The sequence below is a fragment of the Acartia tonsa genome, chromosome 14 (genome assembly GCF_053477335.1).
Source record: "Acartia tonsa isolate MP-2025a chromosome 14, ASM5347733v1, whole genome shotgun sequence".
Classification (NCBI taxonomy): Eukaryota; Metazoa; Arthropoda; class Copepoda; order Calanoida; family Acartiidae; genus Acartia; species Acartia tonsa.
The window spans coordinates 38,523,964-38,587,419 of record NC_137273.1 but is presented as its reverse complement, the minus strand read 5'-3'; the positions used below and the strand labels follow the sequence as shown (position 1 = coordinate 38,587,419).

Here is a 63,456-nt window from a genome sequence, read left to right as displayed (position 1 = left end):
AAGCCCATGATTGCTGGTAAATTGTGGGGGTTATAAACTGAATAATCCGGAGTTGTCCCCTCTCTCCCTGTGTAATAAGATGTTCATTCAAAATTGAAAAATTGCTTTAATTCTAATTTGAAAAATTATTACCAAAAACAAAAAGTAAAAAGCTGGTGATTTTCTTCTAAGTGCCTAGTTAAACACAGAAGATCGCAACCAATCCTTGCTATATTTATTATTTTTTTTAATACAACTATAGATACCCTAATAATGGAGTAACTTCGCTACTTAATTACATTAGAATTTCTAGTGGTAATGTACGGACATACAGACATACGTAAAGGTCGGACATTTTTCAATATTTTTATATCTCAAAATTTGACGCAGTTTTTACGTAAAATGTGAAAATAGTTATTCATCGTATCGTATTATAAACAGCTTTCCGCGGATAAAATAATGTACAATTATAATATCGAAAAAAGTTTTTTAGACCCGAGATGACGAAGGCACGATTTTAACTAGTTTTAATCTTATGATTTTACATTTTTCGATTTAGCAAACTGAATATAATACGATGCTATACATTATTTTTCAGTATGGCTAAAACCAGTTCTAATCCACCGGATATGAAATCGGTTTCGAAGCGACACTGGAAAATATTTTCTAGACGGGCAATTAATTTGAGGCCAGTTGTAAATTTATGTAAGAAAATAAATTAGAGTTAGAGTTTAGAGTAATCTTTAGATGATTTTAATCAAGTGGCGTGCATAGTGATTCACCAGGGGTGTGTAAAACCATTAGGGATTAGGGAAAGGGTAGGCAGGCACTCCAAATTTCTTTTTGAAGGGGGGTGTTGGCACTGATTTAATCCATTGCTTGGTAGGGTTGTTTCAGCGATCTAACATTAAAAAGCAATACAGAAAAAAAAACATATTTAAAAGCAGTTTGACTTAATAAGCGTCTTTGATTTTACTCACAACTCTACGCAATATTGTGAAAGCTACTATTCCCTTTATCCAAAAAAATCCGTCTTTTAAATCTCTATAAACATTAAGTATATGATGTAAATAAAGGTAATATAAACAGATCATGGGATCAAAAATAAGGTGATGACAGGAGAAATATGAAAAGACAGTACCTACACTCCCCCTTCATTTTTAAGAAAATAAAATTTAAAGCCGATGGTCCAAATTCCCCCTTCCCTAAAGAACCCCTTCAAGTTTTAAGAAAAATTATTGACAATCTTACGTTCTTAGATATGTTATAGAGAAGCTTTGCTTTTAAAAACAGGGCTTTGTCTCCCCAGGAATCATTATTTCAAGGATTATTATAACAATATTAACATAAAACAGTTTTTGTCAAAAAAAAATAAAAAAAAATACGGGCGGTCCGATCCTAAATGTAGCTATAAAAGCTTCGCTTTCAAAAAAGGCAAATAATATGTCCTTGCTAAAACTTGGGGAAAGCTATAACATATGTACAGTACAGAATTGAGAATTTAGAACGTGTAGTATACAAATATTTTCAATATTATGCCCTATGTTTGGAAGCAGCTTATAGTGCCTGTAAAAAAATTACGTTATCCAATACAAATGATACATTTTAATTGACCAATGGTGGAATGTATACTGGCCTATCATTAGTCATTTGTATTGTATGACATCATTATTTTTATGGGCACTATAAGATGCTTCCTATATTTGAAAATTTAGGACGATTTTGGCAAATCTTTTTTGTAGTATTCAGACAAAAAACGAATCAATTAAATGCATACAATTTTTTTTGATGTGGAGGGGGGGGGTATGGCACATTTTTAAAAATGTCCATTGAATATTACCGTTCCCAAAAATCCATTTTGTAAGAATTGGGGGGCATGAGGGGGGGAGAGGGGTATTTATAGTGATTTATATATGGTGGACTATAGGAAGTTTTGGCTATAATTTTTACATTGAGAGGGGGGGGGGGGAATTCCAAGGATCAATCCTACCCTCTATTGTATAACCTCATCCACACACTTGAACTTTTTTCACGTAAATTTAAAAATTTTGCAAATAAAATCATGCATAGATTTTTTTCTTATAATGACAAGGAAATTAAAATTTGGATTATGGCTTACATGTTGCATTAAACAAGGATGACAACGTCCGCAAGGGACGAATTACAGAAATCAAGGAAAGCTAATCAAACATACGTAAAATAACAGTTACTGAGAATATAAGCAGAAAATCCGATTCCCTCATAGACAAACAAAAAGAACAGACAGACATAGTGAGTTATAGATTAGTGTCTAGACAAAGAACTTAATTTTTATAAAAATACATTATCTTGAAAAAAATCATTATTAAAAATAAAAATCTTATGATCAATTTAATTAACAAATTGAAAGATATAAGACTTGTTCTGAATTGAGGTGCGTTTCGTCGTATTTTCACAGTAGCATTCAATAAGTTAGGTTAGGTTAGGTGAGTGCCCCGCAGGGTTAGAATTAGAAGGTCGTCAATTCTTACACGTGTTCCCCCCTAACGACAGTTGAAAGTCATGTATATTTTCGTGATTTTTTTTCCACAATTAATTTCGTAGTTAGTATAAGCTGCTTTCATATTATTTTTGCTTTCAACTATGCAATAATTATTTGTATATAGATTTACCTAGTCTACTTTAATATAACGAGGATGACAACCTACATAAAAGCAAAGATCTGAAACGGTAGAACAAATGAACATTAACACTTGTAGAGTGTCAGAACTGAAAATATAAAATTTGAATATATAAGTTTTGACAAAATTATACGTAAATATGTTAGAATACTTCTTAAATACATAATTCTGCTTAAGGACATAATGACATTTTTAGGACTTGATTATAGAGATGCTTCGCTCAAAATATTGTACTTTATTGTAATAGAAATCAGTAATCCAAAAATCAGATCAATCGGATGATTTTATCACATAAAAAATTGTTGTTAAAAAAGTAAAAAATCAACATGTTTAGAATGAACGTACGGACATTCTGGTAACGATTATAGAGTTGCTAAGCTTTATAAATCGTACCTAACTACTACAGGAATCATCATGCAAAGTTTGAAATCGATAGGACAATTCTAACTTGCCTAAATTAACGAATAAAGCTATCCGTTACGGAAAGACTGACGGACGGACGGACTGACTGACGGACGGACGGAAGGACTGACGGACAGACTTACCGACCCTAAATATAGAAAAGCTTCGCTTTAAAAAAGGTTTGGATGTCTATCAATCTATTTATTTGTTTGTCCTTTAATATCTCAGATTAAATCTATCAATAATAAAAAAGGCCACTTCTAAAAAGTAATATTTAGCAAATGCCATTAAGAACGTCATATAAATGGTATTAAAATAAAAAAAACAAGTCGGTTTGATCTAGATTTATATCAAAGCAGCTACTCTACATATACTGTCCGTAAGTCCATCTGTTCAAACATGCATGTAGTAATTGGTGTAAATTTATAGATTCCTGACTTATTTTTTATGAACATGAATGAATTATATAAAATAGACATATTCAGTTATTTATTGACAATTTCTTGTTAAACATAAAATTTTCTGTTGTTTTTTTTATATTTGTGATGAGACATTTTTTATGACGTCACACATACCCCCCCCCCCCCTATATGTTGTAATAATTTGATAGTATGTTATATTTGCGGAAGTGAATACACAACACTTTGTGCTGTTGTAATAATTTGATAATATGTTATATTTGCGGAAGTGAATACACACCTCTTTGTGCTGTTGTAATAATTTAATAATATGTTATATTTGTGGAAGTGAATACACACCAACTTCTCCTCTAACTTATTTTTAACATTATTGGGGCTTAACTTATTTTCAATTAACCTAACCTAACCAAAAAAAACATCCAATTTCCATCCAAAAAAAAACCATCCAAAAACGTTCTAACGAACAATTTTTAAATGTTGCTACGCTTTCCCAGTAATAATATACACGATTTAAAATTCATGAAAAAATGGTTTCAAACGGACAATAACCATGAGAACCAGTTCTAAAATCAAATTATTTAGTAACATCACACTTTATAAAAGGAAAACTGAAGCTAGGATTTTTTCTGAAATTTACCGCATTTATAAAATTTTAGAACAAGCCGTAGGAAGGTCAAAAAGCGAGAGGTTGCGAGAGAGAGAGAGAGAGAGAGAGAGAGAGAGAGAGAGAGAGAGAGGAAGAGAGAGAAGGAGAGAGAGAGAGATGTGTGAGAGAGAGAGAGAGAGAGAGAGAGAGAGAGAGAGTGAGAGAGAGAGAGAGAGAGTGAGAGAGAAAAAGAGAAATAGTAAATTGTTATATAAAAAGGCGTACATAAAGAAAAGTAATGTCAATTGTTCATGAGCGCTTCATGAATCAGAATTTTCCAGAAAAAACTTATTTAACAGGAAGTGTTTCAGTTTATATATTTATTAATAATTAGAAGGTTGAAGCTATGTATTTTTTTGATTTGAAGCCGAAACATTTAAAGTGTAATTAAATTTGTGCACAAAATCTTAAACTCTAAGATTATAATCAATAAGTTGTTTGTTTAATATTCCTTCGGTGTTCGGTGTTGATTGATAATACTGATATTTTTCAGCTAATCTATAAGTTTTTATGTCTAGGGAAGGAGGAGACAATGGACTGTTTATTTTACTAGTCCCCAACGCTTTATAATAACATTTTCTTATTAGTTGGTTTATTAACTTTGGGGATTCTTTTTTTTTTATAGATTTTGATAGGTTGGCTCATTAAGTTGAGTATACAAATGTTTTGATCTCTTATTGTAATCTGCACAACTTTGTAGAGTTGTACAATTTTAAATATCAACCCCTTAACATTTAAATTAGGATATATTAGTTGGAAGGAATTTTAATGTTAGATGGAGATTTGAAATCTGCATCAAATTTTAAGTATTTTTTTTTTATAAAATTCGTTTTTTGTATAATTATTTATTTAAAAGCGGAAATACAATTTAAGTTCATAAATTTTGACCAATAGGATAGGTGGATTGGAAACTACCTGCACTAGATCTTTTCATGAAAACACCCATTCTTGAATTTCATTCTTCTGCTAACCTAAAAAGTTACTTTAGGGGCCTAGAAATACATGTACAAAATTTCAGCTCTTTATCTCTACTGGCGACCTAGCGCCAGGCATGTAAAATATCAACAGATAACGGTAGCACGGCGGTTTTAACAATATCTCAGTAATGTGCAGGTTTTAAGCTCTTCTGCATATTTCAATTTAAACACATAAGGCCAAAGATATTATATCCAAAAAATCTTTTGTCAAAGTCTACTCTACACCTAGCGCCAGTCAGTTTTCTAAAAGCATGCATTTTATACCTGTGAAAAATGAAATCGCCAGCGCTAGGTGTAGAGTAGACTTTGACAAAAGATTTTTGGGATATCATATCTTAGGCCTTATGTGTTTAAGTTGAAATATGCAGAACACCTAAATTCACCTTCCAAGCCATTCTCTATGCATTTTAAATTTTTTAATGAAATAACGGAATTTCAAAACTGCCTTTTGAAAAGGCCTAAAAAGTATCTTTTTTTGTCCCTTTTTTCACTGTTTATAGTTACAACTTATTAAGATATTATTCTCAGTTAAAAAAAAAATTGGCGCTTCTAGCACCAAAACCGGCAAAAACAGGCAGTTAAACTTCTGTACCCCTACTTAACCCCCTAACAGACCCCCCCTCTATCTCGGCTCCTGTTACAGATAGAGACATAAAACTTTTTTCTGGTGGTTATGTGTATTTTAGAGAAAATTACTTTTCTATTCATAGCAGTCAGACCGCTCCTTATCCGCTTTTTAGTGGCCAGCCGCTAAATATTAAAACTGCTGTAGATCAGCCAATTTTGAAGCTAAGAAAACCAAATTTAACAACGAACTATTATTTTTTATAACAAAAAAATACCTTTTCTGACCATTGCTGAAAAATGCCAAATAACGGAAACCACCAATTTTGGCGGTAAAATGGAAGCGCTAAATAATATTTTTATCTGTTTATAGTTACAATTTATTAAGATTTTATTCTCAGTTAAAAAAACAAATTGGCGCTTCCAGCACCAAAACCGGCAAAAACAGGCAGTTAAACTTCTGTACCCCTACTTAACCCCCTAACAGACCCCCCCCCCCTCTATCTCAGCTCCTGTTACAGATAGAGACATAAAACTTTTTTCTGGTGGTTCATGTGTATTTTTAGAGAAAATTACTTTTCTAGTCATAGTGGTCAGACCGCTCCTTATCCGCTTTTTAGCGACCAGCTGCTAAATATTAAAACTGATGTAGAGCAGCCAATTCTAAAGAAAACCAAATTTTATGACAAACTATTATTTTTTATAACAAAAAAAATCCATATTTTTTTATTGTACTACATAAGTTTTGTTGTCCCTCATTTTTATTTTATTTGTCAAAATTTATTCAGTAGGTACCATGTGATCAATCATATATATTTATTCATACTTTTCTACACTTTTTGTGTGTCAAATCAGAATAATTCCTAGATTTTCAAATTCTTACAAAACATAGCAAATTCTTGAAAAACTTAGCTTTTCTGTCCTTAACATAGCTAATTCTTGCAAAACATAGCAAATTCTTACAAAAAATAGCAAATTCTATGCTATGTGAAGGAAAGAAAAGCTAAGTTTTCCAAGAATTTGCTATGTTTTGCAAGAATTAGCTATGTGAAGGACAGAAAAGCTAAGTTTTCCAAGAATTTGGTATGTTTTGCAAGAATTTGGTATGTTTTGCAAGAATTTGCTATGTTTTGCAAGAATTTGCTATGTTTTGCAAGAATTTGCTATGTTTTTCAAGAATTTGCTATGTTTTGCAAGAAATTGCTATGTTTTGCAAGAATTTGCTATGTTTTGCAAGAATTTGCTATGTTTTGCAAGAATTTGCTATGTTTTGTAAGAATTTGCTATGTTTTGCATGAATTAGCTATTTGAAGGACAGAAAAGCTAAGTTTTACAAGAATTTGCTATGTTTTGCAAGAATTTGCTATGTTTTACAAGAATTTGCTATCTTTTGCAAGAATTTGCTATCTTTTGCAAGAATTTGTTATGTGAAGGACAGAAAAGCTAAGTTTTCCAAGAATTTGCTATGTTTTGCAAGAATTTGCTATGTTTTGCAAGAATTTGCTATGTTTTGTAAGAATTTGCTATGTTTTGCAAGAATTTGCTATGTTTTGTAAGAATTTGCTATATTTTGCAAGAATTTGCTATGTGAAGGACAGAAAAGCTAAGTTTTCCAATAATTTGCAATGTTTTGCAAGAATTTGCTAGGTTTTGCAAGAATTTGCTCTGTTTTGCAAGAAATTGCTATTTGTAGCTAGAATTTGCTATATTTTGCAAGAATTTGCTATGTTTTGCAAGAATTTGCTATGTTTTGCAAGAATTTGCTATGTTTTGCAAGAATTTGCTATGTTTTGCAAGAATTTGCTATGTGAAGGACAGAAAAGCTATGTTTTGTGAGGTTTTGCTATGTGAAGGACAGAAAAGCTAAGTTTTGCAAGATGAAGGACATAAGCAGCCTTCCTAATGTAAGAATTTGTCAGACAAAGGACATAAGTCACCTCCCTTAAGTTAGATTTTGTTAGATGAAGGACATAAGTAGCCTTCCTTAGATCAATTAGATCAATTTCCAGTGACTTCTGTCCTAATTATGAATGACTTTGTTTTCTTTCCTATTTCTAAATGTTAATTTATTTAATTGCCTGCGTCTGGCATCTGACTAAAATAAAAATCTGTTACATTAGTTTCAACAATTAACTGTGTTGCCCCTTTCTGGACCTTAATCAGCCAATTTTTGTATGAAGTCTTTTATAGTGATCATAAACAGATAAAAATATTAATTAGCACCACCAACAGCCATTTTACTGCCAAAATTGGTGGTTTCCGTTATTTATCTTTTTTGGCGATGGTCAGAAAAGGTATTTTTTTGTTATAAAAAATAATAGTTCGTCATAAAATTTGGTTTTCTCAGCTTTAAAATTGGCTGCTCTACAGCAGTTTTAACTACTGGCTGCTAAAAAGCGGATAAGGATCGGTCTGACCGCTATGACTAGAAAAAGTAATTTTCTCTACAAATAAACATGAACCACCAGAAAAAAGTTTTATGTCTCTATCTGTAACAGGAGCCGAGATAGAGGGGGGGGGGGGGTCTGTTAGGGGGTTATGTAGGGGTACAGAAGTTTAACTGCCTGTTTTTGCCGGTTTTGGTGCTAGAAGCGCAATTTTTTTTTTAACTGAGAATGATATCTTAATAAATTGAAACTATAAACAGATAAAAATATTATTTAGCGCCGCTATTTTACCGCCAAAATTGGTGGTTTCCGTTATTTGTCGTTTTTCGGCGATGGTCAGAAAAGGTATTTTTTTGTTATGAAAAATAATAGTTCGTCATTAAATTTGGTTTTCTTGGCTTCAAAATTGGCTGCTCTACAGCAGTTTTAATATTTAGCGGCTGGCCGCTAAAAAAGCGGATAAGGAACAGTCTGACCGCTATGAATAGAAAAGTAATTTTCTCTAAAAATACACATAACCACCAGAAAAAAAAATTACATTTCTATCTGTAACAGGAGCCGAAATAGAGGGGGGGGGGGTCTGTTAGGGGGTTAAGTAGGGGTACAGAAGTTTAACTGCCTGTTTTTGCCGGTTTTGGTGCTGGAAGCGCCAATTTTTTTTTAATTGAGAATAATATCTTAATAAGTTGTAACTATAAACAGTGAAAAAAGGGACAAAAAAAGATACTTTTTAGGCCTTTTCAAAAGGCAGTTTTGAAATCCCGTTATTTCATTAAAAAATTTAAAATGCATAGAGAATGGCTTGGAAGGTGAATTTAGGTGTTCTGCATATTTCAACTTAAACACATAAGGCCTAAGATATGATATCCCAAAAATCTTTTGTCAAAGTCTACTCTACACCTAGCGCTGGCGATTTCATTTTTCACAGGTATAAAATGCATGATTTTAGAAAACTGACTGGCGCTAGGTGTAGAGTAGACTTTGACAAAAGATTTTTTGGATATAATATCTTTGGCCTTATGTGTTTAAATTGAAATATGCAGAAGAGCTTAAAACCTGCACATTACTGAGATATTATTAAAACCGCCGTGCTACCGTTATCTGTTGATATTTTACATGCCTGGCGCTAGGTCGCCAGTAGAGATAAAGAGCTGAAATATTGTACATGTATTTCTAGGCCCCTAAAGTAACTTTTTAGGTTAGCAGAAGAATGAAATTCGAGAAAGGGTATTTTCATGAAAAGATCTAACCTGCACTCTAATTGGTTGAATGATGTACAACACTTAAGCTTCTCCTATCAGAGCGAAGATAATTTTCAATCCACCAATCACAGATGTCAAAATTGATTGCCTTAAATTGTATTTCTGCTTTTAGATAAAGAATTATACAAAAACGAATTTTAAAAAAAATCCTTAAAATTTGATGCAGATTTCAAATCTCCCTCTAACATTAAAATTCTTTCCAACTTATATATCTTAGTATAAATATTGAAAAAAATAGGATGAAATTCATTTGGATACATTGCCGTTCTAAGCACATGCATGCCCAGTGAATGTGTGTTAAACGGGATATGACAAGCCAAATACAGGTGAGGGAAATATGTTACTGGACAGCCTTAAGGGGCGTCGTAGCACTGAGTTACGGTGGTGAGAGTTCGAGTTCAAGTCCCCATGTGGAAACTCGAATTTCTCAGTCTCAATTTATTCACGCAACTTCCCCTTGGTTGTGTAAAAAGGGTGATAGAAAATTGGGTAGTTTGGATACTCAATAGTCAAGTACATAATATCAGTGCAACCCTTACCCAAGCTCCTCTAAGGAGAGCGTCATTCATTACTGTGACTTAATTTGGGACACCTGCCATACTCGGCGAGGGTAAGGTAATAAAGATAAGGTCCCATGAGACAGCGGGTCAAGTACTTGTACTTGAGCGTGGACCTTGAGCTGGCCCTGGTGCTAGCATACAAAAGTGTCTCGTCCTACTCCATGACTACTTGGGTCCAAACACTAAGAAACTATGGCTTCTTACACACACACACACACTGGACAGCCTTAGTAGCCTTTAGCTTGTTTTAAAAGTGTTAAATGAGAGGTTCTTATTAGTTTCCTCTCTGTGTTAAACATTAATTTACTCATATTCTATATTTATCCTTTTATATGAAGTATTTATATATATAATCATAAATTATTTTTCTTATTTTATATGTGGAATACAATTGTTTCGCTACTAAATAGATCATCAGTTCCAAGTAAGATGTACAAAACAATAATTAAACAAGGATGACAACATCCATAAGTAGCGAAGCACAAAAAATAAAATCATAGATGGTAATACGTACAAGTAGATTTAAAGTGTATTTATTAATTGATTTATTGGAGAAAATAAACACGAAACCCTGTTTTATTTTGTATAATGATGACAATCAAAGAAAATAACATAAAAGATGCTCATAACAATGGGAAAAATTATTTTGATACTGATATCCCAAAAAATGTTTTAAAATTGGACCAAAAACACCAAAGATATGAGGAAATATGTAAAACATATAAAAATAACAAAAACCTGCTAAAAAGCAGTCTGACCGCCATGCTTGTTTTCTTAAAACGACAGGAAATTTAATTTTTAAATTCTTAACTTAAAAAAATTTGAAAAATTGGACTGTATACATCAAAGATATGGAAAAATTTAAAAATAGCCAAAAACCTGCAAAAAGGAAACCTGACCGTCATGGTTGTTTTCTTTAAACAACAGGAAATTAAATTTTGATATGTATAACTGAAATTTTTTTTGAAATCTTACCATAAACACCAAATATATATGGAGAAAAATTTGAAAAATTAAAAAAAATAGCTTAAAACCTGCTGAAAGATAGTCTGACCGTCATAGTCGTTTTTTTAAAAGGACAGGAAATTTAATTTTGGTATCTATAACTAAAAAAATTTTGGATATCGGACCATAAACACCAAAGATATGGAGAAAATGTGAAAAATACAAAAATAGCCTAAAACCTGCTTAAAGGCAGTCTGACAGCCATAGTTAATTTCTTTAAAGTACTGAAAATTTAATTCAGATATCTATAACTGAAAACATAAACACAGAAGATATTGAGAAAAATGTAAAAAATACAAAAATAGCCTAAAGCCTGCTAAAAAGAGGTCCTACTGCTATAGATGTTTTTTACTTAATTGTGCTCCTTATTGATGGGAATGTTGTCAAAAAAATTAAGCATTCTATCTTTTATAGGAGATGAGTAAATCCCATTTCCCCCATAGCGTTACGGACTGGCTGACGGACGGACAAAGTGAATTATAGAGTAGCTTCGCTACTAAAAATATACATCTTTGCATTTGAATCCTTTAAATTTAAAGTAATAAGAATTTTGGATTTTTGTTTGAACTTAAAATTTCATTCCATTGCAAAAAACGCGATATTCAGTTTGTTTAAATATTCAATTAATTAGGTTTTTTCAAGAATGTCAAGCGTGGGAAAATTTTTAGAATGTGGGAACCATTTAATTTTCATTCAAATGGTACATATGTTTTTCATTTAATTTCATTTTTTGGACCCGTGAGAAAATTTTTTTAATGTGAGAACCATTTAATTTTCATTGAATTTCATTTTTTGAAAGTGTGGGAAAAAACGGGAGAAAAAATATGTTTTAGTATAAAGAAATGTTCTATCAGTTTCAAACCTTTTTCATTCGATAGATCATACTGACTTTGGAAAAACTGTCAGACCGATTTTTGAAATTCAATTTGTGAAAAAAGATATTCAAGTTTTAATTTTTTGTTTTGAAAATATTATTTTACATGCATTGACGCCATCTTGGATTATGATAGTTTTTTTTTTGTTAGAAGATTTTTTTTCTAAAATATTTTAAAAAAATTAACTTTTTACAATAAAAAAATCTTTGAACTTAAATTGACCAATAATTCAAAGATTTTTACTCTTTGATTTGGAAGATTTTTTATGATTTTTATTTTTAATGTCAAATAAAAAAACAACAGTGAAAAAAATTAAAATTAAATGAAAAAACGTTTTATGATTTTATTCAAGAAATTATTTGCTAACATCACCTTTTTGTTGCAATAGAATGTTATTTAAGCAAACAAAATTTAGCATAAATGGATATTCAAATCCCTCGGTATTAAATGATGAGCTAACGCTCGATCATTTAATACCTTGGGATTTAAATATCCATTTATGCTAAATTTTGTTTGCTTAAATAACTCATTTTAAATAACCACAGAACCAATTGATTTCTTCCCTTGAGGAAAGCTTCACATAGGTCCCCGGATGGTTTATATGATTGTTTGTTTAAGTCTAGATGGGGTTTTAGGTTGTATTACAGTATTTATACTTCTTCGGATATAGATACCATAGATGCTGGGGCGTAGCTGATAGTAAATTACTTTTTAAAATCTTTCTTTTTGCATTTTATTCTTTCTCTCTATAACTGCCTCAACAAAATTATTTTTGTGAAAAATCCTCCAAAATAACATAAAAATCAACAAAAATTAATAATAGAAGGGTTATTTACATAAGATTTTATTCAATTTTTGTAAATTTTCTTTTGTTATTTTGGAGGATTTTTCACAAAAAACAATTTTGGTGAGCCATCGGCCCTAAATTTTTAAAAGAATCCAGCTCTTGTTTATGTGTTCTCATAGACTAGAAAAAAATAATAATAATTATTCTACCTTAATAAAATTAAGGCAAAAAATGAATATATCCATAATTTGACTAATTTAGTATATTTTTGTATTCCATCCGAAAAATATAAAATTATGTAAAAAGTATATTTTTTAAGTTTTTGGGGACAAAATAACTTTAGGCCCACTAAAATGATTTTTATATTCTAATGGTTTGAGTTGCTTTTTCTACAAAAAAAAAGATTAAACTAGACGAACCAATTAGTTTTTCTTTGCAAAGTTTTGATGTATTATGCTTCAAAATAGTTTTATTGATTGTACTATCATGTAATTGAACAAGGATGACAACATTCATAAAAGCGAAGCTCTGAAACGGGAGGACAAACGAACGTTAACACTTGTAGAGTGTTAAACTGAATAAACAGATTATAATTGTATAAAAAGTTGAATAAATTTTGTTGAAAAACTTCTTAAATACAGGACGTACTTACATTTTTGAGACTTGATTATAGAGATACTTCGCTCAAACATTGTACTTTGTTGTCCTGGACGTACGGAAATTCGGGAAACGATTACAGAGTTGATACTCTTTCTAAATCGTACCTAACTACTACAAAAATTACCATGCGAAGTTTGAAATATATAGGACAATTCTAACATGTATAAATTAATGAAAAATGTTATCCGTTCCGGACGGACGGACCAACCCTAAATATTGAAAAGCTTTGCTTATTTTTAAATAAGTACCTATAGATATTTTTATAGATATTTGAAAATAAAAACATATGTTGATTAAAAATTAAAGTAAAAATTTGAAGCATTCATCGTACAGTTCAAGTTTAAAAGAACTATTGGTTAGTACCTATAAGTTATTTATAGACGTTATTTTTAAAAGTGATGCTTTTCTGGAATTTTCTATAACGGTTAGCTCTCTTCGTTAATTAAACAGGTTATAATTGTCCTAACGATTTCCAACTTTGCATGGTGATTTCTGTAGTAGTTAGGTACGACTTTGAAAGCGTAGCAATTCTATAATCATTACCAGAATGCAGAATTTTTATGTGATAAAATTATTCGATTGATTTGATTTTTGGAATACTGATTCCTATTACAACAAAGTATAGTAAGCAAAGCATCTCTATAAAGACGTCCTAAAAAATGTAAGTATGTCCTTGAACAGTATCCTGTATTTAAGCAGTTCTTCAACAAATTTACTTACAATTTTGTTTTTCTCAGTTCTGACACTCTACAAGTGTTAATGTTCGTTTGTCCTACCGTTTCAGAGCTTCACTTTTATGGATGTTATCATCCTTGTTTTCAATCCATTCATATGATGTTAAGACTAATCTAATAACGTTTTACCTTTTTAGGAACCTGAAATAAAGAATAACAAAATCCAAAAAAAGCGTAGCTTTAAAATGTGAAACCCTTTAAATTCGGCAGACGAACACCTTAAAATATGTAGTATATGCTTGTTTGTAAGTTAATTCTTTTAGGTCGTCTATCTTGATTAGAAGCCATAGAATACATTAGGAATTACAGAGTAGCTTAAGAATTCTTAAGTATTTTATCTTGTACTAGTATTATAACGTTACATTACGATATTACATAAAAGATTCATACAAATATGTCATTCTTACTATATTAATATTTTTCAATATTTTCCATTATTGAAGAAATTAGTAGCTTTGCCCCTTGCCTCTAGGGGCTACAACCCAAGGATCTAAATGAATCTTTTCTGTAAAGTCGAACCCAAACGCTCCAAAACCTTCTTTCTCTAAAGATATGTAAGTCAGAGATCATTAAAAGTCTCCAAAGTTGTTAAGTTTACGAATAAGAAACGTTATTACAAAACTTTGGGGACTAATGTAATGAACAATTAAATTGCTAAAGTTTACCATCAAACGCTTTGTTAATATCAAAGTAACATTAATTCAATAAAATTCCGAGAATAACCTAAAAAATATATTAAAATTGGGCGTTCTCCTCAATTTCTCCTCAATATTTTTTCAATTTTTGAAAATTTGTATACACCCCCCCCCCCTTCCTCAACTATTTTAGGTTAAGCAGGCAAGGGGGCCGTGCGCTGCGGCTAGGCAGGCAAGGGTGCCGTGCGCCGCGGCCAGAGTTCATAGTTCTGTCGGGGGTTATACAAATTTTCAAAATTGAAAAAAATATTTCTAAGAGGATATTACCTAAAATTGTCATTTAAAGTATGATGACACGTAAAAACAGCTTTACAAATCAGATAATTGGGAAAGAAAACCCCTAAAACAGAGATGGATTCTTCATTTTTATGACGTCACATGGCTAATTTTTGAGACCCTTTATCCCCCTACTCCATTTTTTAAAATTAATTATAAGGATTATTTCAGATGAAAAGATATTTAAATGTTGGCCTAATAAGCTTATTCACACTTCTCTCCATCCAGTCTTCAGTAGCAGAACATGAAATAGAACATGCAGGTAAGCAGAAGGTCTCCATCCAGTCTTCAATAGCAGAACATGAAATAGAACATGCAGGTAAGCAGCAGGTCACCATCCAGTCTTCAATAGCAGAATATGAAATAGAACATGCAGGTAAGCAGAAGGTCTCCATCCAGTCTTCAATAGCAGAACATGAAATAGAACATGCAGGTAAGCAGCAGGTCTCCATCCAGTCTTCAATAGCAGAATATGAAATAGAACATGCAGGTAAGCAGAAGGTCTCCATCCAGTCTTCAATAGCAGAACATGAAATAGAACATGCAGGTAAGCAGCATGTCTCCATCCAGTCTTTAAAAGCAGAACATGAAATAAAACATGGAGGTAAGCAGCAGGTCTCCATCTAGTCTTCAATAGCAGAAAATGAAATAGAACATGCAGGTAAGCAGCAGACCTCCATCCAGTCTTTAATAGCAGAACATTAAATAGAACATGCAGGTAAGCAGCAGGTCTCCATCCAGTCTTCAATAGCAGAATATGAAATAGAACATGCAGGTAAGCAGCAGGTCTCCATCCAGTCTTCAATAGCAGAGCATGAAATAGAACATGCAGGTAAGCAACAGGTCTCCATCCAGTCTTTAATAGCAGAGCAGGAAATAGAACATGCAGGTAAGCAGCAGGTCTCCATCCAGTCTTAAATAGCAGAACATTAAATAGAACATGCAGGTAAGCATCAGGTCTCCATCCAGTCTTCAATAGCAGAACATGAAATAGAACATGCAGGTAAGCAGCAGGGTTGGGTCCCATACATATTTGACCTGATTCTGGATATCCGTCTCATTTTTAATACTGGATAAATTCCAGATTAACTGATATCCGGCAGATTACCGGATATCTTGGCAGATATTGAAGTAACAAAAAACCCTTTCTTTATAAAATAGTGTTTTATTATTTAAAAAAAGGTTAAAACTTAACAAACTTGTGACTGTTTGTCACACTCTATGTATAGTTATACACACATATTTTGTGAAAAAGGCCCTCTGCTTTCAGGAAAATTAATTTAACTAACATTTTTTCTAAAAATTTATGTTTCAGTGGTCTAAAATAAAAACATATATTTTGATCTAACTAACAATTTAATTGTCTTTTTTAGTAACTTTTCATAGACGATTTTTAGGTAAGTCTAGGAGTTTTGTTTTTACCCTTTTTTTCTGTTGTGCAGCTACTCTATAACAATAGTATTTAAAGACGTCTGTCAATATGTAGGTAAAAAACTCACTTTTTTTCCTTTCACCTCTCTATTCAACTCTCTCCTCTCCTTAGTTACCCCCATAACCAAAGTCATTACCCCAATCTTTTTTCCTGTCCTTCTTATTGCGGTTAAACAGTCCAAAATCTTTCACTATTGATATTTCTTAAATAATTTTGATTTAAACATTGCATCAAGACTACAGATTTTCTTAGTTTATGACGATTACTGTGTGTATAGTTTACAAAATTGCTGCACTTTTTATGATAATAATCTTTCATAAATGTTTTTGTTAACCCTTGTTGGAACCTGAAAAATATCAACACCCCCCCCCCCCCCAATCCTTTAACAATAATGAATAAGATGAAAATTGTTATTAATAGTGCTTGCAAAATCTAAAGCAAATAAGAAATTTTTCAGATGCCAAATTCTTTCTTAATAGTTTATTGTTGCACCTGGCTAATTCCAAAAACGAATTTCAAGATATTTTCTATTTCTTTCATCTGTCTCAAAAAGTTTAAATCAAAGACAACTACCTGTTGGGGATTTTTTTGTCTGCTAGAATATTGATTTCTGCTCTTTTGTAGCGACTTGGCTGAGTTAACATTCCCGACGATATTAGTTTGTTTTGAAGGACCCAATTGAAGTCGGCACAGGGTCGTCGAGAAGAGAACATACAGTTATTTCCCCTCTATTGTTTTACTCTAATGGTTTATACACAAAAAGTACTTTTTGATATTTAAACCAAACCTAACATTTATCTTTTTTCTTGATAATTTTTCCACGAAGTAGAAACCCAGGGCTTCGCGGCAGCCGCAGTCTTAGTTTTTTTAAAAAAAGGAGCCGTCAGTCAAATCGTCGCAAGCAAGTTAAAAATAAACCTTTATATTTTTCATCTATCGGTTGGGCCCCCAGCATCTAGGGGTTCTGTAGGGGAGAGATGAGGCATAAAAATGGCATAAAGCCAACTCATAGCATAAATTTTAAAAAATAGGATGAAACTTACAGAAAGCTTGTCATTTTAGGATAGAATATAGGAAAGGATAATGTTAAGCCGCATCTGAACCGCGCTATTTTCTATGATACAAAACTACAGCCAAACCGCTACTCATTGTTTTTCAAGACCTTTGAGATGCCATTTAGAAACATTTTATTGATATTTAATCTAGCCTTTTCAAATATCATTATATTAGGAAGATAAAGATGTAAAATTAAATGTCGTTTCCATCAAACCCAACCTTTTAATATTTTCCTATTTGTATCAAAACAGAACAATAAGGTACACAAGTAGCCCAGCAAAAACATGACACTAATAAATATTATTCTTATGTAAGAAAGACAGAGTGTTTATTTGTGTTTTTTACAGTCTTATATGGTTATGGAAATTGAGATATCCCAAACAGTTATACCGATATGGCTCTCCTTCATAGTAAAGATTCTCATAGATTTTCATTTCATTTGTGGAGGTATACTAAACTTAGAAGAAAAAAAATAAAAACCCTTTTCCCCAAAAAGGTGTGGGGTTTAATATATTTCCCCCCCCCCCCATCCTTCTCTATACTATATTTTGCCTCTAGAAGCACAGCCGATAGTAAAATATTAAAGTAATGTGAAGAAAAAAACATTTAAGGAACTTTTATTTATTTATACGGACATACTTTGTCAATAAAGTAGCTAAATTCGGATTACAGACTTTTAACAATCTATTGATTTAAAAGGCCACTTCATATGTAAGCAACATTTAGAATTGATATTTACTAAATGTTAGGCTGAGACATTTTAAACATTTTTTTGGGGGGAGGAAAAAATCTTCTTATTAACTAACTACAATGTTTTTCTCTATAAATTAATCTTTAATTGGCGGAAAAGATGGTGTCAAATATTTGTTAAGGTACAATATCCATTCTCTATTGGAAAATGTAATTACTTTTTTATATGTTCTACCTTATATCCCTGTAATACAATTATTAAAACTCTATCTCTTTGTTTCCCATATTTTCACGACCGTATGTACTCTTGAATGGTGGAATAAAAAGACACCGTTTGTTTATCTAATGTATTTTTTTGCATATCTAGACGGTTTTGTTTTAAATTTTTATAATAGAAGTTTTTTATTTATATTTAGTTTGAAATTATTTGTTTGGTCGTTCTTAACGGCCTATTTGTAAAGAAAACGGTTTTTAATTTAAAAAACAAAATTTAATATTATTTTATTTATAGGTGAAAAAATCTATCCTCGAATTGGTCGTGCTTCAGACTTGATCATGTATCCCAGGTTTGTAAATGGTCATTTGAATTTTAATTGCCGATTATGTACACAGTTTCCTCGGTGATTCCTCATCCTATCACAATATTTACTACTAGCTCTAAAAAAGCTTTAAACTTCCAAACTTTAAAATTTTGATTTTTAAAAAAGTTTGAAGTTTTTTTAGCTAGTAGTAAATATTGAGATAGGATGAGGAAACACCGAGGAAACTGTGTACACAATCGGCAATTAAAATTCAAATGACCTTGTGAGTTATAGTAGTAGCGCAGCTACTCTTTAGCTTTTTATATATCTGTTCGTCTGTAAATTTATACATTGATAAATCTAAAATGGTGCCTTCATTTAACTCCCCCCCCCCCCACCTCTCTTTTGAAGAGAAACTATGATTTATGGCTTATGAAGGCTCTAACTCTGCGGGGCTCGTCTAGCCTTTACTTAAACCAACCCTAACCTAAATTAATTATCAAAAAATATTATTTTTTCTCTCTCATTTTTTGATTTTATTTTAACTTTAAGTGAAATTACCTCATACTGTATTTTAAAGTAAACTTTATTTATTTATAGAATTGGAAAAAGGTTTAGCAGTTCCATGGTGGGTGTTCCTAGTCATCGGAGTCCCGCTGCCGGGGACCTACCCTACCACCATAGCAGCCCCTACACCAACATACATAGTAGCAGAAACTATAATTCTATTCCCGAGCCTAATTCATTTATGGCGAGTTTAGGCAAGGATTAGTTAAATAATTTGTAACCCCTAAAAGTTTTTGAAAGATAAAAGACAATGTTCTACCAATAAATATAAAGGGATAGGGCAATGGCCGATAAATTGATGTACATCCCCAATGATGATACAAAAAGTTATCCCTTCTGTAGATTTCTATTACTGGTTGAAACGACTGACAACTCAACTTAATAAATCGACCAATCTAAATTTACTGAAGGTTCCAAATTTGATAATCCAAGAAATTAGAAAACATTATTATAAACTTTGGGGACTAGTTTAATAATCAGCCCATTGTCCCCTCCCTCTCTGTAATAAATCTCTTTTTCTTATAATAATACTCGGATAGGAAAATGGAAAATGTATAACAATGCGATTTTTAACCATTTAATATGGTATCTATAAAAAGTAGAACTTCTTATGATATAGATTGGAAGGATTAATATGTCTGATCGACTTTTTAGAGTATCAAATCTCCAATAAAAAATAATTAATCCTTGATCCAGGAGGTTTAGAGCAGGACTCCCAACAGCATTACATGCGACCTCCCACCCTCCATGAAAGATTTCCCGCGCTTTTAACAACAGATCAAGTTCCCGTACCAGATCATGATAGGCACGGTTGCCATTTTAGAGATTTACTAGTAGCAGTTGATTTTGAGTCGAATCAATCCTGAAATAAGTAGCAGGATGTCTATCGTTTGTTCTAAAAGTTCTCGATAACCGCTGAACCGATATGGCTCTCTTAGGTATGTAGCTTCTCATATATCCAGAGAAGATTTATAACTATTTTGGGTGAGGGTACCCCAACCCTTCAAAGAGAAATCACTCCTTAAAAAAATCAAAACAGCAAAATCTTTTTTACTTTGCTTTTTAAAACTGAAGAGGCATCTAAATCATGTAAATCGACATATAGACATACTGGTAACGATTATAGAGCTGCCGTGCTTTTCAATTTAACTTAGCTTTTTAAAAACGGCAACCCTGAATCATTAGATTACCCGTAGCAGATGAAAATGTGGAGAAACTTATTGCCCAGTTCTCTAATACCCATGACAAAGATCTTATGCTGCAGAAAATAAAGGTTAGCTCAACCATTTCATTGTGGGAACCTCTTTTCTAGTATAGCTTGAAAACTGCCGATTAATATACGCTAGATTAAAACTGGTTCGTATCACCTAAGACATCAGAAACGGCTAGACTAATCGTTCAATAATTATCAGGGAAGTTTTATGTATTTTCAGGGTAGATTATGGCTATTTGCAGGGTGTGGGGGGGGGGGGGAGGTATAGCTGCGGGAAAAAAATAAACCTAATGCCTAAACACCCTGTTACTTTTGTTTAAGGAAGATTGCTATTTTGTATACAAAGTAGCTTGGTGTCTGTCTGTCTGTCCGTCTGTCTGAAGCTTAAGATCTTGGTAACCACTGAACCGTCCGTCCGTCTGTCTGTCCGTCCCTTAAGATCTCGGTAACCACTGAACCAGTTAGATTTTACTCTTCAAGGAATGTACCTACTGGTGCTTTACTGGTTTTAGGCTATTTTCTTGGTGGATGGGACACCCACAACCCCCCCAAAAACAAAAAAAATACCCCACTATTTTTTTCTAGACAATTCATTTAAGATTAATACAAAATCAATGGTCGTAGCACCAGAAGTACTTAATATTTTTTTAATTTACCTCTTGGAGCAAATCCCCTAGAGGCTAGGGGCTAGTTATGTATATATTTAAAAATTTTGAATTCAGGATTATTTTGGCTCTAAGTCAGCCAATGGCGCTAATGACAATGGATCAAGTACCCCTGTTACAGCAACTAAGCTTATGAACTTCTTGAAAATTCAACTCAGGCAAATTGAAAATAAATAATTTAAACCTAAAATCTAATAAAAGTAAGTAGTACGATGTCTATCGGTTAGTCTGAAGCTCCTAACTGCTTAACCAATGAAGATATACTTTTCAAGAAATATACATAGTGATGGGATGGTTTTTAGCTATTTGCTTTGGCTATGGAACATCCCTCTCAAAAACAATGATGGCTATATCTTGTTATGATGCTTTTTAGACTTCTCATTAGGTAATGAATTTATTATTACCTGGATCTTACACCAGATTATCATGGACTCTAAAGTCTAATGAATTGAAACTCAGACAGGGAAAAAATAGCAATACCCCTCCATTAATACCTTTACTCCATCCCCTTCTCTCCTACTGTATGAACGAACTGACTAATAAGTGATATCCATGTAAGCCACCTAAATTGATGACAATTTTTCCCCTGTTATAATATCCACGTATATTCTACATCCATATGCATTGAGTGGGTTTGCTGATATTCGTTTGCAGTTCTGATTATTAAGGCTTCGCTTTTATGAATGTTGTCATCTTTGTTAATTACTAGAAAACAAGAATGACAACATTCATAAAAGCGAAGCTCTGAAACGGTAGGACAAACGGACATTAACACTTGTAGAGTGTCAGAACTGAATAATCATAATTTATATTAATAAGAGTCAATGCAAAATTGTGAGTAAATTTGTTGAAAAACTTCTTGATACAGGATAATATTTATGGACATAATTACATTTTTAGGACTTGGTTATAGAGTTGCTTTGCTTATAATATTGTACATTGTTGTCCTAGGAATTATTATACCAAAAAATCAGAACAATCGGATGACTAGATAACATAAAAAATTGTTGTTAGAAAAGTAAAAAATCAACATGTTTAAAATGTACGTACTGAATTTTGGTAACGATTATAGAGTTGCTATGCTTTTTAAATCGTACCTAACTACTACAGAGATCACCATGCAAATTTTGAAATCGATAGGACAATTTTAACGTGCCTAAATGAACGAAAAAAGCTATCCGTCACGGACGTACGGACAGACCGACCCTTATTATAGAAAAGCATCACTTTTAAAAATAATTTTTTTTATTTTCAATGAATAAAAAAAATTAGGGAAGCAACAAAAACTGAAGAAATGTTGAAGAAGAAGATGCAAATTCTTAAAGAATGCTCAGGTTTATATATTTATTTGTTATTGGTCTGTCTGTAATTCATATCAATGAACATACAATTTTTACACAAATATACAATAAATATAGCTGGACAAAGTGTCTCACAAATCAGCCATGTGACGTCATAAAAATGCGGGATTATAAATTTTTGTACTAGGGGTTTTCTTTTCCACTTCTTCTCTCATCTCAATCATTTGTATGACCTTACATGGCTGATTTTTGAGACACTTTGTAAAGTTACATATCTTCCTCTCTCTCCCTCTCTTTCTAATTATATGCATATTTTTGTAAGTCTTTGTCTTTCACATAAAATTAGAACCTAGTAAAAGTGTCTGACTTTGATTATGAAGTAAAAAAATTAGCCAATGAGGGGCCACTATAAATCTTACCATTGGTCAATTAAAGTGTATACTGGCCTCTCATTGGCCAATGTTTTACGTCATAATCAGAGTCAGACACTTTTTTAATAGGTTCATAAAATTATTCCTCTCACTTCCTTATGTGTATTTTACCGTTTAAAAATGGATTTATTATTACTTGGATCTTACACCAGATTTTCATGTTCTATAAAAAAGTGAACTCTGCAGCGGGCTAAAATAATGAACTCCCCTATTCCCCGTCTTTAATGCAAGGGGAAATTGAAACCTAAATTGACGACAATTTTCCTCCTGTCATAATATCCACGTATATTCTGCATCCATTCGTTCAAAGAATATTTTATTTCGATTATCGAATAAAATTTAAGATTTAATGCTTCGCTACTTTTGGATATAATTGTCCTTATTATATATTGTGTCTGTCGGTGGGAAATGCGCGTATGTTGTACATTTTGCTTGATATCTGTAAGTGACAAAACTAAGAAACAGGGGGGGGGGGGGGGTTAAATGGAATGGTCTGAATTTAATAATTAAATAATTATTTATCTTTTTTAGAAGAAGACTTTCCCGGTGCTGGTGCATTAGCTGGAGCATTATGTCTTATTAGAGCTAATAATCTGCAAAATTAAGGTAGATAGATGGATAGACAGACAGATAGATATATAGATAGACATTAGCTGGAGCTTTGTGTCTTATTAAATCTTATAATCTTCAAAATTAAGGTAGATAGGTAAATGGATAGATAGATAGATAGACATTAGCTAGAGCTTTGTTTCTTATTAGAGCTTATAATCTGCAAAATTAAGGTAGATAGATAGATAGACAGACAGATAGATATATAGATAGACATTAGCTTGATCATTATGTCTTATTAGAGCGTATAATCTGCAAAATTAAGGTAGATTATAAAATGGATAGATAGATAGAGCTTTGTGTCTTATAAGAAATTATAATCTACAAAATTAAGGTAGATATATAGATAGACAGACAGATAGATAAATAGATGGACATTAACTGGAGTAATATGTCTTTTTAGAGCTTATAATCTGCAAAATTAAGGTAGATACATATACAGCATGACCCTCGAAAAAGTATTTTTAAGCATCTGCAGCCTATATTTCTCAATAAAATATTAAAAGATTCATATGTACTTGTTCTCTATAATTTTCTACATCAAAGGATATCAAAATATTTTTTTTACATCAATTAACAGCCGAGATTTTTAAAGCCAAAGTTTGGAAAAAGTGCTTGAGAAACTGGATATTGCTAAATATTTCTTAGTTTTTTTATTAGTATATTACTTTTTATCAACCAGTTAAAAAACAAATAAGAAAGAAGAGCAAGTTCACAATTAATATATTTTTTATTGCATTTAAAAACGTTACTTTTACATATAAAAAACTACTTTTCAAATTTTACTGAATACATTTTTCTTATAACCATTTTCCCTTAAATCTTATAATATCTCCCACTTATTAATATGACCTTAAATAAACCCCTCCCCAATTTATGCTCATTACCAGAAGGATTAGCGCAACCTTTACCAATAAATTCACGCCCACTTATCAAATTAATCTAAGACACATAAAAATCATTTAAATTATTAAATGTTTAATAAAAGTTTGTAGCTGTAACTTTTTGGTTTTTTAACTTATTTTGATAAAATAAAAAGTGTTTGATTTCTGTTTATGTAAACTTTCAATTTGCTACTATTTTTTATAGGTTTTCTTTCTGTAAGGGTGTTTTTGCAATTTACACTAATCTAAAAATGCCTTTTAGAGCAAGTGAAAAAAGTGCTTTCAGCATGAAATAAATTTCTTAGAAACATCTTTATATAAGTTTTATAAAAAGTATTGAAATTATGAGGAAAACACGTCATTTCACTTTAAAAAAATATTTTCCTTGAAAAGTTACTTTTTCCTCAGCCACTTTTTCAAAACTTTGGCTCAAAAAATCTCAGCTGTTAATTGATGTAAAAAAAATTTTTTTATATCTACTTATGTGGAAATCTACAGAGAACAAGAACATATACATTTTTTGATAATTCATTGAGAAATATGGGCTGCAGATGCTTAAAAATACTTTTTCGAGGGTCATGCTGTAGTTGAATATACAGATAGATAGAGCCATTAGCTGGAGGTTTGTGTTTTATTAGAGTTTATAATCGCAAAATTAAGGTAGATAGATATAGAGAGGGACAGATAGATAGGCAGTTGATGAACAAAATTAGATAACAATTATTGGTTAAAAAGTTTAGACACAGCCTATATGAACCAACCAATCTAATTTTAATAAAAGTACCCAATGTTTTAACTCAGCTATTGAGAGAGCTGGACTATATAATTTTGGGAACTATTATAATTTATTTTACAATCCATTTTTATCTTCACTTTTTAGATATTTCTGTATTTAGATCATCTATCAAACGCTTTGCTGATATCAAAAGTACATAAATTATCACAATGCACAAAGTAAAGGATTTTATAGTACTTTAAATTAAGACGACATTTTATAAATGCTTTATGGAAGCGCACGTACATGGGTATTTTTTGGGAGTATGTTCGTTTATATATTAGAAAACAATTCCCGAATGTTAAACTTGTTCTATCGATGACAAACTGAGCAAGGTTATTCTTGTAACAATTTAAAAAGCGTCCTTAAAAAGGAACATGAATTTAAACTGTTATGCAACAAATTTAATTACAACTTTATTCAGACATTTAAAATTTGCTTTTTCAGTTTTGACATTCTACAAGTGTTAATTTTAGTTTGTCCTAACATTTCGGAGCTTCGCTTTTATGGATATTGTCATCCTTGTTTATGTTAGTGTTATTGCTGCATTACTTATGGATTCAAAAGAAATCATTCAAATTAAAATATATCATTTTTAGATATTTACGTGAATTGGATATGAAAACCACAGAAAATCAACGAAAATAAGAAATCATCGAATCATTTTAAAATCATAGAAAATTTCAAAGAGGCTGTTTAAATAAAAAATAAAAAATGATATTTTGATATATTTTTATTTAGATAAACATCAATAATTAAAAATATTATTATTATATTATAAATTTTTTTGTCTTTTAATAATTTTGATTTTTAATTTCATCTAGATTTTCAATATGAAAAAAAATAATGTTACTATTTGAGAAGACTGTTAATAATACATATTAATCTCTTGGTTTCATAAGAATTTTGCTACAGACAGACCTTTTGGAACAAAATGATTTTGAAACTTGTAGATTACTAGTTTTTTTATTTGTTTTAAGGCTGGCTTTTTATGTTGTATTAGCTAGTAGTAAAGGATAAAATTGTTGGTTAAAAACTTTTAAAAGTGCCATCAAATTTTACACAAGGAAAGGTAATAGCACCTTAGGACAAACTTTCCAATTTTTCTGCAAATCAACAAGAGCCTAACAGATATTCTTCGGGTGCAATAGCCCTCTCCTTATTATTATGCTTATTTATAAAACTATGCCTTAGTGTCAGGGCTCGGCAGCCGCGACTAAGCCTCAAATTTAAACCGGTTTTTGTGCTTTGAATTTTTTTTTAAAAGAGGGATTGCCATATTCGGGTCAGGTTAAGACTTCCAGCTGATTTTTAATATTGTAAAAGGTTGATTTCCCTGTGTCTTACACGCGGCTGCCGAGCCCTGATAAGTGTTAATAAAATAAATTATATTAATATTTATATATGCTTTCTAAATGATAATAAATGTAGCTAAATAACACATATATTTTATATGAAGATGCTGTAAGTATTGGTGCAAAAATGGGGACGAATTTCAAATTGATTTGACGGGCTGGTCTTTTTACGTCAGAAGTAAAGGGAAAACCCCATCTCTTTTCTAGGGGGTTTCTTCCCCCCTTCCCTTTTCTTTCCCTACACTTGTAACGTAAAAAATCAGCCCCGTCAAATCAATTTGAAATATGTCCTCATTTTTGCACCAATACTTACAGCATCATATATGAATAAAAAGAGAGTTACTTTTTTCGCGTAATATCTGTAAAGTTGTGTGTCAAATGCACTTGTTAAGTCAAACTATTCTTAATTATAACCATTTCATATATTTATATATACATTTGGTCATAATTAAGAATAGGTTGACTTAATAAGCGAATTTGATATAACCGTTTACATACAACTTTACAACAAAATACGCGAAAAAATAATTCTTTTTGTATTTTATAATTATAAATCACTGTCAATGGAATATCTTATTAAAATATTAAATAAATACATGTTTCAAGCTAAAAAGAATATCTCATTATTCTTAAAAGATTTATTTTTTTTTATATTAAAGTGAGGCTTAGCTGCAAAAAGGGAAGTTTATGTTAGTTTTTAATATTTTTTTCTTTATTAAGATATGCACTTTTTGTTTGACTAATAAAAGAATAACAGATGAAAGACTGATTAGTTTATGAGTTTTTTTTGGAGTTTTTTTACGGCAGGTTTGTACTTTATTAAAGGTTAATTTTATGGGATTAGACAATAGACGATGAATAAATCTTCAACCCAAAATGTAAAATCCAATTTCTGGCTAAAATGATAGCTAGGGAATACTTTTATATTAATTTTGAAGGGTTCAAGTTCATTTAGTGGGTTTATAAAAGTCAAAACTTAGCTTTTGGTAACACCGGATCCAGTAATATTAACACTAATGTCGACCAGAAGTGTGCAGAAAGGGAGTGTAGAGGGGTGTGTATACCACCCTGGCAAAATTAAAGGCGGTGGATTCACCCCCGTAGGGCTCTACTCCTCTCTTGATGTCTTTATACAACCCCCCCCCCCCTCTAGATTTTGGTTGAAAAGGATTGTGAATGTCGATATTTATGTTATGCAATATCAATGCAATACAATGCAGATTTAATATGAATTAGAATGTTTGAATTGTCAGTACTCTAGAGAATCTCTTCTAGAGGTATTGTCCAATCCACAGCAGGATGTCAAGAACCATTTCATACCTCCACTAAAATATAGGGATCATGGAAAGAAAACGAAGTAGCGGGTTTTGTCGTATTTTTTTAACAGTAGCTTTTGATAGGTTTGTTTAGGTTTGGTTAGGTATATGTTAATGATTTGGGAATAGAACCCGAAGGGTTAGAGCCCAAGGCAGAGGATAGAAATTGGAGAAATGCTGTACTGTGAAATGACAAATACCGCTACTTTGTTTTCTTTCCATGATAACATGATGTCAGTCTTAGTGCCTGACTGTACTGAAGTATCTTGCTGACCGCTGAACCAATATGGTTCTTAGTTTAAATGAAGCTTCCTATAGTTCCTGGAAAGGTTTCCAACAATTTTTGAGAAGAGTACCTTCACCCAACCCAAATAAATCACAAATAAAAAAAATCCCAGATAACATTACCGATAGGCCAACAGACAACAAATATTTTGAAAGTTGATATAATTTTTTTTAAATGCAACTGTAATTTTTAAATTTTCCCTTTCAATCGACACGTGTGATAACTTTTTTTACCTTCGTTGATTTTCATTTTCTTCTTCCCTTGGATTCAGCGGGTTTGGTGCTATGTAATCTTAAATAAATGTAAAATAGAAAATCAAATAAGACGACCTAAAGATTAATTGCTATAGATAGTTGTAACAATGGCGGAATGATTGCATACATAATTTTATTTTGGCGATGGCCACAAATTATATCGGATCCTAGAAAAAAACGAAGTAGTAGGTTTCGTTTTATTTTCACAGTAGCTTTTCTTCTATTTCTAGCACCTGCGGGGGGCTCTATTCCTACTGGAAAATCATTAACATTTCCTAACCTAACCTAAAATACCCTATCAAAAGCAACTGTGAAAATACGATGAAACCAAATACTTTGTTTTCTTTACATGATCCAATTATCTTGTTTAAGAATTTGACTGGAATATATAAGTATTCAAATTTTTCGTCTGTTGATAATACATATTGCGAACAGTTTGGAAAGAGAGAGAGAGAGGGGGGGGATAGGCTGTTTATTACACTAGTCCTCAAAGTTTTATAATAACGTTTCCTTATTCGTTGCCTTAACAACTTTGGGGGCCATAGTTAAGTTTGATTGGTTCATTCATTAAGTTGAATGTTAAAACGTTTTAACCACCAATAATTATGTTCAGAAGGAGTTTTGTGTATCATCATTAGGAATGTAAATCAATTTACCGGCCATTGTCTTATCCCTTTAGATCCCTGACAGTTGGGACTGCTTCCGACTGTAGATTTTTAAACGGATATTTGACATGATATATAGCGGTGATATCAGGCTACAGATAGTAGGTGATTTAGGTTATGGGTGCTGCTTACTTCAACAACAAAAAAAAGAGAATAAGAATACAGCTACGGCTAATTACTAAAAAAACACAAAATCTATTGTTACCTATTTCTCTTAAGGCCATCATATCAATTGTTTCGACTCCATCTTCCTATAAATAATATTAAAACTTAAGAACCTAATTATCATCGAAAAATTTAAACGACGGATTATGTCAGTAGGGGTTTATTGACATACCAAAAAATGTGTTTTTATTTTGTTTTTATCTTAGTATTGATGCTTCATTGCTACCTTAGAATTTTTTAATTGATAAGACAATGAACAATGAAAAGCTTGGTATTACCTGGCTTGCTTCTTCAATATCATTTTGAGAACGAAGCTGCGTTATTCGCCGGTTCACCATCATTGCCATAGTACTTTTTCTTTTATTTTTAACTGAAATCATATTAAGGGATTCGAACTAGTGGCTTTGAGTATATATTTTTCAAATATCTATTTATATTTTGAGACAAAACAATAAAGAAGTGTTACTAATAGTCCTATGAATTACTATTTCAAAAATACGCTTCATAATTACTTCAATTAGAAATTTGTTTGAAAAAACAACACAAAAACTTGCTTCTAAAATATGCCTCATTGTAGAAGGAATTATCATGCAGGGTTCATAATTCATAGAAATTTTAACATGCCTAAATCAACGAACAGAACAACCAGTTTACGGAGTATCCTAATGAATATCTTTAATTATAGAGTATCTTCACTTCTAAGAAAGTTTAATGGCAAGGCTTTCCTTTCTTATAGAACTAAATGAGTGACATACTAACATTTATTATTGAGTAGCTTCGCTACTAATAAACTTTCCTTTCTTGCAGTACACAATGTAATATATATTAGGTTAATTTATGGATTAGACGGTGTACATACAGTTTAGCACAATATTGTAGTAGCGCAGCTACTATAATATCTAAATATATTTTACGGTTCGTTTGACAGTCAACTTAATTACAATGCCCCTAGCATCTTTTTGGCTCTGTATCCGAAGGAATAGAGATTAAAGAGTAGAAAATAACTTAAATCTTCCCAAGAACGATTTAGGAATCGAAAAGTGAACTTGACAGAATAATTAGGTATATCATGCAATAAATTGGTGTGAAAATAGGTGCAAAACATCATCTTTGATATAACTTTATATAATTTAAATAGAGTTGCTACACTTTAAGAATCACAAAATATGCAAATATAAGAGCTTAATATTTCGGATTGACGGCCAGACATAACTGCACTAAATATAGATAATAGGGTTGGGCGGTCTATCCAGTCGGATACCGGATATTGAAACTACATGGCAGTATAACCTTTTACAAAAATCCGAAAACAGTAAAAGTGTCTAACTATGACGTCAGAAAACCAATTAACCAATAAGAAGCCAGTATTCACTGTGGTAAAATATATAGCGGCCTCTCATTGGTTAATTGTTATTTTTTTCTGACGTCATAGTTCGACACTTTTACTGTTTTCCAAAAATCCCTGTTAACAAACAGTCACAAGCTTTATTTCTTTCTTAAACTCTTGGTACTATATAGCAATAAGTAAGTAACACTTGATATTACACATCTTATTCTAATAACGAAATTAATTCGGAAAAAAATCACGAAACTTATATGTGTTTTTCAGCTGTCGTTTGGGGGCAACACATCATAAAATTGACGACCTCTCCATTTGCCCCCCAAATATTATTTTAGATTCATTTCATTCGTTGGTTATACCTTATACCTGAATATTACATATTGCTTAGAAGTAGGATTAATTTAATAGTTACTTAATTTTAAAGTTTTAACCTTTTTTTATATGATAAAACACCATTTTATGAGGAAAACTTTTAAGCTACTTCAACATCCGGTTATCTGGCCGAATATCCGGCAAAATATGTATCCGGCCCAGCCCAAATAATAAGCCTAACAAAGAAAAAAAGAGGAAATTTTGCTGGTGTATTTAAACACAATATAAAACATTATTTCATGCTAATATTGCTAGCAAACCAATTATAAAACCATTTCACCAACAATCAAAAATATATATTTACAGGGTGGTTCAAAAAAAAGGAGAGAAGGGCATTGGAGTGTAAATTATAATGGTTCTCAAAGTTTTATAATAAAACATTTTTATTCGAAGGGAGGGAGGGGAAATTTTGTTGAATTTTCAGTGGTTTGGTTTGAACTTAGTGTACTTACTTTTTAATCAATAATTTTATTTTCCAGAAGGGGTAATTTTGTATATAATCATTTAGAATGTAAATCAATTTATCGTCCATTTAAATCCATGCTTTTTATTAAGAATAAAAAAAATACTTTAGAGTATTATATGCCTTAATCATATAAAAAAGTTGATCACTTTTCTTTATCATTTAACTATTATGTAACATGTGAGTTCATTTTAACTAATATGAATACATACAGGATTCATAAAAAAAAATAATATAAAAAAGACTTTAAGAGAATTTACAGTATAATTTTATAAAATTAGACTATTAAAAAAAATTTATTTGCATATTTTTACAATTAATGTATTTAAAATATTGTCATATTTTATATTAATATATTGGTTATAATTAATTGATGTTTTAAGATTAAGACTTTTATTAAATCACCCTGTAATATATGTAATAATATAAAGTGGATTATTATAAAATACAACTATATGTACCTATAAAGGTAATGTATACTTTATTACTGAAACTAAATATTTTACAAACAAGGATTAATATTTTCCCTATCAACATTTTGAGGTATTATTGTTTTTTTTATTTAGTATATAAAAATGGACTAATTGGTACAAAAATTACCATTTTGAAATTAAGTAAGGTAACACTCAATAGACAACCAACTCTTTAATTGCACAGCCATTGTCTAAAGGCCCTGACTGTGCATGGCAATGAGTTGCGCGTGTTTTGGGCCAATGCATTCTCCCTACTGTAACAATTAATGTCTTCCACCAGACAAAGCAGCAGTAGAAGTCATTTTTAACATCTTTGGTTATGACGTGGTGATTAGCCAAGATTCGATTCTAACACTGACAAGATCCGCTCTTGATGGGCGACGCGACGTCAAAGTGAATAACTGATATCTATCTATCAAAGATTTAGTGAGAACCAAATTTGCATAAAGATACTTTATTAAGAAAAGTCAAAATTATAAAATTATGGAATTGCAAATAGAAAAATATAAATTAAAAAACCTATTAAATATTTTTACTATAACAACAGAATAAAGTAATACTTGCAAAAGAAATTTGTACGTTATAAGGTGGCTTCGCTAGGAATATATTTAAAGGTAATACATGTTGATACAAAATAGCTAAAAAATTAAAATGATTCAATTGGATTTATAAGCTTTTTTTATAATGACTATAAATTTTTAAAAATAAAAATTGTACAGTTTTTTTACTAAATAATAGAAATAAAATGTTTCTTTTCAATCTATGTTAAGATCAGCTGTTTACTCAAAAGTAATTTTTCGCCAATGGATAGGGTTGGTTTTTTTTTATTTCTTTTGGGAGGATAGTTGGATCCTCCCCCAAAATAGCCATAAACCTACTCAGGACCAATGAGAAGCTTCACAGTAAAGGACAACCATATCAGTACATCGGTTAGCGAGAACTTTTGGTAAGACAGAAAGACATCCTGTTACTTTATTATGAGGTATAATCCTTATTAAGGATAGACTTAGAAGGTACACCAACAAATGTCCTAATGCGACAAACCTTCTAATGCGAAAAACGTTCTAATGCGACAAACCTCCTAAAGGACAAACGTCCTAATGTGACAAACCTCATAAGTAAAACCTCATAAAAAAATTTTAATTTTAAAATCTTCCAAATTTTTTTTAAAAATCTTCCAAAAAATATGTACTAACAGAGAAACAATGCAAAAATCCAATCCAATATGGCAATAAAACACACAGGGACGAAATTCAAAACCAAAATTATTTCTTGAACAACTTTGCCCACAGGGTGAAATTTTAAAATCCATCCGACAGTTTTCCCAAAGTCTGTGTTGGCTACCCAACAGTATGGTTTCGAACCTGATACAACCTTGTATTACAAAAATGGACCATTACACCTAATAAATGTGATTTCACTCGAAAATTTTGTTAGGAGGTTTTACTTAAGAGATGTCGCAATAGGAGGGTTGTCGCATTAGTACGTTTGTCGCATTTTAAGTTTAGGACGTTTGTCGGTGTACCAACTTAGAAACCATTGAAATTACACATTTACAGAAAGCTTCTATTTTTTTACAGGGTTTATATGGGTATATGGTTTATTATTACTTGCAACTAAATAATGGCAAACTTGGTGTGTTTCCAATTCCGCGTAGTTTTTCATGTTATCAAAAAGGTGATATAACATATAACAAGAATGACAATATCCATAAAAGCAAAGCTCTGAAAGGGCAGGACAAACGGACATTAAAACTTATAGTGTCAGATATGAATAAGCAGAATGTTAATAACAAAATGTAAGTTTATTTGTTGGATAACTTCTTAAATATAGAATAATGTTTAGGGACATACTAACATTTTAGGACTTGATTATAGAGATGCTTCACTTATATCATTGTAACTTGTGGTAATAGGAATCAGTATTCCAAAAATCCGATGAATTGTATAATTATAAATTACGAAAAAAATTTTGTCAAAAAATAACATTTTGAATTTAAACTTTCTGGTAACGATTATAAGTTGCTACACTTCCTAAATCATACCTAATTAATATATGAATCACCCTACAAAGTTTAAAATTGAACGAAAAGATTGACGCGCGGACTTACCGACTCTAATTAAAGAAAAGCTTTGCTTTTGAAAATTACTTTGTGTTTATGATGAGAGTAAAGCAAAAAGGTAGATGAATTTTATCCTGTTGTAATAATATTTGATTCTGGTGATTTTATAATGTGATACAATTACGGAAGTGAATGCACTCTGGTAAACTTTAATCATACAATAATTACAGTTTGGAGCGCGTTACTAAATCTTACTACGTAGAAACACAAAATCAGGCATCTAAATGATGATTCACAAAATAACAACATCTTTAGATTAAAATTAGTAGCTAAAATGTTTGAAATTTAAATAATCAACCAATCAAAATTTCCTAAGTCACCTAGGTTTTTAGGCCAAAGAGTAAAAAAACGTTATAATAAAAATATATACATATACAAACCTATTGGCATTGCCCCTGACCATTAGGGACAAAGTTTATGTTGGAATGTTGGATAAAAATGATCCACTAAAGCATCGTCAATATACATATTAATTGTGGGTTGGGGTATGCATTTTTTAGCGGGAAAACAGCTTAAAACCTACACAGGGCCAGTAATATACTCCATGAAAAACAAAATATACCGAGATCTAAATGGACAGACAATTAACTTACGAACAGACAAACGGCAGTAGCTACATATATTTGTACAACAAATTGATGCATTTTATAGTAATTTAAGTGTATATGAAAAAGTACATTTTCAATTATAGGTAAATTATTTATTTCATGCTATTTGCTTTAAAAAAACATGAAATTCTCTTTATTTCATTAAGTTAAGCAAATATATTGATTATAGGTGTAAATTAATGTTAATTTTACATTTTTAAAATTACATTTTAATTCAGGTATTTTTTACTCAGCAATGATTAATACATCCATGAATAGCAAAGCTAAAATGATATAAAACAAGGATGACAACATCCATAAAAGCGAAGCTCTGAAATGATATGACAGACGAACATTAACTTTTGTTGAGTGTCAGAACAAAATATACAAAATATGAAAATATAAGGTTTGACAAAATTATACATAAATTTGTTGCAAAACTTCTTAAATACAGAATTCTGTTTAAGGACATACTGACATTTTTAATACTTGATTATAGAGATGCTTCGCTCATAATATTGTACCTTATTGTAATAGGAATCAGTATTAAAAAAATCAGATCTATCGGATGATTTTATCACATAAAAAATTGTTATTAAAAAAGTATAAAAATTAACATGTTTAAAATGGACGTACGGACATTTTGGTAACGTTTATAGAGTTGCTACGCTTTCTAAATCGTACCTAACTACTACAGGAATCACCATGCAAAGTTTGAAATCAATAGGATAATTCTAACATGCTTAAATTAACGAATAAAAGCTAACTATCTCGGACAGACTGACGTACGGACGGACGGACGTACGGACGGACGGACGTACGGACCGACCCTAATTATAGAAAAGCTTCGCTTTTAAAAAAAACAGATAAAGAATAATAGTACGTTAAAGAAAAGATTACCAAAACAGGTCTTGAAAATTTTACAAGAAAGGCATTTTTTAAAAGTACACATAAAAATATCAATATTTATTGATAAGCAATATTTGACATACTGACAAATATGCTTTACAGTAATGGATTTATTATACTTGGATTTTATACCATGTGAATAAAGTGAAACTTATAGCTTGCTAAAATAACGATTCTCAATCCACCGCCTCTACCCCATCCCCTCTACTCCGACTACAATAAACGAACTGACCAATAAAGTATCCCCATGTAAGTAACCTAAATTGAAAAATTAAAGCTGTATTTATCTAAAAGCAGATGAGTAAACACATTTCATGTATTTAATCTAAATATTCTAAGTTAATTACATATACTTATCTTTAATAACAAGGGAAAAATTACATTTACCCAATAGAAATTTGATATTACATAGTAGACAATCAAAAGTAAAAGAAATTTCAGGACAAAAATTAGCATCTCTAATAACAGATGAATTTATGTTTCCCCACTATGAAGAAAAAAAAGATAGAAAATTGATTAGCTTTGCTTTAGAATTTATACATACTATAACACTGATAGCAAAAATACATTTATTTAAAGTAAAGTCATAAATAAAATATCAAAAATATTAAAATATTTAAAGTTTTTCTAATTGATTTTTTGAATCGAAAGTAAAACAACTATTTTAAATTTTGTCATGCAATAAAATAGCAAATACATAAATAAGTCGGGGATCTATAGAGGTAAGACAATGACCGATAAATTGATGTACATCCGTAATGATAATATGCAAAATTAATCTTCCTGTAGATTACAATTTGTTGCTAAAACGTTTGGACACTCAACTAAATTAATCAACCAATCAAAATTCAATATAAAATCCCCAAGGTTAGTAAGCTAGCAAATAAGAAAATGTATTATAAGACTTTGAGGACTAGTTTAGTAAACACTAATGTACCCTCCCTCCCAGTAAATAAGTATATACATAGAATAATAACATTAAGCTAAACAATTATGTGTGAACAAAACAGCAAAAGTAGGGAAAATTATTTTATGTTGCTATTAATAGAAACCAAAATATAATTGTAGTTGATAATGTAGCTTACACTTCAATTAATTTATTTTAGTTAATTCTTTTGTAATTTATTTTTGATGCCTTGAATCTAATAAAAGCTAACACTCCAATTGAATTCTTTTGTTCAAAAAGTATTTTAAACATGATAAAAGAATTAAATTTGTAAGTTAATTAAAAGTAGAAACATTGTCTTCTTAGTCATTCTTAAATTTTCAAATTGAAACTAACTGGCCATATATCCGGCAATATTCTTTTATAGTAAACAACAAAAATCTCTGTTAGCAAACAGTCATAAGTATTATTTGTTACTCTTTTTTGCTACTCAATATTTGGCCAGATAATGGTAACCGGTATTAATAATCAGCCAGATTTCCTGTATCTGGCCAAATATGAATGCAGCCTAATCCAACTAAATGGACAAAAGCAATAGCTTATTATTAGTCTTTTTAAAATTGATTTTAAGTTTTCTAGGAAATTAAGAAAAATATGTGCTGCACTTCTAAACATTAAATTGAATGGCAATACATGAAATAATGAAAACATTGTTCAAGAGACAAAATAGTAAGCTAGTCATTGCTTTGTATAAAATTTCAATTTGAAAGCAATTAAATTCAAATCTTATTTTGATTATGTTTTGAAAAAACTAAACAATTGAAATAATATTTGACTAAATTTTTTTTTATAAAAATAAATAAAAATAGCAGTTTGGGGCAATTGGTGAAAAAAAATTAAGAACCCCATGCAAGGGACAAACAACACATTGAGTACATATCTGAATCTTGAAGATTAAGGAGTGATACCCTAGCTGCAAAATGTTCAGAGTCTATCACCCTTTTACTTTGGCAAAGCAGATTTGACTTTCTTGATGATACCACCATTCTTGATGAAGTCCACAACATTTGCAGCAAGATCATATAGCCCAAACACTGACAATCCCAGCCACAACCCCATACTGCTCCCAACATCAATGATAAAGTCAAACATATAATAGTTGGCAACTTTTTCTGTCATTTGTACATTTTGGACAAAAGAGATATATGCAGCTCCTAAAGGACTATCACTAATGGATTCTCTTTCTACTGCCAGGTATTGTGTTCTGTTACAACTGGTTTTGCACTCAGATTCAAGTTTGCTGTTAGCTAGAGTGTAAACTGGCCATTGAAATTCATCAACAAAGTCAGGTATTGCCTCCAGAAAGTTTTCAGGATAGGTTCCATCGCATTGGTCTTTATCAGATAGCCATGGAGGGATACAACCAAGGGGTTCCTTGATCCTGGTTTCAATGCCATTTGCAATGCACTCATGAAAATTTTCAGTTTTTTCATCCATTACCTTGCATGATGAAGTTTTCTTTACATAGATATCAAAATTGGTCTGTTTGCCTGACTGTATGAGAATTTTACCACCAAGATGTGATGAAATATCAGGCATGAAAAAGCTTCTGTAGTTCTTGTCTGTAAAGATCAGCCTTAGATTTGGTAAATCTTTTAAACCGCCTGTCTGGTAGATTTCAAGATAATCTAGATCAAGGTTGGAAATTTCAAGACAGAAACCAAACTTAGCAAGAAATACAACTCTAGAATCATATACTCTTTCTGGTGCAACATCAATTCTTGAGATAATTCTTTCATCATAAAGAACTTTCAAGGCTTCTGAGAAAGAAAGATTTTTATGACTTCCCCATGATACTACACAGTGTCCTCTGATACAGTTTGTTCTTCCATGCAAAAAGTCATTCAGTGAGCCATACTGAAGTGCATCATAAAAATCCTCATTCATGTTCTGAGCTACAGGACAGATTGTAATGAGTGGGAGATCATCTGCAGTAATCTTTGTTTCATAAGTTGCATCTATTATTGGTGGATTCATCAACTTCTGTGTTGCTGTTCTAAATTGAATATAGAACATTACAATTGCTACAAGTAGAGTGATAAACTTAAATATTTTCATTAGGTTCATGTTTACTGTAGTGAGTTTGTTTTACAAATGCTTAAAGTTGCTATGGTTTACATGTATACACGAAAATGAGCCATTCCTGTACATCCAATAATCAATAACACATACATAGGTATGCTTAACTTAACTAAAAATTAATTAACTTAAAAACTCTATTTCTGAGATTCATATCAGAAATCCAAAGATTTGTTGAGTATAGATAAAAATGTATTTCTTTTAGTTTTGCATCCAAATATAAGTGCATCTAAATTAAATTACAGTTTTCTTAACAAATTTTTTCCTTTATCCCTACAAATCCTGAATAAAACCCAAATTAACAAACTATTTACTTAAGAAAAGGAAGGACTTGTAACTATGTAATGACTTCTCTGATACCCTCCATTTTTACCACCATGCTTTATCTCATCACATTCATAAAGGCTAAAAGATAGTGCTGTATTATCAATCAAATAAAAATCTTAACAAATTTACTGACAAAAACTCATAGACTCATCTACAGAAAGTTAAAAACAAAAACTTAATCCAAAGTATGAATCATGAACAAAAAATGAAAAGGACTTTTTGTTACATTTTCAATATAATTTAAAGTTGACTCTTTCAAGGACGTCCAAGAGGTGATTACCCCCCACCCAAACAATTTAAGGGGGGGTAAAATATTCCCCCCCCAAAAAAAAATAAGTAATCCCTAAAAAAAATTTCGTCCCCTATCAAGATTTTTTACCACCAACTAAAATCAAAAAACCATATAGTTCCACCAAATTAAAAACAGTTCTGAACCATAACATAAAATACATGTTATAGTTTGTCATGGCCTTTAAATTAAACAATGCACTGGGTGTGTCTAAACAATGTCTACTCAAAAAAGTAAAATTTTCCCAATTGTTTAGAAGAAAAAAAATTTTAAATCAAAATTACTTGTGAAGCTTCCATAAAATATATAAATCAACTTAATCTAACATTTCAGTAAATTTCAAAATTTTAATAAAATGGATCTATTTGGAGCTACACTTTAAAGGAGAATCATACTGGTTTATCAGTTAGCAAGACTTGTGGGTTGATTATTGTGTTTTCATGTAAATGAATGAGATAATAAATATTTAATTGTACTTCATTATTAGGTAAGTACTTTTTACATTATTGAATTACCCCCCCCCAAAAAAAAAAAAAAGATTTCAGGGGAGGTAATTTTACCCCTGGGATAAAAAGTTGTGGGGGGGGGGTAAAATAAAATTTGCAGCACTCTTCACGAGCCATTTACCCACCCCCCCCCCCACAAAAAAAATCAAATTACCCCTACCTTGAAAAATTTCCCCCCCCCCTCCCCCCCCACCAAATAAAAAAGCTTGGACGCCCTTGGACTCTATACATAGGACTCTGAATAAGTTTACATGAAATAATTTTTTTACAATGGAATGGTAACTTTTGTCCACCCAAAAATTAAACATTTAGTTTGCTTAATAAATGCCTTTCATAAGTGGACAAATAGTCAACACTTAAACTTAATTTGATTAAACTCTTATCTACATATTAAACCACAAGTTATTAAAGCCATTTTTTGTAATTTGTTAAAAAATTTATACTTTAGAATAGATAACAATTAATTAATTTACCTGAAGATTATCAACATTCATCAACAAGTCTTAATATGTAACATCTAAAATCCACTTTAATCATCATTTTCTTAATATTCAAGCCTTCATTTTCTTAGTTTTTTCATATATTTAGCACACCTACCTTATGTTAAAGTTTATAAGTCTATGTGAATCATGAAACAATTGCTTAAAGTTTTTATTTTTGCTTAACCATTCAATGCATCATTTTTATTCCTTTATATTTTAGCTTATGATAGAAAGAGAGGGGAAAATTAGGACTGCATCAATGTCACAGTTTTTTTGTTTCCTGAAACCATTTGACTGGCAGGGATCTTGTCCTTACCAGATGTAGGTGGTAAAATGACAACAGACTTTCACTAAATATAGGTAAGTCATTTAGGAATAAAGTATTACAAGCATTAATTGGCTAAGATTATATTATTTTCAACAAAAAGAGCTATCATATAGAATCAGATGGGTGGATTTAAATGTATCATTCTTTATAAACATCCAATAATGTTTATGCTGACCTTTCAAGTGCTCTACAAATGTAAGAATATGTATTGTATTAGCTAAGAGTACGTTCTAGTGGTCTTTTTAGAAATAGATAAATAGGTATCTACATATCTCATTGTATTAAAAACAGTTATCCGCAGAAATTTACAATTATAAGATTAAAACCAGTTTATGTGCCCAGAGATGCTGAAGGCACAGGCCAAAAAAACTTGTTTTAATCTGTTGATAGTACATTTTTATATTTGTAGAAAACTGGATATAAAATGATGCTATACATATTTTTTTGGCATTCTAATCCAGAGGGTATTAATATTAATTGTTCGTTAAGTGAGCCATACTCAAGTGTATAAAAATTATCCACAATATTCATTGCTACAATACAGAGTGTAATGAGTATGAGATCATCTGCAGAAATCTTGTTTCATAAGTAGCATCAATGATTGGTAGATTCATCAGCTTTAGTGTTTCTGTTCTATATAGAATAAAGAACATTTCTATGAACACTAGTAAGATGATGAACTTCAGGATTTACTTCATGTACAGTTACAACTTGTACAATCACTTTTGATGAGCTAAAATTTCCAAAGAATCTAATGAATAGATGAAAATTTACAATTTATACATTTTCAATAAACACTAATCAAATCGAAATCGTCAATGTTAAAAAAATTGTCATAAATCTTTTACTTAGTGAACAAACAATGTTTATGGGTTTGTAGAGGGGATTGCAAGGGGTGATTGTGGGGTTTGAAAAAAAAAGGAAGCAAGTGTCTTTAGTAAGCCACTGTCGCAGCACTAAAATTAAGTAGCTAAGTTTCAATTGTGATGTTTTGTCTGGATGGTTGGTAATAATTTCCACCATAATCATAATTATATCACCCGCAACCGTGGCTCCAAATGTAGTGCATCCGCTCGTCTTCGGGAAGATGATAGGTTCGAATCTCAGCTCGACATTGCGTCATAACTAGATATGTTTAAAAATAGTTCCTTCTGCTGCTATGTCATGTGCGCGACTTATTTAGAGTAGGGTAAATGCCATGAACCATAAACAGGCGCAACTCACTACCATGCACAGTTAGGAATTCTCAGACAAAGGTCGTGAAAACAAAGGTTGGTTGTCTGCTGAATGTTACATATCTTAATATCCACCAGTGTTTATTAGTGTATATACCATTTTAAGCGGGTTTTCTAGATGATAAAAAGTTTTTTTTTATTTAAAATAGATTAACTTTTTAACATAACAAACACCTTTTTAATCCCCGCTATGTCAAATTTGTTGATCTTTGCTATATTAGCGGTTGTCGACTTTGTTTTTTCACTGTAATAAAAACACAATATATGAGCTTAGAATATTTATTTTAATAATTAATTTTATAATATATAAATGTAATAATATAATTGTTATATATATGTTTTTTTTTGTATAAAATTTTGTATTTAATATTTAGGATTTTATTTATTTTCCCCCAAAACCGCCTCCAGCACCGAATCCAAATCCACCACCAGCGCCGCCGCCAAGACTTCCTCCCCCTCCTGCACCACCTCCAAATCCACCACCGGCACCACCGCCTAAACCTCCTCCAGCGCCACCGCCGAATCCGCCTCCAAACCCGCCGCCAGCTCCACCAGCGCCGCCGCCAAATCCACCGCCAGCTCCGCCTCCTCCACCGCCTAGACCATGGCCTGCGCCGCCACCAGCTCCACCACCGAATCCACCGCCAGCACCTCCACCAATGCCAACACCGCCACCTGCACCACCGCCGAATCCACCGCCACCTGCACCACCGCCGAATCCACCGCCAGCACCTCCTCCAACTCCACCGCCTGCCCCTCCACCGAATCCACCGCCAGCACCTCCTCCAACTCCACCGCCTGCCCCTCCACCGAATCCACCGCCAGCACCTCCTCCAACTCCACCGCCTGCCCCTCCACCGAATCCACCGCCAGCACCTCCTCCAACTCCACCGCCTGCCCCTCCACCGAATCCACCACCGGCACCGCCGCCTAAACCACCAGCTCCTCCACCAAATCCGCCACCAAAACCACCTCCAGATCCACCAGCGCCGCCGCCAAAACCACCTCCAAAGCCGCCACCTAATCCTCCGCCTTTTCCGCCGCCCAGTAATCCCCCAAGTATGTTAGGTATTATTCTGCCGCGGATTGGGTTACTGCCTCCATTTGATATACAAAGGCTGACCGCCAAAAGTGCCGCAAATGTACGCATCCTGAAAATACAATAATTATTGATTATGTAACGGGATGTTTATCTGTGTGTGTGTGTGTGTGTGTCTGTCTGTCTGTAGCAAAGGGACTTTGGAGAGTTGAAAGTAGCTCTCTAAAAGAAAAGTGACATCATACAATACAAGAGGCCATTATACAGACTAAATTACCAATAGCAGGCCTGTTTACATTTTAAGAGTAGGCCAGTATGGCGTCATTTTATATAGGCAATATAAAAAGGTTCGTATACTATTCATGGTGTAATGGATAGGACATCTGAGAATGAATTAATCTTCCTCTAAGGAAGATTGTAAATTGTAAACATTAATAGATTCAAATAGTACACTAAGATTTAAAAAAAAGAATATTCTTACCTTTCAAATTAAATTGCGCTGTGATCTTACTAACTGTGTAAGGAATACTGATTCTATTCCACTGATAATCAACCTTTTATACCCAAATATTTAGGGTATAGAGCCAGGTTAAATTCTAAATCTCCGCCCATTTTAAATATCATTTGATAAGAAGATTATGAAAGGGTTAAAAAGAGGTGGAGTATTTTTTTTAATTCTAGGTATTAAGAGAAGGTGGGGGAGGGGGGGGGGGGGGCTATGATTCTAAACCAAAATAGGGTTTGGTCATATGAGCTTGTTTTGTATCAACCAATAAGAGATAAAATACATGAATCGGAGTCACACAATCATAATCCCCCTATCCCCCACTAAACATAAGGTAGGACATGAGATTCCTGAAATTACTAAATTGAAGAAATGCTTTTAGGGGCCTATTGATTAACCCTTAACGGTCGGGGGGGGGGGGTTGGGCGTTGAACGCCCCCCTATCCAGTTTTTTCTATCTCATTTTCTGTGTGTGAAAGATAAAGAGCCCAAACTGCGTGACTTTTTAAGTTTGGGTATGACACATAACCGAGAGTTGGAATTTTTTGAAGACCTTCATCCTGGCGGGCACAGGATGCCAGCAAACCTGGCAGGGTCATCCAGGTAAAGAGGAAAAATATTTTTTTGACTTAAAAAAAACATTTTATCTTACCAAAATACTAAAATATCCTCTAGTAGTACATCCTCATATTAAATACAGGTGTTCAAGTCAATTTCAGGTTCCAGGTATGATCCTGAAGGTCCTCATCCTCCAGGTCTCCAGAAATCTTTAAATGGATTCTGTGGCCGCAATTTTTGACTTAGAGACTTCAAATTTTAAACTTAAGCTTTTCTTACATGTCTACATAACGTATTAAAATTTCATAAAGATCCGCCGCCGTTTTCCCGCCGACCGCCGACTGCGGCGGCTGGCAGCTGCCAAGAACAGCTGCTGCCGCTGAAATTTATATTTTGATATTTGAAATATAAAATTTACATAAAGATTAACATTTTCTGCAAAAAAATTTTATTCTAGCTTCAAAAATATAAAAATTACAGCCGTTTGAAATTTTTAAGTAAAAATGGACCTAAAAACAAAGGTTGTTAAATAAAAGGGTGAAGGAAGCGAAAATTGACCTTGACTTACTTAAGGTCGGAAATTCATCATAACACAGGGGACTTACACAAAAAATTTTAGCCCTCTAGCTCTAATAGGAACTGAGATAACATGGGGGGCGTTGAACGCTCCCCCCCGACAGATTAAGGTGCGGCAAGGGGCCCGACTGTAAGGGGTTAAAATATTAAATTTGGCTGAGTCACATAATCATAATCTCTTTGTCCATAATCTCCCTCCCCCCTAAACATAAGGTAGGACATGAAATACATGACATTTATAGATCTAAGAAACGCTTTAATGGGCCTATGGATTAAATTAATAAAATGGGCGGAGTCACACAATCATAATACCCCTCCCTCCCACTAAACATAAGGTAGAACATGAGATTCCTGACATAAATAAATTGAAGAAATGCTTTTAGGGGCCTCTTGATTAAAATATTAAATTTGGCTGAGTTACATAATCATAATCTCTTTGTCCATAATCTCCCTCCCCCCTAAACATAAGGTAGAACATGAAATTCCAGACATTTATAAATTGAAGAAACACTTTAAGGGGCATATGGATTAAATTGGTAAAATTGGCGGAGTCACACAACCATAATCTCTTCCCCTATTCAACGTCATTGAAATTATGAAACTTTGATAAGGTTACGAGCAGGGATCTAGGGGGATAAGACAATGGCTGATAAATTAATGTACATTCCCCAAAGATGATACACAAAATAAACCCTTCTGTTGTTTACAATTAGTGCCTTAACGTTTGCACACTCAACTAATTAACCAAACAATCAAAATTTAATGATAGTTATTTCTCGCATCGTATTATAAACGGCTTTCCGCGGATATAGAATGTACAATTATGAGATTAAAACTAGTTTTCTTAGCCCAGGGGTGCCGAAGGCACCGGCTAAAAAAACTGGTTTTAATCTTATGATTGTACATTTTTATATTCGTAGAAAGCTGGATATAATACGATGCTAGACATAGTTTTTTCGTATGGATGAGAACCGGTTCCTATCCACCGGATTCGAATGAATACGAGAAAAGTCTTTGGTTTAATCATAGGTTTCGTGATTTTAGAGACAAATTGTATAGCTAAATGTTTGATTCATCTATAGACTATTGCGTAGTTATTATATAAATAAGGATGACAACATCCATATCAGCGGAGCTCTGAAATGGAAGGACAAACAAACATTAAGACTTGTAGAGTGTCAGAACTGAATAAGCAGAATATTAATAAATGAGACTAAACAAAATTTAAAGTAAATTTGTTGAAAAACAACATAAATACATGATACTTTTCTAGGACATACTTACATTTTTAAGACTTAGGATTATAGAGATGCTGCGCTTACAAAATTGTACCTTGTTGTAATAGGAATCAGTATTCCAAAAAACAGATGATTCAAATAATTCTAAGATACAAAATTTTGTGTCAAAAAAGTAAAAAAATAGTATGTTTAAAATAGACGTACGGACATTATGGTAACGATTAAGATTTGCTAGGCTTTCTAAATCTACTACAGGAATCACCATGCAAAGTTTGAAATCAATAGGACAATTCTAACAGGCCAAAATTAACAAAAAAAGAGCTATCCTTTACGTACAGACGTACGGACCGACCATAATTATAGAAAAGCTTCGCTTTCAATATAAAAATTTAAATTAAATTTAAATGAAAACAGCCCAATGTCCCCTCCTTCCATGAGATATTAGCTAGAAGATTAAATAATGTGAGCAAAGATTATCTATAACTAATCCCCCTTTCTTAGGAAACCAGTTTACAGTTTTATCACGTAATCAGGTATCTAAAGGGATAAGACAATAGCCGATAAATTGATGTATGATATATATCCCCATCGATTATATACAAAATTACCCCCATTTGTAACGTAAAATAATTTGATGAAATGTCTAAATACTCAACTTAATGAACCAACCATTACAATTTACTTAAGTCCACAAAATTCTTAAGCTAACAAATAAGAAAAAATATAAAAAAAAAGTTTGTGGACTATTGTAAGAAATTGTACCTTTACTTGGCAGCTATGTAAAACTTAGCGGTTGTTGAGTCTACATTTTTATACCCTACAAGAATAATTTACAATTTTTAAATAATCATTTTTAAGACAAAATGTATTACTTTTTCCTAACTTCCTTAGTTTTCTCATAATTATTTTACATTAGGCTTCTCTGTCAATAAGAACACTATCTTATTATTTGTTAGTTACTAGCGACATCGCTCCTAGCCTCTAGGGGCTTGGCCCCAAGAGGTTTGATCGACCTAATTTTTCATATTTTAGATTTAAAGAAAAGGTAATTTTTTTTTTAAAAGTTAATTTGGGGGAGGGGGTCGACCCCACTATTTTAATTTTAGTTTTAAAAAGAAAAAGAAAACAAATTTTGGATTGGGTATTTTCTTTTTTTGGGGTAGTTGGGGGTGTCCCACCCTCCTAAGAAAATAGTTATAAACTTTCCCGGGACATACAAGAAGCTACCCTGTAAAGGAGAACCCGATCGGTACATTAACAAACAAACAGATGGACAAACATCGTTCTACTTTGTATTATAAAAAAAACACATCCTACTAAAAATTTATTATTTCAAATTATATTATTCAAATTGTAAACAAACAATCGTTATTTTGTTAGCCTGAAAATTATCATCAGTTATATTATAAATACAATGTGTTTTTTTTTAACTTTTTTGAAAGCAATTTTACCCCACTTATAGTTATCAGAATTTAATGATTGATGGCTTATTTTCTTCGTTTTTTAATGCAATTAATAGAACAACAAAAAAATGTTTCAGTTTTTATTAAAAAAGTACAATAAAATCTAAAATTCAAAACTTAGGTGTCAACATCTAAAAATGGTTTAAGCGCATTTTTCTTATGCATAAATCTACTACCCCTTTGCAAGAAAAAAATTGGATTTTCTGTAGTCGACGTTGGGGGGGGGGGGGGGCAGTACTCACTCCCTGGTTGAGATATGACCTTCAAACTTTGATATGTTCTAGTACATGTCCCTAATAGTATATGTATACATTTGAAGTGTTTAGCAGCCATTCTTGCAAAACGTTGAATATTTGAGCATAAGAAAAATGCGCTAAAACCATTTTTAGACGTTGACACTTAAGTTTTAAATTTTAGATTTTATTGTACTTTTTAAATAAAACTGAACTATTTTTTTTGATGTTCAATTAATTGCATTAAAAAACGAAGAAAAGAAGCCATTAATCATTAAATTCTGATAACTATAAGTGGGGTAAAATTGCTTTCAAAAAAGTTCTCATAAAAAAAACACACTGTATATGTAATTTATGTAAGATTAGAACCGGTTGTAAGCCATACTGAAAAATCATATCATCGTATTACAGACACAAATATTAAAATAAATACTAGAGAGGGAAGACACTTCGCAGTGTCCTTGTGCCGACTCTCAATTATGTCATTGAAAATCAACCAATGGTGTCGGTTATATTAGGGTAACCAAGTAGCTAAAAACGAAAGTAGCAGACGAAAAAGTTCATTGAAAAGGGAGACAGATAAACCACAAAGTCGATATGAACCATGTCAATATAATGGAAACGTTTTGATAATTTTGTACCCTAGAATCTTAATATCTTGAAGAAACTTTTTGTTTTTACCTGTTAGAAAAGCTCCGCCCATTTTGCTTTTGCTTAGAATACCACGTAACAGTAATCTGGAATCTAAAGGGATAAGACAACGGCCGATAAATTGATGTATATCCTTAAAAATAATACACAAAATTACCCCTTCTGTAGATTGCAATTAGTGACTGAAACGTTTGTATACTCAGCTTAATAAACCGACCATTACAATTCACTAAAGTTTCCAAAGTTGTTGAGTCAGCAAATAAGGAAACGTTATTATAAAACTTTGACGAAGGTGTAACAAACAATCCAATGTTCCCTCCCTAAGGGGAAAAAGAGATATCAAAAAAATCATTGTCCAATGTTGTTTTAGGTTCCAGGTTTGATCCTGGAGGTCCTCACTCAGCTCCCATAACCGCAATTGGTGACACAAAATTTTCAAACTACACATGTCTACAAATCATATATATTAGTGTATATATTATTTTGAGATAAAAGTTATATTGATTAAATAAGTTTATTATATCATAACTCTTAAGAAAACTAATATACAGAATCTCAACTAAGAAAAGTATTCTGAAAAAATTTCTGAACTCATTAATTATTTTTTTAGGAAAGTAAAAAAAATATGATTATCTTCCTCATTAAAAGTGTAGGAGTCAGGTTATTTCTTTTTTATTGGCAATTTATCTTGAACAAAAACTAATTCAAAAGTATTTGTAAAAGGTAAAACAATAAAGGTACTAAGAAAGAGAGGGAATGTCTGATTGAGCGAATAGGAGAATCGCATCGGAATTTACATTGGATCTCATTGGTTGAAATTATGTACACATTTTCCTACGAAGGCATGTTTTTTTTCATTTCATACATACATAAAAGTCAGCTGTTAACAGTATATTTTCTTAGTAGAAAGCTTTGCGGAATCAGAATTAATTGCCCAAAAATTTCGTTTACAATTTGAAAGCTTGAAACAAAGTTGGATTCTTAAAAAAAAGTTAGGCTGGCAACTCGCTGGTGAGGCAAAATTATTTTTGTGAAAAATCCTCCAAAATCGAATAAAAAAATTTACAAAAATGAAATAAAATCTTAAGAGGGTTATTAACATATGATTTTGTTTAATTTTTGTAGATTTTTAATGTGCTTTTGGATGATTTTTCACAAAAATAATTTTGCCTCACTATCGAATAGCGAGTCTATCATTTTTTAAGAATCCACATCAGCTTGAGTCGAAAGTAAACAATACTTTTGTCTGCTAGGAATGTTCTCTCTTAGATTTGACGAAAAAAGGGTTCAGAATATTCTTCTACTCTTCTATTTCTATTGGTAAAACCTATTGGGTCCAGTAATTAACAAATTTTTTTGGTACAGAAGAAACTGACAGACATAAAAATCTCCAAGTGATCCTGACTTAAAAACGTGTCCTAAATTTTAATGTACTGAATTTTCGAAAGTGTACCTAGCTTCCGCGTCCTATCTCAATATTTACTACTAGCTAAAAATGCTTCAAACTTCTAAAAAAAATCAAAATTTGAAAAATTTAAATTTTGAATGTGTAATGTATAAATCGTTTATACATTAAATCGCTTTTCCCTTTAGCAGGAGTAGCTGAAAATAGTGTTTGCAATAATTGTGTTATCTGCAGTACAACTTTATAAATTAGGGAAGAAAAAGGCAATCCATTTTCAGCACATCTAACATTTTTTTAACCCATTCGTGACGAGCTCCCAAAGTATAAAGTTTTGATTAAACAAAATAGATTTTTTCAATAATTACTCAACAGAATTCAAAAAGTAAGGTGTCAAACTATTTTTATTCATAATGACAATTTTCTTCTTTTTTTGTTGCGTTTTAGTACCTTAAAACCAACTTACTTAAACTGTTTTTAACCTATTTTTAAAACATATATCAAAAAAATACTATGACACCAGTAGAATTAAACTGCAGAGCCTAAATTTGAATTAAGTCCCCAATAAACTTTTTTGAGTGGATTTAAAAATTAATTTTACTGTTGCTGTGGTCTTTTTTGATCAGAGCAAAAGGTCTTTTTTTATTTGGGTAAAATTCGTAGCTTTTAGAGTGTTTTGCTTCATATATATAGTATTCTGGTATAGAGTAAAATTAGGCCTTTTGATTTCATCTAAATTAATTCATTAAAAACTTAATTCTTTACAATATATCAATGAATTAACTTTATCGTGCTTGTTTTCCATCACTTATTTAAAACACAAAAAAATTGGCTGTAAAGGGTTAAATAGTGAAAGATGACAACAAACGTTTACGCAATACAACAAATTTTTTTTTGTCACATATACAAATATGATAAAATATAAGATTATTCAAACTTATCTTTTTAAATATTCTTAAAAAGCATGTATCTTTTATGTGTATAGTTTTCATTCTTTTCATTTTAATTCAATAAAAATTATTTAACTACATTGGAAATAAGTCACTTTGTGAAAACACTCTTTTTTGAATTGTAAAAAACTGAAATGAAACGAGACTTTTAATTGGTTCAGACTTCAGAATAATATGTTTTATTTTAATGTTAAATTTCTTCTATATAAATTATTGTTTTAGAAAAAAATTATTTGCATCGAACAGAGTAGAGTTTTTATTATTGTATTGATATAATCTGAATCACATCAAATTGTTCTGTAAGAAACAATTTAACCCCAAACTAAAAAATGCTTTTGCTTCCATCAAAATGATCACAGCAACATATAAAATTGATTTTTAAATCCCCCCAAAAAAGTTTATTGGGGACTTAATTCAAATTTGGGCTCTGCAGTCTGATTCTACTGGTGTCATAGTATATTTTTGATATATGATAAAAAAATAGGTTAAAAACAGTTTAAAAAACTTAACCCTTTACAGTCGGGCCCCTAGCCGCACCTTAATCGGTCGGGGGGGGGGCGTTCAACGCCCCCCCTTATTATCTCAGTTCCTATTAGAGCTAGAGGGCTAAATTTTTTTGTGCAAGTCCCCTGTTTGATAATGAAATTCCGACCTTTTATAGGTCTAAGTCAATTTTCGCTTCCTTCACCCTTTTATTTAACAACCTTTGTTTTTAGGTCTTTTTTTACTTAAAAATTTCAAACGGCTGTATTTTTCTTATTTTTGAAGCTAGAAGAAAATTTTTTTTCCAGAAAATGTTTATATTTATGTAAATTTTACATTAGAAATATCAAAATATAAATTTCATCGGCCGCAGCTGTACTTGGCAGCTGCCAGCCGCCGCAGTCGGCGGTCGGCGGGAAAACGGCGGCGGATCTTCATGAAATTTTAATACGTTATGTAGACATGTCAGAAAAGCTTAAGTTTAAAATTTGAAGTCTCTAGATCAAAAATTGCGGCCACAGGAGCCTTTTAAAGATTTCTGGAGACCTGGAGGATCAGGACCTGCAGGATCATACCTGGAACCTGAAAGTGACTTGAACACCTGTATTTCATATAAGGATGTACTACTAGAGGATTTTTTAGTAATTTGGTATGATAAAATGCTTTGTTTTAGTCAAAAAAATATTTTTGCTCTTTACCTGGATGACCCTGCCAGGTTTGCTGGCATCCTGTGCCCGCCAGGATGGAGATATTCAAAAAATTCCAACTCTCAGTTATATGTCATACCCATACTTAAAAAGTCAAGCAGTTTGGGCTCTTTATCTTTCACACACAGAAAATGAGATAGAAAAAACCGGATGGGGGGGCGTTCAACGCCCCCCCCGACCGTTAAGGGTTAAACTACTTCAAAAATAAGAGGCCTACAAAAAAACCGATTGCATATCTGAATTCTATGGATCATTGTACACCCACTACTTACTAAAAACACCGACTAGCTATTTTTTTTAAGTCATAAAAGTTAAGACACCTTCTTTTCGCAATTATTATTTAAGATTCTTGTTTAAAAGCTGATTAAGATTACACAATTTTTACAAAGATTTTAGCAATATAATCAAAAAATACAAAATGACAACATTTTAAAATTCGGAAAAATAAATAGACTTACAAAAAAGTTTTAGCAAGTCTTTCCCGAATTGATTAATTACATGATAAATGATTAAATGGATGCTTCGCTCTAGATTTGATGTTTAATCGTCCTAAGAATCATTTTTCCATGTTTTTTTATATAGAATATTTGTCTGTTATCTGTCTAAGCCCAGCCTACGTGAATTATAAAATAACATTAATTTATCAAATTTGTCAGAAATAGATATTTAGACAATTTTTAATTAATCCCATATTTTATTAGCATTAATTTTACAAAAAAATATTTTATTTGGAGAATTCTTAAATAGGTACCTTTACATAATTACAATTTGGCTGAAAAAAAACCTTTAAGTATCTAGTTTATATCCTTATAATAAAGTAACAGGCTGTCTGTTTGTCTGTGTGTTTGTATGTTTGTACTGAAGGATCTCGCTAACTGCTGAACCAATCCTTTACAGAGGAGTTTATCATAGATAAATCGACAAAAATAAAAAGGAAATAAAAATGCGGTCCTGCGGACATTTTTGCAATTAGCTTAAAACATAACTAACACCATCTAGCGGCAAAAAGTATTTTTGGCAAATAACTGATTTTAAAATAGATTGAAAAGAAACATTTTTAAGTGTCCCTTGAGGCCTCAAGGGGCGAAGCCGCTAGAAAGCATATAAACTTACAACCCCCCCCCCCAAAAAAAAACAATACAGACGATTAAGGAATATATTACAATGCACACTGGTCCGGAGGGGTCAACAATTCAATTTTTCCTACCCATCAATTTAGACAAAAGTTGACCTGCCAGCCTTCAAAGACATCCTGGGCCACCTATATTTTAAATATCAACCAGTGTTAATAATATGTTTTTTGAAATAATTTGGGGCCAAAGCTGCAGAACTCTAAAATCTAAGAACGTATTATTGACATTGTTAAATTGGCTATACTTGCTTAAATCTGATAAAATCAAATATCCGCATGTTGGAAATTGTCCAACTAAAATAAGTCCTACATAAGTTCAAAAATTATTTATAACACAAAAAATGGTACAAAATGCAAAAATGTGTTTTTTTTCCTCAGTTTTTAAGATAAGGGTAAGTTTGGCAAAATTTTCTTATTGAGTACTCTCTGAGCTTTTCGCATTTTTATTAAAGAGAATTTGTTGGTATTGCAATTAGCTTAATATTTCACGATATATATGGCATCCGGTTTTGTTCGTTTTTTGCATTATCTTAAAAACTAATAGATCGATTAAATTTCATCGATGTTGTAATTTAGAATTATTCCGACGCACGTAGAGGGGGGAAGGATCTATTTTTGCGGAGTAATATCTAATAAACAAAATGAAAACATACGAAATAGCTAAATAGTATAAAAATCTGTTATATTTCATGTAGGTTAGTTAAAATAAATTTTTAAATGTCAATTTTATTGTTTTATATTCATATAATTGATATTATTCTTTCAGCCTACTCTTTAGTTTAGAGAGCCGGGCTGAGCACACGTATCTAGCATTCGTCCTCTCCCCGCCCTAAATGTGTTAGCTCATTCTACCCCCCCCTCTCTCAAACTGGTCCCCCTCTCCCCACTGCCCGTGGTCACTCCGCAGATGTGGAAAGGGAAGACACTGTAGCCAGATGGGCACCTCGTATTTAGGCCTGGCAATGTGTAATGTTAACGTATCGGTTAATTGTTAACATGTGAATTATATAATTAAAATGCTTTTTTTACTAGCATATATGTGTACCCTATCTAATCGCTAAAAAACATTTTTAAGACATTAAATAGTGAAAATATTACGATTCCAATTTAATTTGTCGGTCTGGCAACAATCTTAGTACCGCAAACGTACAACTCTCTGGTTGGCTGTAAAGAAACCAAACCCTAACCCTATTGGCTGACAATCGTACGCGTCATATCATTGGTCAATTGCCCCACGTTTCTCACCAAGAATAGTTCCGCCATACTCATTCCATCATGGCCTGCAATGCTTGTGACAACCCAGAATATTGGGCAAAATTTAAAATGAATCTGAACGAAACTTTAGACAATAAATTTAGTGAATACGATGAAAAAACAGCCAAGGTAAGAGACAACCTCATTCATAATACTTTCGCCAGCCACAAAAACGAAATAAATGTTTTAAACTTGAAAGTTACCGATATTAATACTAAATTGGAATCATTAAATGGAATCGAAAAATTCGCCGACGTCAAAACCATAAACAGTGAACAAAAAGCGATTAGGGACACTATAAATATTCAAAAAGACCGTTTAAACACATTTGAACAGTCTAGGGAGAATTTTATAAAGTATCAAATGCTACAAAACTCGGTAAGGGAACAGCGTGATAGGGACTGGGCCTGCAGGGTTACCAACTTCCAACAGCCATGGAGTCGTGAAAATATAACCGAGTATATTATTTTCAGAAATCTCATCAGACCGACGCTAGAATATGCTGTCAAGCGGGGCCAGCTCGAATATATCCCTACCCATTTCAACGATGTCGTCGAGCGCTCTCATATGCTCCCGTTTTCAAAGGGCCAGATCCCCACCTTCATATTCAGATTCACATCAAGATGCTACCTGGACGCATGGATGAACAATAAAAAAGCCATACTCGATCGCTACAACTCCGACATCAAACGATTCAACGCCAAGAACAATGTCTCTCCTGTTCCATTCTACCCCAACAGATTTGTGCAGGTCAAGCAAGACATGACCGACTTAAACCGCAAGACGATGACCTTTGTATACGCCACGAACTTGGTATCACGTGCAAAAGTTGCGGGACAACATGTCCAATTTCAGCTGAAGTCCGGAAGTAGGTGGATCAGAGTCCAGAACCCCTTTGGCAAGAACCTGCAAGAAATGTCACAACCAATACCTGGAAGCCAAGATCTCTTCCTACTCGACACACCACCAATCTTACAATTCAGTAGATTACCCCCAGCCGAGAGATCAACCCTCTTTTCGGACCTAGAAGAACTGACGGAACAAGACTTCCAGCTGCCCTACCAGCATCCATCAACAACGACAGCACCACCACCGCCATCATCATCAACATCAGCACCTTCCATCAACGATCCTGTTGCCTTTCCACCAATTATCGTCATAGACGATGGAAATGCCACCAGAGACACCACTGCTACTGCCGCAACCACTACTACTAGCGCAGCCACTGCTGCTACAACAGTTAACGTCTCAAATCTTAATCCTGCTGCCGCTACCGCTACCGCTACCGCGGCCACTGCCGCTACCACAGCCACTGCTAACGTCTCCACCCCTGACTCTGCCGCCGCTACAGCCGCAACAGCTGCCGCCGATACAGCCGCCACCAGTTCCGCTACACAGCCGACACGAGCCGTCGTCATTGACCAGAACCCAACACTCGAGGATTCCATTGCTACAAGAGCAAAAACAAAGGAGACCAAGGAGCCGAAAGATGCAAAGCCCAAACGTAACGTATCCAAGCCGGTAATACCTAAATAAGGGAAAGTATCATCCTAATTTAGGTACCTACCCACTTTTATTATTATTATTATTGCTACTATTGCCATACTTAACTGTCTAAGTATAATTTTCTCTTGGACATATTTTTTATATTTTCTTTTTTATATTTTCTAGATATATGAAAATATTAACTGATCAAAATAACGTTCTTCCAAAACAGTAATAGCTTGAGATAGCAACTAAATTAAATTAAATTGTAATTATGAAATTGATTACTCCTAACCTCCGTATTAAAAACTATTATATTATTGCACCAGTAATGAGCAAGGGGACTTCACTATATGAGCCTCACATATGTGTTGCCACCCCCAACACACGCCAAGACTAAACCCAAAAGATATTAACATCTTTTATATCTTTGATATATTTTCGCAAACGATAACTTTTTTATTGTACATATCTCTATTATTTTTATTTATATGTATACTTATAACTACTGTGTTTCAGAAGTCCATACCAGACGTCAAAACTAATCCTCCTGCAGTGCTCCAGAATCAACCCAACGACGACCGACCTCCCTAATGAACAACTTAATCAGGATAACGGTAGTATTAACGATAACCCCAGCCTAAACCTCTTGAGCCCTATATACGGAGATTACTTTAACGATTTCGAAAATGAATTTGGTATTAATTGCGTTTTTTCGGATGAACAAGGAGTTATACAGAAAATTAAAACTTTTAATGAAAATCTTCTCTCAATATTCAGTCTAAATTGTCAGTCTTTACATTCTAAATTCGACAATATCGTCTCTACAATAGACTCTTTCTCGACAAATGAAATACACTTAAATGCACTCTGCTTCCAAGAACTTTGGCTTAATAACGATGCAAATATGGATAATTATAGGATTAATAATTATGATTGGTATACAAAACTTAGGAAAAAAAGTAGGGGGGGAGGGGTGGGCATTCTTGTAAGCAAATATTATAAGGTAGACAAACTGTTTGACAAATTCTGTTTTAAAGAAAATATCCTCGAGTCGATTTGCTTAAAACTAACATACAAAAATTCAAAATTTTGTGTATTAAATTGTTATCGCCCTCCCAACCAATCCAATGATGAAATTGAAGAGTTCTTTGAAATTTTCCTTGATTTAATTGACAAAATTTCCGCAATGAATTTACCTTATTTCATAACTGGTGATTTTAATTTTGACTTATTTAAACTAAATAACCTCAATAGTAATTCAATGAGAATAATTGAAGCTTTTTCATTTAACGGAATTATTAATACTATTACACGAGCAACTAGAATTACTAATCACTCAGCAACTCTTTTAGATTTATTTGGCGTAGGAAACTTTATCCAAAATTTGATGTCTTCGTTTGTCTTAACAACACAAATTTCCGACCACCTGCCTATTTTAAATGTATTTCGAATAGACAAAGTAAATAAGCCAAAACTGCCTGATTTTTTCAAAAAAAGAGAACTCAACAACGAAAACTTTGATTCATTAAACTATGCCTTATATCATACTGACTGGAACAATGTATTAAACCAAAATGATGTTAACTTAGCCTATAATAACTTTCAAAAAACTTTTTAAAAACTTTTTAACGAAAAATGCCCAGTCAGAAAAAAACGTAAAAATAAAAGGACCCAGCCCCAGCAGCCTTTCATGTCAGACCACTTACTTAGATGCAAATTACATAGAGATTCTCTTCATAGGAATTTTTTAAAAAATATTTCACCAGAAAACAAACAAATTTATAAAGTCTATCGTAACAATTATAATAGGCAGGTCAGGAAAGCAAAAACTGATTATTATCGTAAGCAAATTAGGGATGCAAATGGTGATGGGAAAAAACTATGGAAAACTTTAAAAGAAGTAATAGGCTTTAATAAAATATCCACTGAATGTTCCTATCTCCAAGTAGGGCCAAACAAAATAGAAAATGAACAAGAAATTGCTAACGAATTCAATCGTTATTTTAGCCAAATCGGCTCCTCATTAACTCCTGAAATTCCTGAAACACCCAAAAGATTTTATGAATACTTACCCCCCCCCCCATGCCAAGATTCTCTTTTTATTGAACCTCTATATCCTTTTAAAGTCATTAATATCATAAGAAGTATTAAACCGAAGCGCTCCACAGATATCAACGATATCTCGATGTTTGTTCTGTCTCGCTGTGCTGACACCATAGCCACTCCCCTTACACACATTTACAATTTATCAATTCAAAATGGCATCTTTCCTCAAAATATGAAAACTTCAAAGATTATTGTCCTTCACAAATCAGGTTCACTCAGCGAGGCAGACAATCATCGAGGAATTAGTTTAATAGATAATTTTTCTAAACCTCTAGAAAAACATATCTGTGACTCTTTGGTCACATTTCTCGAAGATAGATCTTTTTTTAGCGAGCGTCAGTTCGGTTTTATAAAGGGGATTTCTACCTATCATAATTTATTGAATTTAAGTACTTTGATTACACAAGCATTAAGTCGGAACACTTCCTGTATGGCCATTTTTTTGGACATAAGGAAGTGTTTCGATATGATAGATAAGGAAATCCTTTTTAGCAAACTCGAGAACTCAGGGATTAGAGGGGTCGCACTTAGTTGGTTTAAAAGCTATTATGCTAATAGAAAGCAGCGTGTATTTTTTAAAGGCTTATATTCCTCCACAGTCGAATTCATTATTATAGGAGTACTCCAAGGGTCAGTCTTAGGACCAATTTTATTCCTTATTTTTATAAATGATCTTGTTTCTTGCAGTGAAGAAATCCTAATTAACCTTTTTGCAGATGATGCCGTAGGCTTTTTAGAAAAACAAAACATTATTCAATTAATTAATCTAGCAAAAGACCTCATACCCAAGCTGACCCAATGGTATAACTCCAATAAACTACTTATACACCCCCGCAAGACCAAATGTATGGTCTTCTCCTCCCCCCGAGAGGTGCTTTCCCCCACTGAGCTCGAAGCCAAAACCAACTTTGAAGTATTTATTAATATGAACAATCACAATGAAAACGATCAATCAAAAATTACTAAGTTGGAATTGGTTAACGGGACCAATGAGGGAAGCATCAAACATTTAGGCGTACTTATTGATGAAAAAATGAAGTTCTCATATCATCTAGACAAAGTTTATAATAAAGTATCCAAAATAATTTATAGCATGAAAGTAATGAAACACATTTTAGACAAGAAACATTTAAGGCTACTCTACACTTCCTACGTGAAGTCGAATATCGAATACTGTTGTCTGCTGTTTACCGCCTGCCCTATGTTTTTACTTACACCAATAATCAAACTACAAAAACAAGCCCTAAGGATAATCGAAAACCTCCCCAATAGAGCGCACACAGCGCAATTATTTAAAGAAAACAATATCCTCCCATTTAACCTTTTGATTGAATTTAATGTATGCAAATTTATGCATAGCTACAAACTTGGAAATTACCCTAGAATTTTTGATGGGACTTGGAACTTTATCCAGGATAGGCACACATATGGCACGCGGAACAGAAACAACTTTGCCTACGAACCGAATGTAAATAGAAACTTCCTCCTGCACGCCCCTTTAAATGCATTTCCAACTATTTTTAACAACCTACCAAATGAAATAAAATCTATTGAAAACAAAAATCTCTTCAAGAAAAAATGTTTTAGTCACTTTTTAAACAAAATTGAATTTTAAAAAAACTTTTCTACATGTGCAAACTAAAAAATTTTTATTTTTTTCGCATTTAGCTAAAAATAAATCATTAAAACATTTCTACATTCCTTTATTTATTACCTTTCTTTATTATTTTTTCCAATTAATATCTTAACCAAAATTTCTTAAACTTCTTAACATATGCAGGAAATTTTTCTTTATGCAATTTTCCTTTATGCAATTTTTCTTTATGCAGTTTTTCTTTATGCAAATTTTTCTTTATGCAGTTTTTATTTATGCGGTTTTCTTTAGGCAATTTTTCATTTTCTCACGCAGCTGACTTCGCAAAGTAAAGTAAATTAAAACAATTTTCTTACATTTTTCCCCCCCCCTCCCCCCTTATTTTCATATCTACAGGCATAGGTTCCGTAGGAACCGCATTCACAAACCAAAGTGTAGAGTAGCCTTAGCCTTAGCCTTAACAGTAGCCTTAGCCTTAACATTAGCCTTAGCCTTAACATTAACCTTAACCTTTGTGAACTCTGTCTCAATGATAATTTAAGTAGGACCTGCACTTATAACTAATCATGCAATGTTTACACCCCCCCCCCCCCCCCCCGCCCATAATTGTTTTAACGCACGAACAGTTTAAAAATCAAATTTTTTCACCTATTCTTCATGTTTTTTTTTATTTTTTAATATTTTTAACGCACGAATAACTTAGAATTTAATCTTTCCTTTTACTCTACATGTTTTTCATATTTGATCATAATTTTTATATAATTTTTTAAAAGAACTATCTAATATAATAAAAAACTTCTTATTTCTTAGGACAACATTTATTATTATTTATTTACATCAAAATAATAAAAATGACTATTGTGACAACTGGACAGCTCTATAATTTTCAAAATTTCAATCTCTTTAATCCATTTCATCAGCGCTCCAGACCCCATATTGTCCATAGATCGGTTCTCGTGCCTGGAGCTCGTCGATTATCTCCCTCTGGGCAATAACCTGTTGGTTGACCCGCGCCAGGATGTCCATGTTCCGTTGAAACGACCTAGTAATGACGGGAAGCGCTCTAATCAAGGCAGCAACAATCTCATAGTTGCGACGAACGTTTCTGAGCACTTCCTCGTCGCACACAGCGTGGCGGATCCTCCGGAACATAATGAGGTCCCCATCGTGAAGCAGGTCCAACACCCGGCGCCTCTGGGCGAACCAGAGGTCCACAACGCGTAAATCAACGCTGGGGTGAGGGACCAAGTCAGGAATGGCGGCACGATTTAAAGCGGCCTGGACGGCGGGCATGACGGGGTCGTCGTTCTCGTCGTTCTCGTCGTCGTTCTCGTCGCTCTCGTTCTCGTCGCTGCTGGACAGTAAATCTATAACAGGAGGTTCTGGGGCACCAGCACCTCCGCCGCCTTTGACTTCCTCCACCTCTTCTGCTGGAACTGCCGGCGCTTCAACTGGTATAACTTGAACTTCTTCTTGGTCGGACATTTTAAAAACAATTGAATTTCAAGTCAAACAACCCCCTATTTATACCCCGATTGTGTCATATTCAAGTGTTTTATAAACCATTTTAAGATTAATAATTAATCCCCCAATCATATCTCTCATATGTCCTAAGAAATCAAACCATCCCCTTAACCGTGCATCAAAACAACCACCCCCCCCTTTTTATTCATCACTTGTTAAATCCTTCCGCAACGGAAACGCCCGAAATTCCTAAGCATCAACATACGATTTCCCCTATCTCCCCCAGCTCCCCCGTTTCCCCCCTTTCCCCCGCTCCCCTCCTCCCCATAAGCAACCAGAAATTAGCGCCTAATTAAAGAATTAAAGAACTACGTAAGAAACTAAATTAGTATTTTAACCTCTTACCGTTTATTACAAATAATCAATTTACTCTGCCAATATTTATTCTTCATTTAAGCGGTTGTCTACTTTATAAATTTAGCTTATATTAAAATTTACTTATTTAAATATTACAAAAATTTTACAATAATTAAAAATCATATATTATCCAATCGCATCAATAAAGTCAAATCCTCTTAACCCAATTTCCTCCCTCTCTCTTTTCCCTCCTCTTTTTTCCCTCTCTTTTTACCCTCTATTTTTGAAAACGTCTCTCAAACCTAACCTTGTCAATGCAGTCTCCTACTTTAAATTTTCTCACTTAATAATTACTTAATATTCTATTTATTCTCGTACGCTATCTATGATTGTCTCTCCTCTGCACATTGCAAAAAACTGTATGTCTGTAATTACGTATGCAATACGATTGCAACGAAAAGTACTCAAAACATTAAAATCAGATTCCGGAGGAATCGAACCCATATATATATATATACTGGGACCTATATCCCAGCCTCAAAAAACAAAATCAGATTCCGGAGGAATCGAACCCACATATACTGGGAATTATACCCTTACTCAAAAACCAAAATCAGATTCCGTAGGAATCGAACCTACACACCAACTCCTTGTTCATACCCCCATTTTATATATCGCCCACATCATACATACCATTTATACTGATATTTCCAAAAATCTCCCAAAAAAAAAAAAAAAAAAAAAATTTTTTTTTGCGTTTTTTTTCAGCAATATACTTTGTTTTATACTATGGCTCCTGAGCTTTTGGCCGGTTTTATCCGAAATACGCGCCGTTATCTTGGGGTCAGGTGTGGATACACCCCATTTACAATGGGAGTTTTTCACACTAGATTTTAAAATAGATGTTTAAAAGGAAATGTGTCTAGTAGGGTTGCCAAGGATCACGACGGGAATAGTGACTTCTTAGGAAGGCTTTGGTTCCCTTAATTGTTCCAAACTTACACTTGGAGAGGTCGCGACCAATGGTAGGAGGATAGCTGCACACAGTAGAATATAATTTGTCATTTTTATCATTTATATTCCTTATTATGTCATTATGTCTATCGGACATTGCACTGGCTTGGCAAGCGCCAAAGTTTACCAGAGGCTCAACAACCCTGAGAGGGTTACGCCATCCAACTGGTGCAATGTCGCATGGGATTCAATAATAAAATAAAATATATATTTGTATTGCTATTAAATGAACTAGGTGGAGATGTGTTCAATCCCGTGCAAGGTACTATATCAACCTGCTACTATGTAAAAACACACAAACCAAAGCATATCAAGACACCAATGCATCAAACTACATAGTAACTATTATAAATTATTTAAAATGAAAATATGTTGTACCTTTATGAGGAAAATAAATCTTATCTCTTATCTTATCTTCTTCATGTGTGTGTGTGTGTGTGTGTGTGTGTGTGTGTGTTTCGCGCCTTGTTATTTCGTAGCATAGAGTGAGGAGAAACAAGAATACACACACACACATTCAAACACACAAACAAATGCATATCCTTATAAAAATATGCCATAATTTTATAAGCCTCTAGTAAGATGAAATAACAATGATTTAAAATATTTTCTAAATGGATAAAATCAAGAAAATTTAGATAAAATAATCAAGATATTAAAAATTAAAAACGCGCAAATTTGAAATTTGCAGCTGGTGAAAAACTGGTTATACTTACAAAAATTTTTACTTCACAAAAAAGTATTTCAGAGTCTTCTTGATTGGACAACTCCTTCCCGCCCTAAATGTCCAATAAAACCTCGGGAACGGCAAAAATCAGACTTTAAAGGTCATTTTAACGGTCTTTGACCTTCGAGGTCATGTATTTTTTTTTCATAAATGGACTCCCCGACCCATAAAACCCCTAATTTGCTGTATTGGGCATTAAAATCGGCCAAAAGACGGCTGAAAACGAATTGTTGACCCAAAACTGCGTTTTCAGACCAGTGTGCAATGATAAAAACAAATCAATCATTTCTTTAGAATGAAACTATTGGTTGGAAAATTTAGACACCACTAGTTTTGAATCATCCAATTAGAATTCATTAAATGTACCCAAAGTTTGAGCCAACGAATAAGACAACATGGTAATAAAACTGTGGTTACCAGCATAAATTACAGTCCAATGTTCCCTTCTTTCCTGGAAAAGTATGTCGCAACAAAAGTAATCTTATAAATGGTTTAACCACGGTTTAGTTTGGTACTCGTTACCACTGCAGCCTAATTTTTTTTGTGAATATTTCTCTCACAATGCCGAAAGTAAGAGGTTGAAGGGGAGGGAAGGGTGACAAAGGGAAATCGAAGGGAAGGGAAGAAAAGGGCGAAGTAAATATCTGAAATGGTAATAAAAATCGCTCAACCTTACAGAGAGACATATAGATAGAGAAGATTCGCTACAAAATCAGCAAAGCAGACCTTGACCCCATCAAATAAATACACTTAGAAAGCTAATACAGAAAACTTAAAATTAGAGTAAAATTTGAATTTTTTAGGGGAAGCAAAAATTTTTAGAATATCACATAAAAAAATGTATGCATTTTAATTGTTTTATGAGGACTAAATTATATAAAATGAAAGTGTCTAAAATGATTATAGTGTTTTTTTGATATAATATCAGCATAAAGTATGACTTCTATTTAGCCTAACTATATACATTGCAAAAATTACTCAT

The 63,456-nt window shown here is 32.5% G+C and overlaps 1 protein-coding gene and 1 long non-coding RNA gene across 2 annotated transcripts; both read left to right on the top strand.

Annotated features, from left to right (window-relative positions):
* The first annotated feature begins 15,059 nt into the window (after positions 1–15,059).
* On the top strand, positions 15,060–21,209 carry LOC145305459 (uncharacterized). Its single transcript, XM_080147076.1, has 8 exons — positions 15,060–15,435; positions 15,826–15,891; positions 16,262–16,285; positions 18,578–18,632; positions 19,188–19,348; positions 19,851–19,959; positions 20,340–20,427; positions 21,090–21,209. Exons 1-8 carry the CDS (start codon positions 15,060–15,062, stop codon positions 21,207–21,209), a joined length of 999 nt encoding a protein of 332 aa, XP_080003202.1.
* Positions 21,210–22,297: 1,088 nt separating this feature from the next.
* Positions 22,298–25,899, top strand: LOC145305244 (uncharacterized). The gene is made up of 3 exons (XR_013874549.1): positions 22,298–22,366; positions 23,296–23,370; positions 25,632–25,899. It is a non-coding gene; the product is annotated as an uncharacterized LOC145305244 (long non-coding RNA).
* Positions 25,900–63,456: the final 37,557 nt, after the last annotated feature.

Bases quoted from the DNA above. Each gene is read 5' to 3' on its own strand.
- LOC145305459 (XM_080147076.1), top strand. From the start codon at position 15,060: ATGAAAAGATATTTAAATGTTGGCCTAATAAGCTTATTCACACTTCTC. The intron at 15,436-15,825 runs GTAAGCAGCATG...AACATTAAATAG, and splicing joins ACATGAAATAGAACATGCAG to AACATGCAGGTAAGCATCAG. The intron at 16,286-18,577 runs GTAAGTCTAGGA...TTTTATTTATAG, and splicing joins TTTTCATAGACGATTTTTAG to GTGAAAAAATCTATCCTCGA.